This window comes from Physella acuta, unplaced genomic scaffold (genome assembly GCF_028476545.2).
Source record: "Physella acuta isolate Inbredline_101_S28 unplaced genomic scaffold, ASM2847654v3 ptg001640l, whole genome shotgun sequence".
Classification (NCBI taxonomy): domain Eukaryota; kingdom Metazoa; phylum Mollusca; class Gastropoda; family Physidae; genus Physella; species Physella acuta.
The window spans coordinates 43335-115423 of NW_026733154.1; the positions used below are offsets into that span (position 1 = coordinate 43335).

The 72089-nt window shown below is 34.3% G+C and overlaps 1 protein-coding gene and 2 long non-coding RNA genes across 4 annotated transcripts in view; all 3 read left to right on the top strand.

The window, feature by feature from the left end:
* Positions 1 to 1661, top strand: part of LOC131929502 (uncharacterized) — a 3388-nt gene extending 1727 nt beyond the window's left edge. Inside the window, exons 3-4 of the long non-coding RNA XR_009383974.1 lie at positions 841 to 955; positions 1267 to 1661. This is a non-coding gene — a long non-coding RNA (uncharacterized LOC131929502). The remainder of the gene's footprint in view (positions 1 to 840; positions 956 to 1266) is intronic.
* Positions 1662 to 17294: 15633 nt separating this feature from the next.
* LOC131929503 (uncharacterized) lies at positions 17295 to 46564 on the top strand. 2 transcript variants are annotated; one of them, XM_059285753.1, is made up of 35 exons: positions 17295 to 17472; positions 19133 to 19230; positions 19565 to 19746; positions 20149 to 20292; positions 21442 to 21512; positions 22124 to 22176; positions 23676 to 23803; positions 24009 to 24227; positions 25207 to 25380; positions 26234 to 26476; positions 27121 to 27297; positions 28135 to 28311; positions 28638 to 28883; positions 29110 to 29331; positions 29583 to 29780; positions 30088 to 30377; positions 30796 to 31027; positions 31417 to 31578; positions 32329 to 32490; positions 33882 to 34110; positions 34440 to 34585; positions 35508 to 35660; positions 35750 to 35859; positions 37529 to 37658; positions 38459 to 38629; positions 39910 to 40080; positions 40348 to 40521; positions 41005 to 41211; positions 41675 to 41869; positions 42602 to 42667; positions 43233 to 43421; positions 43796 to 43903; positions 44629 to 44784; positions 45008 to 45092; positions 45774 to 46564. In XM_059285753.1, exons 1-35 carry the CDS (start codon positions 17368 to 17370, stop codon positions 45907 to 45909), a joined length of 5709 nt encoding a protein of 1902 aa, XP_059141736.1. In that variant the 5' UTR covers positions 17295 to 17367; the 3' UTR covers positions 45910 to 46564. The 2 variants fall into 2 exon arrangements, with proteins under 2 accessions (XP_059141736.1, XP_059141737.1); XM_059285754.1 differs by lacking the exons at positions 17295 to 17472; positions 19133 to 19230; positions 19565 to 19746; ... (1 more) ...; positions 21442 to 21512; positions 22124 to 22176 and having other exon boundaries at positions 23803 to 23876; positions 45774 to 46560.
* A 16516-nt stretch (positions 46565 to 63080) lies between these two features.
* LOC131929501 (uncharacterized) lies at positions 63081 to 64148 on the top strand. The gene is made up of 3 exons (XR_009383973.1): positions 63081 to 63144; positions 63681 to 63731; positions 64054 to 64148. It is a non-coding gene; the product is annotated as an uncharacterized LOC131929501 (long non-coding RNA).
* The last annotated feature ends 7941 nt before the right edge of the window (positions 64149 to 72089 follow it).

Below are 72089 nucleotides of genomic sequence, written 5' to 3' on the forward strand. Positions count from 1 at the left end.
AGTTTTCACCATTTTAATCCTCAGTCCTTCATCACATCCGGAGTATAGAGGACGTATTTCAATCAGGCAAAAATTATAAATACAAATATATAAACATTTTGGCGTTTTATGCGTTATCGAGTCGTAAAAACTGGACTGAAATTTCATATATAAGTATTATATCAGAATCTGTATCCGTATCAACTTTTGAGCGATTTCCGATAACCGAAAGTGGAACTTTTTCTACTTTGAATTTTTCAAAAGCCTATAACTTGAGTACTATTTCAGATGGATAAATGAAATTTTACATGTAAGTAAAAGATCTTATCTTCTGCTTTCTTTCGAATTTTGACTAATTTCCGTTGACCGGAAGTAATAATTTTTGCTATTTCCGATTTCTCAAAAAAGGCATGTGAATTAATAAAGTTCTAATAATATTCCGCACTATTTTTGCACATTTTATATGACGTTCACTTGGTGTGCAATTCTTTTTTCAACGAGATTGTATTCTATTTTTAAAAGTTTAAGTATTTAAAATTGATTAAAAGTAATGTCTATATCCGGAGTTGCCCTTCACTGTTGTTTCATATAAGAATATTCGAGAAAGTTTAGGGGATATTATTCCCAGTTTATTTCTTTTGTTTTTGAGTAAGAAGACGCTTGGCAGATAATTGTGCTTTTCTTGTTATCGCAAATGTTGACTGTTCTTAAGTATTTTATTCTATAAGCTAAATTGTTCTAATCTATTCAAATGATAGAAGTCTATTGTATCAATTAAACATCATGTTATTATCTATGCCAATATAACTTGACTCAGACACATGAAACAAATTTTGAACGATAAAACACAATTCTCCTTAGAACCTGGAGAATCCTGCTTCATTATGCTGCAGCGAGGATTACCACGTATAGCAACATGTCCCGACAACTACACCTGCAATAGAATCACAACAACCTGCATGCCAGTCTAGTTGAAGTGAGTGCCAATAAAAAACAATTGGTTGGCTTCAAATTGAGTTCCATTAGAAACAGTTCGGCGGCATAAAAGTAAACAGTTTGATAGACATAATCAAAATAGCCTGACCATAAAATGTAAAAAAACAAAAATCAAAGCTCGCTAAATAGTGGGCTATTGCGGACAAATTTTACGGTTAAAATACTATATTACATGTCAGTAACCTTAACTGTCTAATTTGGTTAAATACTTTATTTATAAGAGACGTGAAATGTATGCCTGTTTAATAGATGCAACTGGTTTATATTTAAATAAAATCTCACTTATTTCAGCACAGTGACACACTCGGGATTAAAGAACATTGGCTGTGGTTTATTCTGCGAGAGTAGTGGTTCAAGCGCGCGCACACACACACACACACACACACACACACACACACACACACACACACACACGCACACACACACACAAACACACACACACACACACACACCCCACCCACCCACACACACACACACAGACACACACACACACACTCACACACACACACACTCACACACACACACTCACACACACACACACACACACACACAAACACACACAAACACTTGAAAGATCCCAAAATAAACTGATCAACTTTATCGTATCTCTTGTTGCGTTTACATGATAGTTCAAACTAATCTAGAGGTCGTAATGAAATTGTATTAAACTATGTTAAGTGCATTTCATTTTATGGGGTTTGGGGGGGGGGGGGGGGGGTTGATGGAACAGTAGCGTAGCGAGGGGGGGGGGGCGGGGGGGGACATATGTCCCCGGGCACCGACCTTAGGGGGCGCCAAAATGGGTTTGAAAAATAAATTGAAAGGTTGAGGGGGGTGCAAATTGAAAGTTTGAGGGGGGGGGGGCGCAAATTAAAATCTTGAGGGCGGGTGCAAATCGAAATCTTGAGGTGGGGGGGTTGCAAATCGAAAGTTTGTGGCGGGGTGCAAATCGAAATCTTGAGGGGGGGGGGTGCAAATCGAAAAGCTTGTCCCCGGGCGCCGGGAAGGGTCGCTACGCCTCTGCGATGGAATGTTCGTGTGTCTGTCCAACATGTTAATGGTACCAGTAATTGATCACATCCCAGTATAGTTGAATGAGGGGGGTGCAAATTGAAAGTTTGAGGGGGGGGGGGGCGCAAATTAAAATCTTGAGGTGGGGGGTGCAAATCGAACGTTTGAGGCGGGGTGCAAATCAAGATCTTGAGGGGGGGGGTGCAAATTGAAAGTTTGAGGCGGGGTGCAAATCGAAAGTTTGAGGCGGGGTGCAAATCGAAATCTTGAGGGGGGGGGGTGCAAATCGAAAAGCTTGTTCCCGGGCGCCGGGAAGGGTCGCTACGCCTCTGCGATGGAATGTTCGTGTGTCTGTTCAACATGTTAATGGTACCAGTAATTGATCACATCCCAGTATAGTTGAATCAACCATAGTAGAGACTATATATAGGCTTTTGTTACAGTTTAATTGCTGACTCTAATACCTGATATATGGTCGTCCATAAACGACGTCACACTCAAAGGGGAAAGGGTGGTCCCTAATTTTGAAATTTTGTGTGAATACTGGGAGGGTGGGTGGGTGGGGGGTGTTCAGATGGTATGACGTCACACTTTGCATCATAAAAATGAAATGTTAGAAAACGAGATTCAGCCGTTATTTTAATATATTGTAATAGGAATTGATTAAAATACTCTTTTGACCTCTATGCCACAATAGCGTTCATATGCATGCAGACACGAAGTCATATATTCACATGTAAATACAAATGCCGTTTCTGTAAATGTATTTTACTCGACAGGTGGTTAATAATTGTGCTGTCAAATAAATTGCAAATGCAATTATGCTTTCTTCTTCTTCTTCTTCGTTCTTAATTATTAGTGTTAAAGGGGATCGTGATTTATCTGCCAGTGTCTTTGAACTCGAGACTTTGTTCGAATTTATCAATCATGAGCTTTTTGCCGACTCGACCACGCCTCCATCACAATTAAGCGTTACGTGTCAACTGGTTATGCGCCATTGAGGCCATTGACTCCGATTTCAGCCTGCTTTTCTTTTTGGATTTGCTTCTATAGCCTTTGTCCAACCAAGAACAAAGTACAAGGCAGCAGTTGTTTAATTTTGGAGTTGTCTCTCCTAGAAGAGTGGCTGTTCCCAGCTAACGAGCCTCATCTGCCCGAGGGTTCGAACTCGACCACGCCGACCCCCTAATTATTCTTTAATTTGGTAGAAGCTTATCCGCAAAGTCGGATCACATGGACATGGAATAATTGTTTTACCGTACATTGTAAATCCAGATATACAAGTACCTGTGTTAAAGTTCCATTTAAATGAGACGTGAACGAATTAGGCAAGTGGCACAGTTTTAATTAGAGTTGAAAAATATGTGGTTGGTTAAATGACAATAGCAAGTACATTTTAATTACATCAGGACATTTATTTTGTTCAGACATTCAGTTAGCAAATATTCAAGTTAGATTCATTTGAGCCCCCTCATCCCATCCCACCCTCGCCTAGTACACAGTCTCCTGTTATAAATAACAGGGATATATGTTGTTCTAAAATACACGAGTTCTTCCACAAGGGAAAACGTTGATATAAATAGTAAGACAAGTAAATATTGACTTTTTATTAGCTTGAATGCAAAACGATTGTCCTGTATTCCAGAGGCGTAGCGAGGGGGGCGGGGGTGCGGACCGCACCGGGTGACACTATTTAGGGGTGTGAAACCAAGGCAAAAAATAGCAAAATATATAGAGAAAAACTTGAGGGGGGGGGGAGTACAAATCGAAAGTTTGGGGGGGGGGGGGGGCTGCAAATCGAAAATTTGAAAGTTTGTCCCCGGTAAGGGTCGCTAGGCCTCTGGGGGGGGGGTGACACCATTAAGTGCCGCACAGGGTGACACCCGACCTCGCTACGCCACTGCTGTATTCAATTTATATTTAGCATGCTTAATGAAATCTCTAGTAGTAATGCTCTATGAAAATAAGTCTACGCCCCTGATAGTTTTTGCTAAAAGGCTATCGCTAAGCTAATATTTTGCTGCATTTAACATTACGTCAAGAGGAACTTCAGTAGCAGAAATGTTTTGTGCCATTTTAGACGCTGTGTTATACTCTTTCAAACAAGTAAGTCTTAAGGTCTTTAAATCAAAATACCAGACACAAAAATACATGGAAATGCATTTTAATATAGTTACGATTACTGTTTGTTTGTAATTACGATAAAAAGGTTTTTGCAATTCAGTAGCGTAGCCAGGATCGTCTCATGGGGGGGGGGGGGGTTTCAAATTTTTACCCGGGGACAAACTTTCGATTTGCACCCCCCTCCCTCAAACTTTTGATTTGCACCCCCTCCTCAAACTTTTGATTTGCACCCCCCCCCTCAAACATTCGATTTACACCCCTCCCCTTCATACTTTATATATATACCGAGGGGTCTATGGGGGGTTATATTATGACCCCCCCTATTACCCCCCTGCCTACGCCACTGTTGCAGTTCATACTTGAGCTGCGTTATGGGTGATTACAATAGGGTAATATACAACAGAAGTTATGTTTTTAATTATTTAATTCTGTAATTGTGGATTTAACCAGTGCTTCTTTCAGACATTTTTCTACAGGGTGGGGATGGGGGCACTTGAAACTTTGGGTTGGGGTGGACTAAATTTTACGGGGACCCGAAAGAAGCACTGTTTGTAACCAAATGAAAGAAGAACAATATGATGTTTTTTTTCACTTGTTTATGTATTTTTTAAATTTATTATAGTAACACAACAGATGATGACGGGTTCTAACATGCACTGTTAAGGAAGTTTTTTTTTCAATTTTGTTAGTTGAACTATAATAAATCTTTAAAAAAAAATACTAAAAACGTATCTTAAATTATTTCAACATTGGTTTATCTTAAGCATGAACAAGGCGTTTTTGTGTGTTCTTGTAACTTTACTGGCCCCGTTCTTTGCCAGTCAATACGAAGATTGTGCATCAGACATTTGCAAGATGACGCCTTGCACTGTATTGACGAAGGACACTTGCTATGGGATATTCGTTCCCAAGGGTGATTACTGTGGATGTTGTGACGTATGCTGGACTATTCTGCGTAAGGGGAACTAATTTATAATTACAGTTTTAAAATCTGTTTATTCCGATGAAATACGATGCAGGATGTATATTAACGTAGCCCAACTGCGTGTGTCTTTTTCTGCGAGTTAATTTCATTTTGTTATTATTTATTTTCAAAACACAGATAAACTGTTGTGATCTGTTTTAAACTACACAGTTCTTCTTCTATGTTCTTAATGTTAGTGTAGGAAGAGATTCCCCCCAACACAATTAAGTAAACGTGTCATCTTCAGTGGCGTAGCTAGGATTTTTGGGCCCCTATGCAAAAAGTGTTAGTAGGCCCCTCAGAGGCGTAGCGACCCTTCCCGGCGACCGGGGACAAATTTTCGATTTGCACCCCCCCCCTCAAACTTTCGAAAAAGGGCCCCTATTTGCCTTGGGCCCCTATGCCTTGCTTACGCTAGCTTTACGGTAGCCACGCCACTGGTCATCTTATACAGGCCGTTTTTCAGAGTGCTTTTCTTTTTGGATTTACTTCCATAGTCTTCGTCCAACCAAGAACAAATTATAAGGCAGCAGTTAGTTGATTTAGTTTTGTTTAGTGTAAAAAAACTATTTTAAGGCGAAATTTTTTAAAATATAGAAGACGAGCCTACACACACGCCGCTATTTCTATTTTTGTTGTTTTATTTCCTACTTTTCAGTAATTCATATAATTTGTGAATTCAATACAACCAATGCTGCGAATGAAAATAGTTTGCTTTGAAACACTATCAGTAGCTCGTAAAGGACGATTATCGTCACCCCCCCCCCCCCTTCCCCCTTGAAAGCAGCCGTCCGTGACGATAGTTTACAGGCGACAATTAAGACATCAAGCACAACTTGTTACCTCTTCTTAGTTTCAAATCGTTTAAAAGCTAACTTATCTGCCCCTAATAGCCGTCACCAATTCGACCCGGCAATATACGATTGTAAACATTCGGCGTGAACCACACCAAACTTGTGGGGTTGGGGGGCGATTTTACGTACCTAAAACGATAGATTACCATTTTATCTTCTCAATTAAACTACTCCAAACAATAATCTGCCAAAAAAATATTCTTTCAACTACCAACAATCGATTCAGACAAATGAGATCAACTCAATTATCTTTAGAATTAGGGGACCCCTGCAAACCTCCGTTGGAGGAAGAAGATACAATTAGTGACATCTGCCCTGCTAGATTCTTCTGCTACCCACACACAAAAAAATGCACCCGTATATTCTTGTAAATGTAGGCTCCAAAGGTATAAAGGTGAGATCAACGAGAAGATTGGAGGACTTAAAGGTGAGTTCAAATAGAAGAATTGTGGCCTTAAAGGTGAGTTCAAATAAAATAATGGTGACCTTAAAGGTGAGTTCAAATAGAAGAATTGTGGCCTAAAAGGTGAGTTCAAATAGAAGAATTGTGGCCTTAAAGGTGAGTTCAAATAGAAGAATTGTGGCCTAAAAGGTGAGTTCAAATAGAAGAATGGTGACCTTAAAGGTGAGTTCAAATAGAAGAATAGTGACCTTAAAGGTGAGTTCAAATAGAAGAATAGTGACCTTAAAGGTGAGTTCAAATAGAAGGCTGGTGACCTTAAAGGTGAGTTCAAATAGAAGAATAGTGGCCTAAAAGGTGAGTTCAAATAGAAGAATGGTGACCTTAAAGGTGAGTTCAAATAGAAGAATTGTGGCCTAAAAGGTGAGTTCAAATAGAAAAATGGTGAACTTAAAGGTGAGTTCAAATAGAAGAATAGTGGCCTAAAAGGTGAGTTCAAATAGAAGAATGGTGGCCTTAAAGGTGAGTTCAAATAGAAGAATTGTGGCCTAAAAGGTGAGTTCAAATAGAAAAATGGTGAACTTAAAGGTGAGTTCAAATAGAAGAATAGTGGCCTAAAAGGTGAGTTCAAATAGAAGAATTGTGGCCTAAAAGGTGGGTTCAAATAGAAGAATGGTGAACTTAAAGGTGAGTTCAAATAGAAGAATAGTGGCCTAAAAGGTGAGTTCAAATAGAAGAATTGTGGCCTAAAAGGTGGGTTCAAATAGAAGAATGGTGAACTTAAAGGTGAGTTCAAATAGAAGAATGGTGGCCTTAAAGGTGAGTTTAAATAGAAGAATGGTGGCCTTAAAGGTGAGTTCAAATAGAAGAATAGTGGCCTAAAAGGTGAGTTCAAATAGAAGAATAGTGGCCTAAAAGGTGAGTTCAAATAGAAGAATTGTGGCCTTAAAGGTGAGTTCAAATAGAAAAATGGTGAACTTAAAGGTGAGTTCAAATAGAAGAATTGTGGCCTAAAAGGTGAGTTCAAATAGAAGAATGGTGACCTTAAAGGTGAGTTCAAATAGAAGAATTGTGGCCTTAAAGGTGAGTTCAAATAGAAGAATGGTGACCTTAAAGGTGAGTTCAATTAGACGAATAGTGACCTTAAAGGTGAGTTCAAATAGAAGACTAGTGGCCTTAAAGGTGAGTTCAAATAGAAGACTAGTGGCCTTAAGGTGAGTTCAAATAGAAAAATGGTGAACTTAAAGGTGAGTTCAAATAGAAGAATTGTGGCCTAAAAGGTGAGTTCAAATAGAAAAATGGTGAACTTAAAGGTGAGTTCAAATAGAAGAATGGTGGCCTTAAAGGTGAGTTTAAATAGAAGAATGGTGGCCTTAAAGGTGAGTTCAAATAGAAGAATGGTGACCTTAAAGGTGAGTTCAAATAGAAGAATAGTGGCCTTAAAGGTGAGTTCAAATAGAAGAATGGTGACCTTAAAGGTGAGTTCAAATAGAAGAATTGTGGCCTAAAAGGTGAGTTCAAATAGAAGAATTGTGGCCTAAAAGGTGAGTTCAAATAGAAAAATGGTGAACTTAAAGGTGAGTTCAAATAGAAGAATTGTGGCCTAAAAGGTGAGTTCAAATAGAAGAATTGTGGCCTAAAAGGTGAGTTCAAATAGAAGAATTGTGGCCTAAAAGGTGAGTTCAAATAGAAAAATGGTGAACTTAAAGGTGAGTTCAAATAGAAGAATTGTGGCCTAAAAGGTGAGTTCAAATAGAAAAATGGTGAACTTAAAGGTGAGTTCAAATAGAAGAATTGTGGCCTAAAAGGTGAGTTCAAATAGAAAAATGGTGAACTTAAAGGTGAGTTCAAATAGAAGAATTGTGGCCTAAAAGGTGAGTTCAAATAGAAAAATGGTGAACTTAAAGGTGAGTTCAAATAGAAGAATTGTGGCCTTAAAGGTGAGTTTAAATAGAAGAATGGTGGCCTTAAAGGTGAGTTCAAATAGAAGAATGGTGACCTTAAAGGTGAGTTCAAATAGAAGAATAGTGGCCTTAAAGGTGAGTTCAAATAGAAGAATGGTGACCTTAAAGGTGAGTTCAAATAGAAGAATTGTGGCCTAAAAGGTGAGTTCAAATAGAAGAATTGTGGCCTAAAAGGTGAGTTTAAATAGAAGAATGGTGACCTTAAAGGTGAGTTCAAATAGAAGAATTGTGGCCTTAAAGGTGAGTTCAAATAGAAGAATTGTGGCCTAAAAGGTGAGTTCAAATAGAAGAATGGTGACCTTAAAGGTGAGTTCAAATAGACGAATAGTGACCTTAAAGGTGAGTTCAAATAGAAGGCTGGTGACCTTAAAGGTGAGTTCAAATAGAAGGCTGGTGACCTTAAAGGTGAGTTCAAATAGAAGGCTGGTGACCTTAAAGGTGAGTTCAAATAGAAGAATAGTAGCCTTAAAGGTGAGTTCAAATAGAAGAATGGTGAACGTTAAAGGTGAGTTCAAATAGGAGACTAGTGACCTTAAAGGTGAGTTCAAATAGAAGAATGGTGACTTTAAAGGTGAGTTCAAATAGAAGACTAGTGACCTTAAAGGTGAGTTCAAATAGAAGAATCGTGACCTTAAAGGTGAGTTCAAATAGAAGAATGGTGACCTTAAAGGTGAGTTCAAATAGACGAATAGTGACCTTAAAGGTGAGTTCAAATAGAAGACTAGTGGCCTTAAAGGTGAGTTCAAATAGAAGAATAGTGACCTTAAGGTGAGTTCAAATAGAAGAATAGTGGCCTTAAAGGTGAGTTCAAATAGAAGAATGGTGGCTTCAAAGGTGAGTTCAAATAGAAGAATAGTGGCTTTAAAGGTGAGTTCAAATAGAAGAATGGTGGCTTCAAAGGTGAGTTCAAATAGAAGAATAGTGGCTTTAAAGGTGAGTTCAAATAGAAGAATGGTGGCTTCAAAGGTGAGTTTAAATAGAAGAATAGTGGCCTTAAAGGTGAGTTCAAATAGAAGAATGGTGGCTTCAAAGGTGAGTTCAAATAGAAGAATAGTGGCTTTAAAGGTGAGTTCAAATAGAAGAATAGTGACCTTAAAGGTGAGTTCAAATAGAAGGCTGGTGACCTTAAAGGTGAGTTCAAATAGAAGGCTGGTGACCTTAAAGGTGAGTTCAAATAGAAGGCTGGTGACCTTAAAGGTGAGTTCAAATAGAAGGCTGGTGACCTTAAAGGTGAGTTCAAATAGAAGAATAGTAGCCTTAAAGGTGAGTTCAAATAGAAGAATGGTGAACGTTAAAGGTGAGTTCAAATAGGAGACTAGTGACCTTAAAGGTGAGTTCAAATAGAAGAATGGTGACTTTAAAGGTGAGTTCAAATAGAAGACTAGTGACCTTAAAGGTGAGTTCAAATAGAAGAATCGTGACCTTAAAGGTGAGTTCAAATAGAAGAATTGTGGCCTTAAAGGTGAGTTCAAATAGAAGAATGGTGGCTTCAAAGGTGAGTTCAAATAGAAGAATAGTGGCTTTAAAGGTGAGTTCAAATAGAAGAATAGTGACCTTAAAGGTGAGTTCAAATAGAAGGCTGGTGACCTTAAAGGTGAGTTCAAATAGAAGGCTGGTGACCTTAAAGGTGAGTTCAAATAGAAGAATGGTGACCTTAAAGATGTATGGTTTTTATTAAAAATAACACAACTTAAATGTTTGAATGATAATACATTGTTAATTGGGCCTCTTAAATCATTTTAGCTGGCTAATATGTTAATTAGAATCTAACTTATTTCAGTACTTGGGCTACAGTAGAATGAAATAAACTTTGGATATGATTTAGAATGTAACAACCTGGTAGTTAAAGCATCCACACTGACTAGAAAAATTGTAAAAGATGTAGTACATTTTCACTTGGTACGTTTGATTATCATTAAAAAAAAATGTAGTGCCCAGAATTTGTAAAATTATTTTATGTGTCAATAAAAAATTTCATAAAATAAACCGGGAGTGAACTTCCCTAAACTTTCTCGAATATTCTTATATAAAACAACAGGGGATGGCTGCTCGGGATATAGTCTAGACATTATTTTAAATCCATTTTTAATTACTTAAACTTTTTAAAATAGCATAGAATCTCGTAGGAAAAAGAACTGCACATCAAGTGAACGCCAAATAAAATGCGCATAATAGTGCGGAATAGTGTTAGTACTTTATAAATTCATGTGAGTTTTTTGAGAAATCGGAAATAGCGAAAATTACTACTTCTTGTCAACAAAAATACTCAAAATTTGATAGTAAGCAGAGAATTATATATTTTAGTTACATGTGAAATTTCATTTATCTATCTGAAATAGTACTCAAGTTATAGGCTTTTGAAAAATTCAAAGTAGAAAAAGTACCACTTCCGGTTATTAGAAATCGCTCAAAAGTTGATCAGTATCTACGATTTTGATAAAATACTTATGTATGAAATTTCATCAACTTAGCTATAACGGTACTCAAGTTATTGTGTTTACACACAGACAGACAGATACACAGACACACAGACATATGGACAAGATTGCAAAATTGTGTTTTTCCGTATCAGTGAGGTGTAAAACGTCGATATTTGTAAAAATCTCAATTTTTTTTTTGCACGATTACAAGACTTTCTCTATAAGAGAAAGTAATAACCTAGGGCAGGATGGGGTAAATCATCGGGCTGAGGAATTTAGGCTACTGACCGAAAAGTATCCATTGTCTCTGTATCGGACTGAAAGAGAATGACTTCCCAGTGGTCCATCTGCCAACCAGGGTGCGCCTGGTCTGAGAGTGAGCAACTCGCAGAGATCTAACGACCCCTTTCGGCGCCCAGGGCGAACAATCATTTGTGCCCTCCCCCCACCCCCTTCCCGCCCATTTATATAGATAGTTTTTCGTGTTTATGAAAAAGTGCCTTCCCCACTCACCAGTTGGAAAAGTTGATGTTACTTTTTACCAGTCACTATCCCGTAAATGTTTTTCTTGTGGTGCCACACATTTGATGTAGAAAACAGTTAAATCAGTGAGTAAAGCATTGTAATAAAGACGTTTATGTTCTCAAATTTGACTGTGATATTTCAATACCCCAGCAAAAAGTGAGTTTTTAATTGTATATACCCTTTGGCGCCCTCTTAATAAACTACGTGAAGATACGGATACGCGTGTAGGTGTAGATGAATGCGTAGGTATAGATTTAGATGTAGATTTAGGGTGAGGGGTAGGCTTACTAACAGAAGTATATTTATATTTGGGTAGAGATGTGGCATGTATATTTACTTTTAATTAGGTTAATTATCCGTAGGTTTACTATTTTTTTTAAAATTAAATTCTGAACTTACGCAGAAAACTAAATTTCATAATTGTCCTTACGTAAACTACATTATATTCAAGTGAACAGGACGCAAAGACCTTTTTAAGAATGTTATTGGCAGGGCTATTAATACAAAACTGGTTATTAAATGGGCGTATAAATTAATTAATCTTAGTTCGAGTGTTTCGAAGTGTAATATGTATTTTAATAGAACACATTATTGGCACGAGAATGGTGAAATTAGAGCCTAGTAGGACACATAGAGGACAAATTAGCATTTTTAAATTAGCTGATCTATGGATACGATAAGTGTCGGGTAACAATCAATGGCGTAATCATTTAAATGACGAAATTAATAATTCTAATAGCTGACGTCAAACGGATTGAATTTGATGTCCCGGTAAACGGATCATGTTTGTCATGGATGAATAGTTCCAGAGGTGTAGCGATCCTTCCCGGCGCCCGGGAATAAAATTTCGATTTGCACCCTCCCCCCCCTCAAACATTCGATTACATTTTCCAACCCATTTTGGCGCCCCTAAGGTCGGCGCTCGGCCCCCCTCCCCATCGCTACGCCTCTGAATGGTTCCCACCGGCGTTTAGTAGTGGCAGATGGGGTCTAGCACAAACCCGAAAGACTCTTTCCCGAATGACGTTTTCCCGAATGGACACTTGCCCGAAAGACTTTTGCGTCCATGGGAACCGTCTTTCCCTCCCTATCGTCGCTACGACTCTGTGTGTACATTTGTAAATGTTCGTGAGCTAGGTTGATGAAATTTCATATATAACTATTATGCCAAATGTGTAGATCAGTATCAATTTTTGAGCGATTTCCGATAACCGGAAGTGGAACTTTTTAATACTTTTAAAATACTTATATATGAAATTTCATCAACCTAGCTGTAACGGTACTCAAGTTATCGTGTTTACACACGGACACACAGACAGACAGACACACAGACATACGGACAAGATTGCAAAATTATGTTTTTCCGTATCAGTGAGGTGTAAAACGTCGAGATTTGTTAAAATCTCGATTTTTTTTTGCACGATTACAAGACTTTCTCTATACTTCGTATATACGAGAAAGTAAAAAGAGTTAGTGGCGTTTAAAACCCGCTCTACCATTTTTGTCCAAGAGGGTGGGGCGCTTTTTCACTAACAAAAATCGCAGGATTTGTACTGGATCGGTTGCTAGATAACTCTTTTAACACTTAGAAAAGAAATCAATTGTATTAACACTTAATGTACGATTTCACTACCCAGTTTTGCTAAGTAATAACGCGACTACTTCTTTGCAGTGTTTCTTCCAGACTTTTTCCCCACGCGGTGGGGGGCACTAGAAATTTTCGGGGGGACGGTATACTTAAAAGTATATATTTTCTATTTTCTATATAAATTATATAAATTTCATTTCGTTCGGGGGGAGGGGGGGGCGGTAGAATTTTTTCGGGGTGCTTCGCCCCACCCCCCCCCCCTCCCCGAAGTGATGCCTGGAAGAAACTCTGGTTCTTTGTACGATTTTTACGATTCTCTCAACTTGATCGTGATAGACCAGATACTTTACTTGATTGCATTACATCTTGCCTGGATCATTGCATTAAAGAGAAATAAATATAACAGATTCTTGTATCGCAATCTGATCAGACTGACAGAGCGGGTGGATGCGAAGCAACACTCTTTGCCAAAATTTTAAGAGAGAAGAACATTAGTATATTGTACTGATTATTACTTTGTTCAACCTAACTGATAATTCAAAATTGCAATATTGGCCTACTAATATCGAAATTGTTCTAAAGACATGACCAAAAGTAGACCAAATAAGGCTTGCACCTTCTACAAAATACACTCTAAAGCAGTGGCTCTTAAATTTTTGGAGAACCGAACCCCACCAGTTTCATACGCGCAATCACCGAACCCTCCTTAATAGTTGTATCGTCCACAACGACAAATCCGATCGTGAATCCTATGAGTCGGGCGTGTGTCTTGACCTCCGCGGAAGCCCTGAGACTGAATTACAAAACCTCTCAGGTTCGATAAAGCCCACTATTCTAAGCTCTTTTCATTTTCTACTTTTTATTCGTTTCGGCATCTTAAGGGGAATTTGATTGGCGTCCAGTGATGTTTTAGGGAACGACAATCAGCGTAATTGTTAATTTTTTTCCAGACTGTCGCACACACAAACACACAAACACACACGCATATATATATATATATATATATATATATATATATATATATATATATATATATATGGGGGCGCCAAACTAAAAGATCACCCCGGGCGCCGGGACGGGTCGCTACGCCTCTGCGGAGAGTATGTTAAATAATTCAAAATATTTTAAACAATTTATTTCAGAGTTCCTAGGAAAGATGACAGCTAATTATTTAGGAAGCATGGGCACGGAACCTAAGCAGTCATTGTCAAATGGATTGTTTTAATGTTCCCAACCAGAAAGTAGACAGAGGGATATCTCAAATTACGTGAAAGGCTCTAAATCATAACAATTTTCTGAGGTTTGGTTTAATAATTAATTAATTAATTAATTATTCATATTAGGTTCGCGCTAGAAAGAAAGCGCCTCTCGATTCAAACTCTGATTCAGATGTAGTGAACCACGTTTTTTTTTTATTTGAAAGTTTGTTTCCCATAAACACAAGGGCGTGCTACCGCCACCCGAGCGCAACGCAGTGTGAACGCTTTGCAAGTAGAATATATACAAATATATAACCTAACCACATTTCTTAATCACACAGTTCTGAAACAGTCGCACGACTAGTGGCGTAGCTAAGGAAGGGCAGGTGGGGCCGCCCGAACGGGGCGCCAAAAGAGGCAGAAACTTAAGTTAAAAGCTTGTTTTAAGCTGAAGTATCGAATTATTCACAGTCAAAGTAACAAAAATAAACGACTAAAAGGTTTTGCACACTGATTTAACTGTAGCAATTTTGAGGCACCAAAAATGTTCAGGGACAGTATGTCGTAAGAAGCGTCACAAACCTTCCAACTGGAAAAATGGGGGAGGGGGGGGGGGGGTGGAGACAACGCTTTTACAAAGACAGAAATAACTATGTAGAAACGGGATAGTCCGCCCCGGGGGCCGGATTAGGTCGTTACGCTCTGCGCACGACGCTTATTTAAAAGCGTAAAAACAAATTGCAGTCAGCTTTTATGATCTCTTGATTCTAGGTATCGCCTTACACCTCTAGACGATGAATAGCGCCGTTAAATGTAAAGAATGATACATGATTAATGATCCTTTGAAATGTACCCATGTGACATTCACGGCCCTTCCTACTGTCATGCAATGCCGTCTTTTATTAAATCTACACGTTTGAATAACCGTATATAATGGCAATGCATTTGGCAGTAGACATATTCTACGAGCAATGTCTCTGCCGCACATTCAGCATTCTAACCCCCGCCACCCAGTCCACCTAGCCCTTCCCTCTTTACCGCGATTTCGTTCACACTTTCCAGATACATCTATCTGCGATGACAATGAAAGAATATCAATTTTCGAAATAGAATTTGACATTGGATTTACCATAAAATGTAACTAAAAGACAGTTTTGTTCAATAATTAAAAAGGAGATAAGAAGACTAAAGCTAACCGACGAAGCTGTTATTTTTCACAGCTGAGTGATTTTTCACATAAGCGTTCACAACACACTGTGAAGGGGAAGATACTTGAAAGCCACTGGAGATTTAACTTGAACTTAGATTTCGGTAATGGTAAGGTAATCTGTAAGGGCGGTAAACAGTTTGACAGTTAAATCCATTATTACCCCTGACTCACGTACTGTGCAGGATGTCTTGTGCTAAAATGACTGCTGGGGTTTGCTAGAACCAAACAGCACCCTACTGCTAGGTTACTATCTCGCTGAAATTAATTACAAAAACCTTCCTTTTTGATATTCTTATAAAGTAGGTCTTCGTTCTTTCATCAGAACATATTTGGAGATATTTAAAATGTACACAATTTGTTGGTTTTTTTGCACTGTTACTTCCATTTTTAATTTTATCAAAACGTGAGAAAAAACAATTTCATTGCAATTAATTTAAATGATGTACTTATTTTTAAGGTATGAAACAATTGAGTGTATGCTGTATATAAGTGTCTGCGTGTTGCGTTGAAAAGATTAAGTTTGTGTCAAATACTTTGTTTGTTACGAAATACCCCCCCCCCCCCTACATGGTATTTTTTAGGGTATCGAAAATAAATAAAAACCCAAATTTTAAAACGTCGTACTTTTTAACACTGGAGATATTTGAACACAATGGGTATTTATAATTTACTAGCCGTCCCGGCGGTGAAAAAAAATTTATCTGTAAAGAACCATGACGTGTGTGTTTATTAAGTAGCATATACCCGGCATTAACGTTTGACAAAATAACGCAAACCCTAAACCCAACAACAACTTTAAGCTTTAAACTTAACACTTACCACAACCAAACAAAACACAAAAACAAACACAAAAGCAATCTAAAACACAAACCACAAGCCTAATTAACAACACAATAACGAACACGAATACAAACAGGAACTGACACCGATACTGGCACCCACACCCATCCATTCCCCACACAGTCTCAAAAGCAAACAAATATATTAAGCATACGCATAAGCGTAAGCGTAAGCGTGAACGTTAACATTAACGTTAACATTAACATTAACATTAGCTTGACTATAATCTACACAACCGAAGGTAGTGACTTAATACTGCTTCGATTTTTGCTCCATTTTGACGAAATTTCAACCCGCAGCTTTATAGAAGTGTCAACATGTCTCACAGAAGGAATCACCATTCTATTATGGAGACGTCAATTTTTTTCCCAAAAATAATTGGCTTGTCTGATCCCAGTCATTTGGTTGGCTATGGCTAGAACGTTGGCCTATTTTATGTCTAATCAGTGGCGTCGCTAGGTCGGGTGTCACCCGGTGCGGCACTTTGTGGTGTATATATATATATATATATATATATATATATATATATATATATATATATATATGTATGTATGTATGTATGTGTGTTTGTGTGTGTCGTCCTACATATACGTATATCTTTAATCACTGTAGACTTAATAGTAACGATGTTTTTCTTTAGTCTGTTAATAATACAGTTGGATGTAGCATTGTTTTCTCTATAGTTAACACGTTTACGTCATGGTGTAACCCCCAACTTTTTATAATAGTTGTCGTTTTGCACATAAAAGACAATTTAACTTTAGTTAATCATTAATGAAACAGGCAGAAAGAACTTTTTCTTCTGAGCATTTTGCAATTTTTTGTCTGGGTGTCCCCCCTCCCCTAAATAATGTCACGCACCCCCGCCCCGCCCACGCTACGCCTCTGTGTCTAATCTACATCGAGAAGCTATGACTTAAATTTGCATTTGCCAGCTACATTCGCCCTAAGTGTCAAAGCACAATACAAAACGAAGGGGTGGGGGGGGGGGTTAAATTCTAAGAAAAAGACGCTTTAAATAATTATGCAAATGAACGCAAATCAAATGACATAATTTTGTTTAATGCTGATGTAATTATTGTTTTTGTTTCATTTTGGATATATGCATAATTTTTTTTTAAGTTTGCATGCATAAACGTGTTTTGATCCAAACAAAAAATACCAAGCAACCGCGTTTAAACTCCCTATATATATTGAGACACTTTTCTTAACTGGGTCTTTACACCTTTAATTTCCAACTCATATTTTGAAATATGAAAACTGAAATTACTTAAACTTTAAATTCTATCAACGATGAAGACCAGCATTAGATTGCAACTTTTGAAACGGTTTTACATACTTACGACCTGTTACGTAATTGCTGCATCGTCATCAAACAGTCCGAATGTTGAACACAAGGTTTGTTAAATAATTTAAATTATTTACTTGGTAATATTGAATGAAGTATGTTCTATTTGTTACAGCTGTTCTCGAAAAAATCAAATTCCAGCTAATTAAATGTTAATTATTCTCTAAGTATTATATGTAGGTTCGTATAGACTTTTCGTGAATAAGCTTTATGCTCGGGAAAATTTTGCTATATTTGTATTAACACATTTATTTATTTATTTTTTAAATACTGGTCTGTTGAAAAAAAAATATAAACTAGCAGCTATTAAATTTTTTTTTGTCGTCTTTCAGTAGGATATTGTAACCTATTAGCATAAATTATTGGATATTAAAATTTTACACGTGATCAATCGAAGTATTTCGAAACGATTCTTTACTCTAAATGTTCGATATTGTATACACGGAAGGCCACTTTCGAAGTGAGCAGAAACTATTAAGTAAATTTACTGTAAGTAACCAATTATTGTGAAAATCGTTTAAATATAGATCAATTGATGAAATCAGCTGTGTGTTATTGTATAAAGCCGTTTCAATGCAGGCAACTTATTCTTTACTCGGTGCTGAGAGAAGAATGTTATATATTCTTTCTGCATAATTGGACTAGGTGGTCGGGTGATAGAGCGCTCTACTGGTTGGCCGAAGGTCTCGAGTTCAGATCTCGGCCCGGACTCGAGGTGAATCGCCACCCTGATGGGTAGCCTACTTGATACTTAAGAAAAAACAAACAAAGGCAGCCCATTGACTACTGTTGTAATGAGATGGAAACTCGCATTTCAAGATAATTCAAAGCTAGCAATAAAAAGATGAAAGCAAGTGTAACACATATTATGGTTACCAGTCAGGGTGGATAATTTGTAACTTATTTTGTTGCGGGCCCTGTGGGACCACAACTGTTGATGTATTTTTTTATGCTCTTCTGTGAGCGATGTTCCCCGTGTTCCCATGTCATGTGACCTCTGGGGCTTTCAAACCCCAGACTGCTAATGAAACGGACGGTGATGTTGCTTAGGTTAACTTAGTTATGTATACATAATGAAGTTATTGTACATTATATTACTGGTTTGTATTATTACTACAAGTGCTGCATGATGCAGACTAGTTAGGTTTGAAGTACTGAAAAAAAATTCATGAAAAACGTTTTAATAACAAGCTTTTATATAATAATCCACTAAAAAGCTAAAAATAAATTATACACTACTATTTAAATAACTATAAAGAAAAGCGTGGGTCACTTTAGTATTTATTGGATACCTTTACTAATATTTAGGAAGAGATCCACGCTTTTCTTTATGGTTATTTAAATAGTAGTGTATAATTTATTTGTGTCTTTTGTTACTTTCTCGTTAACGAAGTATAGATAAAGTATTGTAATCGTGCAAAAAGTCGAAATCGAGATTTTCACAAATCAGATCTGCGCCTTTTTTTCCCTGGAAAATGTTTTTTCGTTTGTGTCTTTTTATTGCCCTCCGAATTTTTCTCCATTTAGTCAAAACTAAAATCTCTAGTGATTCTGACCCACAGCAAAAGGGCTCTCGTCAATTAACTCCTGTTATTTAACCTCCAGACAACAGGGCTGCTTCAACTCAACGCAAGACTACAAGGCTCACGAATAGTTAGAGGAGCCCAGTCGGAAGTTTTAATTAATACGTTTATAATTTCCTATTTTAAGGGCTGTGAGCTGCAACCAAAAATGAAAAAAGACTTTTGTATCGGCATGACAGCATTGCAAGAGTACCTGGATGAACTGGACTCTGTTGAATCAGAGAGGTATCCGCTTTATTAGAATACCTTCTAGTATATGAACTACTTGTACTGCTACACACGGTTACATTGCCGTTCTCTTTGTGGCTTTTGATAAGACTGATATATTATATTGTGTCTTGTTTCAAACATCCTTGTAGGTTACAATTAAAAGTACTTACGATAAAAGGCAATAATGTCAGCACTAAATGTGGATTACAACAAAAAGCATTAATTCAAATAATTTCGTGGCTTGAATTCAAACACGCTAGATTTCAAGTGATATTTGTTTTTAAAAATGATTTTTTAAAATATTTCATTCGTCGATATAATTATATTGTATATATAAAATTAAATTAAGGTTAAGCTATTCAAACACATCGGTTGCTGATCTCCCAAAGATGAAAAAGAATGGCATCACCAGTACTCAAGATGGCCACTTAAATGGCACGACAGTGTCTCACGGAACAGCCTGCATGACGGATCCAGTGTCTGGGAGCTCAGAGATGTACAAGTGCCGCAACGGACTTTGGACATCGTATAGTGAGACAACTTAAACACATTTTTTTAATCACATGAGGTTTTTAAAGAACAATTATATGACGTAGTTACTGATTGCACCGCCCATAATGATCTTATTTGATAACGTCTCAGTTTGTCATGCTTAATATTATATATATAGTATACATATAGTATATATATATAGTATATATATATATATATATATATATATATATATATATATATATATATATATATATATATATATAGCTTGTGTAGGCTACTTGCTGGTCATCCCACTAAAATACTATTTTTAAATAATAAAATAAAAAAACTATGAAAGTTTTGAAGTTTGTCTAAGCATTTACCCCGGTAACCCTTAAATATTACTGTATTAAATATTGTAATAAGTAGCCTACTAAAGCATTAACTATATATCAACAGATACCCGAGGGCTCTGGAAAGAAAACACCACCGCCCTAGTAAGGAAAGCCCGGTTCTGGAACTTTGTTTACCAAACTTCTTGTAGAACTGTATGTGACTGTGGTTGGTGGCACCGAAGTTGTCATTTACACTGCTGGAGTTTTTGTACGTCGTTATCTACTTTTTTTCATCTGAGTCTGTTGTCTTTTAATAAAATAATTATAATTGTAACTGTATAGTCTCAGTAGCATCCGATTAGGTTTAACAAGGTAAGAACAGAAAGGAACATTTAATAGAGATAACTAAAACAGCTAGATCCGTGGTTTTTATCCTGAGTTCGATCGAACCCAAAGGGTTTGACGGAAGGGAAGAATCAAACTCGAATTGTATGATTTTCGATCACATTTCGTTAGTGCGGACAATGGAACCATTAAGAATTGTTTGGGGAATTCCCAAATGAAACTGGTGAGGTTTGTACCACCACAAAGGTTAAGAAGCACTGAGCTATATTGAATCGAATGATTTAATTAATTAATTGGAAACGGTATCTTTGAAAAAAAATGGTTTGCAGTAGATTTTCCAAGCGGGACTAAGATTAAATATACTAGAAATCCGAACCTTTTATATGTCATCAAACCAATGTATTTTAAATCCAAATAATGTTTTATATTTCAACATTACGATTCGGTCTAACCCCATTAACGTTTTGAAAAGTTAGACAAAACAAGATAAATCTTTCAACAAAGCTACATGCATAGACTAATACAAAAAATTGTATTACCAATCTACAAAATTAAGAGTTGATGAAGCATATACTAATGCATAAATATGAATTTGATCTATTTTAAACTGCAAGCTTGGCGCTAGTCAATGTTACAACTATAAACTAGACATCATCACACATCGTGTCTGAATTCTCGAAATCAGGATCTCGCTATATAATCTCGTTTAGACACAAAACAGTCATTTGTGTTGCATTTTTTTGATTAATAATAATAAGCTATACGTATTATCAGATGAGGCAACATTTACCCCCCCCCCCCCCCCACCGCCTAATTACGCATTAGGGGTAATGCGAGTGAATGGTATAGCAGTCTAGATAAATCTAGTATAGTATCATATAGCCTGTCATATTTTAGCTTACCCTTAGATGTTCTGAATATAATCTATATTTGACAAGTGTTACAAATTCTGCAATTAAAAAACTGTAGAATCTAGTCAATTTCAATCGTAGAACCTAGTCAATTTCATTAACTTTTCATCTTTTTTTTAAAAATGTTATCAAATTGTACTTGTATACTGATTTGCTTGCAGGGTTTATTAATCACTACCCAACCGTATATTGTCCTGTCATCGCCGATGTATTTGTAACAGGCCTACCTACTGTAAGTTTGAGGTCGAACATAAATTCTATAACACCTTACTTGTATATAACACTCCATCATTTAGTTAGATATATGAGATATGTAGTTATGTTTAAGAGCCAACCTATTATGTAGGGCAGGTTGCGTGGTGTTTTTTTTTAGGTTTGTTGTAGGTCAGATATGTCAGTGAGTAAAGGGGGAATATACAATTGCTATTTATCTTACCCTTAGATATGGTGGAATGGTGTGGTAAAGATGACCAGTTTATGCACTAGTCTCTAGATAATATAAAATGATATCTTGTAAATGCCAAAACTAGATAAATGGACTCATTTTAAAGTTACATTGTATGGTTAAAATACTTTACATCAACACAGAGACAACACTAACACACACACAAATAAACATATATATATATAAATAAATAAATAAATAAATAAATATATATATATATATATATATATATATATATATATATATATATATATATATATATATATATATATAAGTATATATATAAGCATATATATACATATATATATATATATATATATATATATATATATATATATATATATATATATATATATATATATATATATATATATATAATGTACTTCTAAATATCTTAGTGGGTATATTGGTCTGCTGCAACTGCGTATGATAAAGAGGACGGATATTTAAGGTATATTTTATTACTATATTTATCTATATAGGACGTTGTGTATATATATATATATATATATATATATATATATATATATACATATACCAATATTTTTTTTGCATAGCGCACCGAGGTTCGGGTCACCGCCGATTGTATTTGTATAGTTTTTTAAAATATATTGATTTTGATTTCAAATAACATAAACATACAATAGATTCCTTATTAAAATGTTACACTGCCCCAGCGGGAATACAATAAGTTGATCACCCACAGAGATTTAACGCTTTTAAAGTTTGACCCTGAAGACCAAACAGAACACACTTTATTGCCTATGGCAGGTGATGGGTACCCACATTGTTGGACGTAGAGGCATACACAGTGCAGTAGGGGTGTGCCGTTTAGATACAATGACTATTACCGTGACTCTTTACGATGATCTTTACTATGACCTATACATTGGCGTAGAGGAATACAGTGACTAGATTAAGAGTTCATTGTGTAATAGGACGACTTAGCCCTAAAATAGTGTGAGCGAAATGGGTTATTCTTAAACGCATAAAATAAAAACTTATCTAAGGATTGATGTTAAAGCCTAGCAGCCTCGTAATCTAGTCAATATATGTAACTAAACTGAATAAATTCTATTTACAGGTAACGGAAAAATTGCAATATATAGTAAACAAATATTACATTTTAAAATTAAACATATTAAAAATCTAGTCCGCAACATGCGGCACTAGAAGAAATATTACCATACCTTCATTAGGGTTATATGCATTCCACAACGCCCACAATGTGAAAACATCAGGTTATTATAGCTCTGAGACCTTATCCATCCAGATTTTCATGAGGTCACATGACACGGATAAAACACTTGTTCAAAACGCACACTTGAGCGCAAACTAAAATGACCGCAATCCCATCAGTTTATAATTATTTCTCTTTGCTGGTAACCCCCATGGTATGTGTGTAAAAGAAAATTAATACATTCTAAACGGCATGTACGTAAAACACTATCTTTACACTGAGTGGAAGGGTTTAATTTACACTCTAGAATAGGCTAGAACATGTAGCAAAATGAATACGATATTTAACTCGGCGTTGGTTCTAGAAATCAGTGGCGTCGCGACACATTCCGGCGCCCGGGGTGAATTATCGAGATTCCCCCCCCCCCCACCCTCATTTATTGTTATTGAAGGTAGCGAAAAAGCGCCTCTTTTAGTCAGTATCATGTAGCAGTTTTATTATCGGGTCAAACAATCGATGAAGCAGATAGTTAAATTAGTCCATAAGGCCAAGTAGCAGTCTATTTCCTCAACTTGATTGTGAATAGTTCAGTAATGAAACTCAGAATAGGTTTTTTTTTTTAAAATCCCGTTTGGCGACCCTAAGGGGTCGGCGCCTGGGGCGGCTGTCTCAACCGCCCTCCCCTAGCTACCCCTCTCTTCAGACTAAAATAAGGTGTTAGATTAAGTAAATTAAGTAAATTTTTGTCTTCTTTTTCTTTTAAATTGCAGAACACGCCAGACATATGGACCAGGACCAGGGTCATACATTTATTCTCCAGGCACATACAGTGTCACCTATGAAGCCAAAGATCGATACGGCGCCACGGCCTATTGTACTTCCCGTTTCACCGTTTCATGTACGGCAATGCAGATTGCTAGTTACTGAAATAGAATATCTAGATCTATCTGTGTGTCTGTCTATAGCCTGCTGTGAGATTGTTTTGTTTTTTAGGGATTCTTTACTGAAATCATATAGCTTAACCTGAGATTGTATTGTCCTTAAAACTTTTAAATTATTTTTACAACTAAATTAGTAAGTAACCTATTGTCTTTTAATAACAGATTACCGATGTCTTTACTCTGACTCTTACGGCCTGACTGTCTACACAATCCCGAATGGATATGTTACTTGTGCCAACTATCGTTTATATAGAATTTTCTTTTACTTGTATGGAGAATCCTGCACGTATGGTTGCTATTCTGGTTATGTGCTACAAGGTCCAAGTACTATTACATGTAATGCTTTTGGGTATTGGAATGGCCAAAGACCAACTTGTGTGCGTAAGTAAATATGTCTATATTGGTACGACCTAAGGCGTCCTAAGGCCACATTTTGTACATACGAAATACTTTTATAAGCATAATATGCTTGTAACAGTGGCGTAGCCAGGTCGGGTGTCACCCGGTGCGGCACTTAATGGTGTCACCCCCCCCAGAAGCGTAGCGACCCTTCCCGGGACAAACTTTCAAACTTTTGATTTACACCCCCCCTCAAACTTTTGATTTGCACCCCCCCCTCAAGTTTTTCTCTATATATTTTGCTATTTTTTGCCTTGGTGTCACCCCCCTAAATGGTGTCACCCGGTGCGGTCAGCACCCCTCCCCTCGCTACGCCTCTGGCTTGTAATGTATAGCTACAAGGCATCGTGGTGGATGACCAAAAGAGAGGGAGGGTTTGCCTAAAAATATAACGAACAATTTATTTTTAGCATAGGCAGAATTAGAGAAAAATATCACAAATCACCAATAATGTTCGGGTCTCTACATATAGATCAATATAGCCCTTAAAATCTTTAGGCCTATACGTTAGTATAAATATAATGATATGTTGGCTCTATGTATGTTAATATGATGCTAGCAGAGCGCCTGCGCTGCGCTGCAAGTGGGTGGCGGTAGCACGTCCCTTGTGTATGCGTCGCAGTGGCACATGCTATTTGTATTTTTTAAATTGGGAAACAAACTTTTAAAACAAAACCCTTGATTCCCTTAATCAGAATCAGAGTAATAATAATTATGAGGCGGTTTCTTTCTTTCGCGAACCTCATATGAATAATAAATAAATAAATAATTTAAGATTTCGCACTGTCCACTTTCTAGGTGAGAACATTAAAACACATACAAATTCCAAATTACTGCTTAAGTTCGTACCCAAGCCACCTATGTGATTAGCCAACGCGATAGAGATTTTATAGAAACTATTGTAAAAGACATGGAGTTTACAAGCTATTCTTGATGTCTAATTGTTCTATTTAAATTATAGCTCGACCTGTCTGCCAATCGCCGGCGACTATTTCAAATGGACTGTGGTCAGCATACAGTTTAGCTGCTGGTTCTGTGGCATATCTTTACTGTAAGGACGGTTACACAGTTAACGGTCCTAGCTACGTCACTTGCTTATCCAATGGAATATGGTCTATGGCTGGTTCATGCAAGGGTGAGTGACTTATTGTGTGGCCCTATGGATTCACTATGGACATTTTGCATATGTTACGAAAATAAAATGACCATTGTTGAATAATTGTGGATATACATTTAATGGCATTAAACGGATCGGACTTCTAGGCCTAAAGTCTATTAGTATTAGCTATAGTAAGGTTATATATATAACATATGCCTATCACTTTATAATCATGTTTCTTTAGCCTTTTATTTCATTAGGAATAGGATTATAGAACATAAGAGTTCATTAGAGTGATAATAGTCTTAACGTGTCTCCGTATAGGAATGTGTTTTCAAAAATAGTTATAGGTCTTAAACTAGGTTTAAATAAATGTAAGAGTGTGTATTGTAGGCATTGGGTTTAAGACCATCAGTTTGAGCAGAGTAGAGGACACCTAACAATATAAATAATGACTTGAAAATTGTGTTATTTGTTTACATACATATGCATTTTAGTTAGGTATAGTGTTAGTTACATTTAATTCTTTAAAAAAAACAACAATTTAGTAATGATATATTAGTTAATGTATCCAAGTATACAGTGCCGGCGCCAGGTTATTTAGCGCCCTTGGCAAAACTTATTAAAAGTGTCCCACCCCCGCAGTTTTTTTCGTGCCCCCGGGGACAAACTTTCGATTTGGTTTTTTTTTCCAACCCATTTACGGCCAGCGCCCTAGGCGACCACCAAGTTCGCCTTATAGGTAGCGCCTGCCCTGCTAGTATATAAATTCCTACAAATCATAAGAGTCTAACCATATTAAAACCACAAGACTATCATTACGTACTTCTATAAAGTGCCTGTATGATGTTTGAAGTAACAAACCTTTAATTTTGTTTACATATTTCAGATATCCAGCCTCCTGTACTGAAGTGCCCATCAACCATTACCGCCGTCTCCAAGCCTAAGAAACAGCCTGTTTCTGTGACATGGGGCAGTTGGTCAGTCTCGGACAACTCCAACGAGTTTGTTACAGTCTCCAGCAGTGCTGTCTCAGGGCAGCTGTTTCCGGTTGGGCAGACGGTAGTGTCTGTGCAAGCCACTGATAAAAGTGGCAATCATGCCACATGTTCTTTTTTGGTCAATGTTACATGTAAGTTACTACACAATTTCTGTAACTAAGAAATGATTAACAGAATGCTATAGCTTTTACTTTTAGTGAGGAGTGGGCAAGCATCTTTTTGACAGTTTCAGGCTGGTAACCTAAAATAATTCTTTTTAAAGGTAGACATAATTCGTTTATACCTGTGAAATTAACTAAAAATTTACAAATTTTTGTATTTATTTAGTTTACATTTTAAGGCATTTCTTCATTCTGGACTATTTTTTTCTATCCCTTCCCTGGTCATTACTAAAACCTTTGGCCAAATGTTAAACTTAAATATAGGGCTAATAAGTAGGTCACCAACCAGTTCTATGGCTCATACAGGTTTTATTGAGCCGTAGAACTGGTTGGTGACCTACTTACCAGTCCTATAACCCTAACAGTAAGTCATATACTTGCCTAGAAAAACATCGCAATAAATGCATTTTATTGGAGCATGTATACTTACTGCAAATTTGTTTTTCTAGACATATATAATGTAACATTATATGTCACAAGTGTTAACAGGGTGTAACAGAAAACTTTATCTAATGTTTAAACATAAATACATTTTCACCAGCTAATTTTGTAAAACATAAATATATGATATAATGTAAGGTAATAAAAAACTACCTATATGATTTTATTTTCAGTCAACACATGTCCAGCCATCAGCGTACCCGACCAGGCCAAGGTCAACTGTAGCCATGACAACGCTGTAGGGTCAGATTGTGTGTTCTCATGCACTGAAGGTTTCCAGTTGACTGGGGCGACGGTTCAAAGCTGTCTTGAGACAGGGAAATGGGAGAACAAGACAACAACCTGTCAAAGTAAATTTTTTAAAAAGTAATCCACTAGTAGGGAATTTGAGAGAATTTTCAAAATGATATACCTAGGTTAAAAAACATATCATCTTAAAGAACTACATCATAATAAGACAAAACAGTTTACTTTTTCAAAATTGGACATTCCGTTTTAAAGTTATGATTTTTTTACTGAATTAAAAGTTACTATAGGATTTGGTGGTAAATTTCGCGGGCAAATTTTGTGTATTCTTCATATATAATAAATCAATGCCAAATCTTTATTACATGGAAATTTGTATTCTAATCTTCATTTTCAAAAAACAAAGTTAAGTACAGCAGACTATATGTAATAATAAGTCTAATAAAATATATATTTTAGGAATTATAGTTTATAGGCTAATAATGGGCAAAATATTTTATTTTTAATAGGCCTATCAATAAAATTTTCCTAAGCTTATTTACTTTTCTACAATGAAAAAATATAACATCAATATAGTGAAGAGTAAAGGTTATCTTGAAAGAGGCAAAACAAGACATCCCAGACTATTAGAATTTGTCAAGATCAACCTAATTTCAATGAGGGCCATTCACAATTTTCTAAGAAAATGGATTTCTAATAATTTGATGTAGCTTAAACTTTGTATTTCCTAACAATAAGTATTAAAATTATTTTTGCTAATTGGTTTTAACAGTGATTATCTGATGACAGCGGGTACCTTGGTGGAAATTTGCAGTGTGTGATGTCATCATGAACTGTCCTATAAATTATAGTTCATCATATTGCTAAGAAATCAATACTAGGTTTTGTAATATTCCTAACCTTTGCATAATTTAAAAAGTGTGTTTTAACAATTTTTAAAGGAGCTTTGTGTAGCAAGCCCCCAGCTGTAGTGAATGGTGAGGTCAATTGTCCAAACAACACCTACACATTTGGGGTCATTTGTCCAGTAACTTGCTATAAAGGGTACCAGATTCAGGGTAGCACATCTGTTGTGTGTCTGTCAAATACAACATGGAGTTCACATGGCGTATGTCAAGGTATATTAATGTATTCAAGAATATAATTTGATTACAGAATAAACTTGTAAAGAAAAATATATATGCAGCAAAAATAATTATTAGAATAAGCCCTATAGTGAAAAATCTATAATTAAGTGTCAATATAGTTATTGGTTTTGTTATATTATAGGTAATAAGAACTAAAAAATCTTTTTAATTTCATAAAAAATTAAATTTATTTATGAAGTCTGATATTGTCTATTAAAAAAATATATATATTAATAAAACAGTATATCTCAAAACAGAAAACCTTATATTAAAACATAATTTAAAAAATAGGGCATTTTCTTTTCATTCAATTACAGATACTGAACCTCCGACCATTGTGAGTTGTACCAACGTATCGGTATATGCTGAACAGTTAGGGTACTCAACATATGTGTCTTTTACGGGGCAGGTTAAAGCAACTGATACCACAAATACAACAATTGATGTTAGTTACCTCCCTGCTTCAAATACAGCCTTCAGTATAGGCACGACACATGTCAAGGCTACAGTATCTGACCTTGCAGGAAATAAAGCATACTGTAATTTTACAGTAACTGTTGGAGGTAAGTCAGCTATTGAAAACATTAAATATATCTCTCCCCCATTTTAATTTAACTATATCTACTCCATTAGTGTTTATAAATACATACCCTATGTTGCCAGCATTTGCAGATTATATATATATATATATATATATATATATATATATATATATATATATATATATATATATATATATATATATATATATAAAGTAAGTTATCCTATCTAATATATGATGTATTGCAGCTATACTATGCCAGAATCCAGCTTTCATTGGTCTGGAAGAAAATGGGACATCTTTAATGGTCTTCAACTGCCCCCAAGGTTATGTGTATGGTGCCACATGCAACATAACATGCAGCAATGGCAATGCTGTAGTTGGAAGCCCAGGCATTTTTTGCAGGAAAAATGAAACTTTACCTGGCACAGGCTACTGGGACTATGGAAATGCTAAACCTGTTTGCGATTGTATGCATTCAAAACATCTTATAGTTCACTATGTATTTTAGCTTATTTTAGTCAAGACGAATTAATTGTCATAAAATATCCACCACTGTTTTGATCTGAATGTTTCGTTTTAATTTTGTGTGTATATAACACATTTTAAAAAATGTCTATAGAATTTTAACAGTAAATTAGCTAGTTTTTTTTTTTTTTTTTTTTGTAAAACTGTTTAAAAAACAAGTTATAATATGAATTATGAAATATCTTTATTCCAGCAAAATTCTGCAGCAAGCAAGAAGCTCCAACCTTTGGAGCTGTGGCTTGTGATGTGATCAACCAACAGGAAGTGTGTACTGTACTATGTAAAAAGAACTACACGCTTACTGCCGGCTCGCCTCAAAATGGTGTTTACGTCTGCTGGAGAAAAACTGGGGAGTGGCTTCCAAGTATTATTTTAAGAAGTACATGCATTGGTAAGTTCAATCCGCCTTTATAAAAAAATCCATAATTGTAAGTCAAAACTAAAAAAACGTATATGTACGCATTATTCAGAATTGAAAGCAGATTTTAACACACCCATCAACTTCTATAAACAATGAAAATTTAAAAAATCAATTCTTGTAATAGTATGAGTAGATCTAGAGCTAACCATTTGTTATGCAAACTTACTACCATACATGTCGAGCATAAATAATACTCGCAAATTATTCTCACATCATCTTAACTTCAAATGTCACTTAATCTTGGATAATCATTTTTTTAAACAAATTTTTTTTACAGTGTCCTCAACTCCTTCCATAGAGACCAAACCAAATATCCAATATTATTCAAACAGCTGTCCCACATCAACAGAAGAAATCAGGACAAAGTTTTTCACCTTGATTCAAGGGTCGGATTTGTTTAGAGATGTGTGTACAACAGTAACCTGTAACGTAACTGATGTCACAGTGACCTGCGGCTCAAGGAGTAGGCGGTCTGTTGATGACCAAATGCTATACACATCATCCAGTAATACTTCAGCCTTAAACAGGGAGATAAGAGACACCAGCACTGCTACTCACATAACCAAGGTTAGATGTTTAAAATGTTATTTATGTGATCACTGGTGAGGATGTCTACAGAATTTGACGTCAAATAAATTCTGTCTGTTTACAGATGATTTAGAACATTATTTTTTTTTTGTTTTTTGTTGGGATCGGGGAAAAATAAACTAAAATAAATTAATGTCATTTATTGATGAACTCCTGAGAGATTTGTTAGTGTAGTACAATCTGATTTTTTATGCATTTATAAAATTTTTTTTTTACTGATATTTGATTCCATCTCACAACATTCTCATATGAACACAGGGTTATCTGCTTGCTTTTCTTTAGGTTCTACTTTTTGTTTCTAATTTCTTTGGTGTTAATTTAAAGCTTTCTCAGTAATATATGTATTTCTTAATAAATAGTTTCTGTTCTAAATCACATATTTTTTTTTATAATTTAGGTAATGTTTGTTATGAGAATTTCATATCAAGATCAAGGTAGTGCAACAGAGACATTATCTTTCTATGATAACTTGATTTATGATTTGAATGTGATTCTCGACACAATGACATCTGATGGATCACTTAGTATCCCTGAAGCTGGAGAAACTGATGCCTATTCATATGGGTTTGGGAATTTAAACTTTGTCTGCCCAGAAAACACAATTTTTTTTCGTCAGACTGCTCTCTGTGGTGAGTCCATAGAGTGAACATAAAAACAATAAACCAGTTTTTCATTTTTAAATATGTAAAACAAAACTTGAAATAACAATGTGTTTTAAAGTTTAAATATTTAAAAAAAAAAAGAGTGTAAGCCCTACACAGAATTCGTACACCCATTTCCTGTTTACCTTAGAACTTATAAGAAAATCAATTATTTGCAGAGAAGTATAAAATAATATGTCTGACATAAAGTGAGCAGTTTTACTATTGTTATTTTCTTTTTGATACTAAAAAACATTTCTCTTTTAATAAAAATAATGATACACAAATTGTTGTCATAGTTATTAATTTTGTTACCGATTTAAACAGAAAACTATTTTGGTTTAACACTAAGCATTAAATTAAATATTTGTCTACAGCCGGGTGTGGTAAAGGTAGCATATACAACAAAACAACCAACACCTGCTCTGCTTGTCCTGCTGGTACCTACCAGCCTAATGATACAGCATCAGAATGTCTCTATTGTCTGGAAGGATTTACAACAACCAAAACTAATTCAATATCAGCGAGTGATTGCCTGGGTATGCATTCTTTGCTTGTCATATTTATTTTTAAACTAGCAATATATTCCAGATATTGCCTGGCATGTAGAAAGCATATAAAAATTTCATTGAAATGTCTATGTGAATATGAATTTATTTAAAATAGGCTGAGGCTATATGTTGTTCACTATTAATAGCCTGCAGAGCTAAGCATTTTTTTCTGTGACTCTGTAATCCCACTATTTGTGCAAACTATAGTGTTATGTAATGTAGGTATCTAGCCCTGGCCTCATCCCTAACCCTAACCTTAATGCCTAACCATGATGCCTAGCCCTAAATCTAATGTCTAAACCTAATGCCTAACCACAACCTGAATGCCTAACCACAACCTGAGTGCCTAACCCTATGGTTAGTTTGAACCTAGTTTACACTACTTTTTTAAAAATGTTATTATTGCTGATTTGCTATTTATTAAAACTATGTGATCAAATATCAATCTAGATTTAACCAGAGATGTTGCTAGGTGGGGGGAAGGGAGGGAGGGGGTGTGCATGTGACAAAGTTTATCATTTGACAAGCATTAATTGTAAACACTTATAAACTATCATCCAAGGGGGTGGGGTAGGGTCAACACCAACTGCAACTATATATATATACATTTAGATATATTATATATATATATATATATATATATATATATATATATATATATATATATATATCATGTTTGTATAAAGCTACATATTTAACTTATTATGTTATACATCTCATTCTAAAAAACTTCTACAGGTTATTGTGATGCAGGCACGTACTCGATGACTGGGATAAAACCATGTGAAGTCTGTACAAGAGGTACATATCAACCTCTTGTGGGCAGGAAAGGGTGTGACCCTTGCCCTTTTGGCATGTCCACCCTTAGCTCTGGATCAACTTTGAAGGCTGATTGCAAATGTAAGAAACAGTTTGTGGAAGGTTTTTTAAATATTGCTATTTTTATTAATTAGGCCTATATTATTGTCTTAACACTGATAATTTGTTTTTTAAAATCACTTCTTTTTGAGCGATTAGTATTAGTTACTGTTATATTTTTATACTTTTAATCAAATATATTAAAAAGTCATAAAAAGAAAAATACATATTTTCAAACCAAATTTAAATGATAATTTATTTATTCAAAGTGTCTATTTATACATTAACATATATAACACAAGTGTAAAATTGCAAATATCATGAGCATTGAAACATTTAAATGCTTAATTAAACTTAAAAAAAAATTAAAATTGTTTGATAAATTAAAAATAGTATCATTTTATTGAACACTATTTCTATGCGCAGAGAAGCTTTTAATAATTTTATTATCACTAAACATTAAAGAAAAATAAAAGTAATATTTACAATTAAAATTTTTAGCGCAATTTCCATTCTGGAGAATTGCGTTTATTAACCCGTCATTTCTGGATGTATGAATGGATGGATGGATGTGTGTCCGCAGCTTTAAGTCGTATCTCCTCCTCAACGAAGCAATATCGAGGACTAGTTCCAAAGCAATTATGTTAAGCAAGTTACGAGGATGAACATAGGCCAAAAAAATTCCGGGTTTCTTTCATGGATTTCCCGGAAAAGCCAAAAAACCTAAAAAAAATGCAGTTTTTGGCCCATATCTCGGCAACCAGACCACTTAGCGACTTGAAACATGTACCAATCGATTCCTGCCATAATTTAGAACAATATTGCCGAAGAAAGTTTTCAAAAATATCCTTTCGTTCGGTCACAAAAATTTTTTTGAATTAATTAAAATTTGGACCGAATTAGTAGGCATTTTTATCCAACCACACCACATGCGTCATCACGTTCAATAGCTGCGCCATCACGTTCAATTGCTGCGACATCACGTTCGGTAGCTAGGCGCGCAATGGTTTTTAGTCATGTAACTCTATTGTAAATAAAACATGTAAAATACTGAAAAAAAATTTTAATAAAAAACATTTTAATAACTAACCAATGGTTTTACTAACCCTGCTCTTGATTTACGCTACGACAGAGCTATTTTTAGATAACATAAGGAAATTGCGCTTAAATGTCACTAGACTTTTTAATTAACTTGTTTATATAAGAGTATTTCACAACACAATTATTAATAAAGCTAAAATTAAAGCATGGGTTTTCTCACAAAATCTTTGCTAAAGCATTTAAATTGATTACAATAATAAATTTTATTATCATCCACTAAAATAATATTTTAATTCACCCACAGTTTATTAATATTTATAAATTTATTATTGACTTAAATATGTACTCATCAATAAATGTGTAGATAAAAATTATAATTTTCAAATGAACAGTTTATAGCATTTTGCTGGGAAACACAACTCAGGAGGTTAGGTTTGACAATGCCAATGGGCCAATAAAGAACTTTACCATGGTGTTTTGGGCTTATATACCACAAGACCTTATTGGCAACACCACTTCAACCTTTACATTAGCGTCAAACGTGGGAGGTGCTATGATAGGATGCAAAGATTTTCTGGTTTCAATTACATCAGAAGAACTTCCATTGAAACGAACAAAAAAGTAAGTTGCTAACAAATATTGTTGATTAATGCCGAATAAAAACAAATAATTAGTGGGGGATACATAGATTTATTTCTGGAACTTTGAATTATTTAATTTTTTTTTATTTGGGCTATGCTGTACACCCTGGCATACACTTAATAATAAATGCCCTAATTAGACATAACCAAAAGACTTATTGTACACTAGCACTGTTAACTTAGAATGATTGTTACAATAAATATATTTTGACTAAAAACTTTACTAAAAATAAAACCTTGAAGATAACCACGTATTACCCACATAGTAGCTAAATTTTAAAAAAATCTAACAAAAACCTACACACCCAGATCCTGGTACCATCTAGCTGTCACCCACTCTATCAGCAACACATCTCTGTATGTTGATGGTAAGCTTATTGAGCAGAAGACTACAGCTGGTCTCGTCAATTGCACAGACTTTAAACTTTTCTACACACATTCTGCTAGGATTCCTGGTTAGTAGTTCTATCAACAGTGATAAATGTTTCTTTTTCTGTGTTTAAATAGTTTCCTTTCTTATACTCTAAAATGTAGTTTAACCTATTTTATTTACATTTTTTAAATAAAATTCAGTGAGTTACTTTTAAATCGCTTAAAGTAAATAGCTTTTTTGATTTAATAGTTTAGTATCAATACTAGACACTTTTTAAGTAAGTTTATTTATGCTTCTGAGACCACCACTTTGTTAATTTTAAGAAAATTAGGTCATTTGATGCACATGCATTCTTTTTTGTATGAGAAAATTAATAGATTATCAGTTTTTGTTGATGTTGCCTTTAAAAGTAAAAAAGTTCCCTTTTCAAACCTGACGGTCTATAGGGCAAGTGAAGTAGAGTTTACATTTTCTGTGACCTTGACATATGAAGAGATAGTGTGGTCAGCACTAAGCCCAGCCGCCTATACTTTCCCTAACGTGAGTTAGGTAACTATCAGAGTTGGTTGGACTCAGGGACTTGAACCCAGATTCGAACTCAAGACTTATGGGTTAGCAGTCCAACTCTCTACCCCTAGACCACTCCGTCCCACGATGTTGCCTTTACCTACTTTTTAATTGATCCTTTTATGATTATAGCACCGAGTTTTTTAACTACAAACAATAAAATTTAAAAAAAAAATGCTCTCTGGCCATTTTTATAACAAATTAAATTCTGTAGAACAATTGTTTTGTATATAAATGTAGGCAATGTTAATTGCATGGTTGAGTGATAAGGTGCTCAACTGCTAGACCAAAGGTCTTGAGATCAGATCTCTGTAGGAATATAGAGGAGTGTCAAATCATATTGAAGCTGATTTATAATGTTTTAAATAACTAAACTGAATTTTACAACACTTTGTATTGTTTTATTTTTAATTGAACTATTTGAAATTTTGTTTCAGAACTGACTGTAAGTGGCTTGCAGTTATCAAGAACAGAGTTGCCACAAAATAGTGTAAATTCTTTTGCACACTCTTGTGGATTAGTTATGGATGAAAACATTTTCCTGGCTTCAGAAAATACAGCACCTCTGTTGACACCTTCCTTTTGTGATGGTAAATATTTTTATAACATTAAATTGATGTTTAGCTACTTTCTATAACAGAGAGCAGATAATAAAAATATATTTGGTTGAACTTTCCAGATAACGACATCTGTCTTACCAAACCCTGTGGAGAGCATGGCGTTTGCCTTGATTTACTTGAAGGCTTTCAATGTATCTGTGATGAACTTTGGTCTGGAAATAGTTGCCAGGTAATGCAGATCAATTAACAAAAAAATCTGGAGTGATTGCCTATAAACCTTCTCAATTATTTTTATATAACACCAAGAACTGGAAAGGCTCTTCCCATGCTATTGGTCAATAAAAATATGGAAGTTGGTGACAAAATTGCTTGTTTTTCGAGAAAAAAAAGAGGCGAATGGTTCTTAGAATATACTATTTTTATTACCTATTTTATAAAATCATCAATAATTTTTTTTAGAAATAAAAATAGCATAAAAAACTTTTTCCACTCACCACAAAGCACTAAAATTTTGCAAGAACTCAAAGAATAAAATCTTGTACTTACCTATGAAATTTCATCCACCTAGCTAAAGTTGCACTCAAATTTGGTATTTTAAAAACCAGAAATAAAGTAAAGTACCAATTTCAGGTATCAGAGGTCATTCAAAAAATAGAAAGCAATCCAAGTAAAAGATCTTATAGTAAACTTATATATGAAATTTCATAAACAGTTCCCATAGATATTAAGTACCCCTACCACTTACCAGAAAGTTAAAAATTAATAGAAATTTGTGAATTTAATACTTGTGTGTGAAACTATGTCCTCCTAAATTAAACAGTATTCAAGTTATCAGTTTTGAGAAATCAAAAATATAGTAAACACCACTTCTGGCTACCTGAATGAGCTCATAAGTTGATAGAAAACTACAAATTTCATATAATATGCCAACTTATAAATGAAATTTTGTAACATAACTGAAAGGATACTCAAGTTATTGCATTTACAGACACAATTACAGACATACCCACAGACAACAGACACAATTGCAAAAATTAGTTTTTCCAGCTCTTGGAGATGTAAAATGTCAAGATTTGTCAAAATCTCAAATTAGATTTTCCGTTTGATTATAATACTTCCTCTTTAGGCCTACTCTAAATACAAGGAAGTAAAAAAATCCCCTTGTGTATAGTCAAAATGTTAAATTGTCAATTGAGAAAAACCAACCCTTGTTAGATATTTATACAGGTTCATAATTATTTCCAATAATATAGGCCACTATTGTTTGGTATTATTTTGTAAAATTTGCAACTAAATTGATAAGATAATAATAAATGGTACTTGTTTGTTGTACATAATTCTAATTTATTTGTCAATATTTGTCAACAGAAGATTAGGTACAAATTACATCATAAGTGGGCTGTATGAAATCTTTTATGTATTCTACTGAAACATTTTTACATTTATATCCCTTTGTACTAAACTAATTTCCATCAATATTTACAAAATAAATACAATTTTTAGAAAAATGTGCAAACAAAATATAACTTGAATAAGATGACTGACAAAGCAGCCATGTCTCCATGGTTTACCATGTAGTTGAATGTATCAAAATGTAGTAGACAAAGCATGTTTATATATCCAACTAAAAAACCCCCACAGCAATTTAAGCATCACTATACAATGGAATAGTGGTTTATGATGCGAGCCATTTAATGCAAATACCATTTTAAGAAAACAGATTTCTAGGCTACAGATTTACATTAATAATCAAATTTGGTTTCAAATTAAAAGAAAACAATATAGTTTTTAATTATGTCCTTTTTTTTTGTAAACAATACTGAAATTTAAAATCCCATGCAACACATTTACTAAACCTAAATAAGATATGTTTTATTTCTGTTTTATGTGTTGATTAGGTAGCACCAGATTTTTGTGTTGGTAATCTGTGCCGTAATGTAACAGAATGTGTGAGTCAATTGCTGAGTAAAAACTATACATGTAACTGTCACGAAGGTTATAAGGGACTCTTCTGTACTGAAAAAATAAGTAAGCCATTATTGTAAGTTTTATAAAATGTAATTCTTTATGTGATGTCAGTTGCTACATTTAATATGATTTTCATTTAGTTGTCTTGTGAATGTGTGTACAATAATAATTTCGGCTAAAATGTTAGTGACTTATGAAAAATAAATACCTGCTAACTAAACGTAGAAATATATATTAGTATTTTAAGCTGAATGTTAATGGAGAAGCTGACACTTCTAAAATGTTTTTTTGAAAATGAAACCCTTACATTGGTCTTATTTAAACATTTTTCACCTTAAAAATATTAGAGGTAAACAAAATTGTATTAATTTTTAGTCAAATAATTGCTTGGATGTACATATAATTTTTATTATCTTGTTTACTAAAGTAATACAAATTTTGGATGGGCAACTACATATAAGCATAGAGTAACAACAAGTAAATCAACTATAATTTCTCAAAATAATATTGATAATATTCTGTTTTTTAATCAATTAAGCAATATGTTCATCCATTTTCCTATTTAGGTTGTTTGAACATTTTTTTAGCCATCTTAATCTATGAGTAGGTCTTATTGCTATGAAACTGTTTAAATTTTCTTTTCATATGATAATTCTGCTTCACTATTATTTGATTTACACATAGTTAATATAACATTGATTGTCTGTCTGATCTTTTTATGGTGGGTAATTTATAGTGCCGTTTTAAATAATGTATATGTAATTACTATTTTTAAGTTAAATACATTTTTGTTTTGATTTATTCACACTGGTGTCAGGACTTTAAAAAAAATGACTTATCTCTATTATAACGTTGTTTAGTAAATGGTGGCTGGAGCAACTGGACAGATTGGAGTGTTTGTCCAGTGACCTGCGATGGAGGGGTTATATCAAGGTACCGCACCTGCAACAACCCAACACCTGATCCTAGTGGTGTGCCATGCAGTGGTAATGCTAATGAAACTAAACCTTGCAATGTGGATCCCTGTGCAGGTAATTTTAAAATTAGTTGGCTATAAATAATTATGACTTGGATAATATTTGTATGAGGCAGAGGTGACCACCTCAGGCAGAGGCATAGTGAACCTTCCAGGCGCATGGGGACAAACTTTCAATTTGGCGCCCCCCTCAGGAGCAAATTTTCGATTTGCAACCTCCCCCCCTCAAACTGTTTATAAGGCAAAAATGCAGCTAAATGACATTTTAATTTGCTTAGGCGCCCCATAAGGTTGGTGCCCGGGGACATATTTACCCCCCCCCCCCTCCCATCGCTACGCCTCTGACCCCAGGCACTGACTCTAAGGAAGTGCCAGAAGAGGTAGAAGACAAGGTTAAAACATCATATTGAGCTGAATTACTAAATCAAACTAATAAAATAATAAAAATAATAACTTAGTCAAAATTAAGAAAATAAACTGCGACATGACTTCATAGACTTTTTAACTTTTCTACATTTATTGTGTAACAGAAAGATAAATAAGTACAGATAAGGGACAGCATTAATAGATAAAAAGTGCCTTATTGCTATTCCAAATTGTGTGGTTGTGTAGGGGGGGGGGGTGAATCACATTTTCATATAATTTGTCTACAGGAATATTTTAATTCTCAGTCGAGAATATTTTAACTCTTAGAAAAGAAACCAAGTGAACTAGTATAAATCTTGAATACTTATAATACATTTCTCAATCCTTTTTACTATGTTGAAAAATAACATGCCTAGTAAATAGAAGTTAGATATTTATAGGTTACAGATTAAACACTGCTTGTTGCTTTAGATATTTTCTGCATTATTTTACAGAGAAATAAATACAATACAGTATGAAGTAGTTACCATATTATTGGTGGGGAAAGGGGTGAGAATTAGAGGGATTGTTTCACCAAATTTTTATGAATCAAGAAATAATATCTATTTTATTGATGTAATAACAATACAGATACAACTTGTTTTACCAATTTTATGTCAATAAATTAGTTTTAAATATTGCCAAAAGTTTAAGAAAGATTTTTGAAGAACTGTGTCATTTTACAATTACATTTTTTTTTGTAAAAAATCTTTAATAGCTTACAAAACTATTAAAGGATAATATTGGTATTGAGTACTTAAAATATAAGGAGCTACCAATTCAACACTTCTCATGTTAGAAATCTTGTTTGGAGTCTGTCTCAAAGGGATAGACAATAGGTGAACAAGAGTCATTACTTCAGTTTTTCTGTGTGGACATCATTTAAAAAGTTAACCTTAAATTCTCAATGTTTTGTTTCACCATGATTAGTCAATGGGGGATTCAGTTTGTGGAGTGAATGGGTGTGTGATGTACAGTGTGGAGAAGGTAATGCCTCTAGATCTCGTAGCTGCAACAATCCTGCTCCATTGTATGGTGGACTCAATTGTTCTGGAGAACTTAATGAAACAAAAAGCTGTGACAACCTAACAGCTTGTCCAAGTAAATAGAACTAATTTAATTTATAATAAGGTGGTGACAAACAAATAGATTTAAAATTCTTAATTTAAAGTACATCAAAGAAATGATAGTCTTACACTTTTTCAAAATTAATATTACTCTAAATTAAAAAAAAACTCTTTGTATTTGTAAATTAAATACTTAGTAATATCTAAACATAATTGAACCTGTTTTTTTAGTATCATAAACTATTTAGATACATTTTATTCATATTGTGATAAGGAAAATTATAATTTAATTCTATACTAGTCAATGGAGGATTTGGACCGTGGTCAGATTGGTCAACTTGCTCTAAGACATGTGGTTCAGGTGTTACGACAAGGTACAGAAATTGTGACTCACCAAAGCCACAATATGGTGGTAAAAATTGCAGTGTGACAGGTTTCACTGAGAGTGCTCAGTGTAATAATAATACATGCCCAGGTAAGCTATCAATGAGTTATTAATTACATGTAGTAAAAATAGAATATTTAATATATTTAATCTTTAGTAGTGAGGCCTTTGTATTAAAGGGTTTCTTCCCGTCACTTTTCTTAATGGGGAAAAAGGGGGGGGGGGGTTCACTTCACTTGAAACTTCTGGGTACTTGGACACTTGTTAAAGTTAAGGACTGGATATAAATACTATATTTTTTCTATAAAATATGTGGGTGATAGTGGTGGAAATGTTCCTAGGGAGTGAGGCACTAGAGAAATGCTTAAAAGAAATCCAGCCTTTATGGTGATTTGTCTTTTTTTTTTTGACTTTAAATGAAGCCCATCACCAACTTCAAAATAGCACAGTATTATTATGTGAGATAAAAGTTACAACAAAAGTTACAAATAAATACTCCTAAACAACTTAGTAGATAGAAATTGAAAATCTTATCCTGTTTTTAACTGTTAGTTTTGTTTTGTTCTTTCACAGTCTGCTTAAAGCTGTACAGGCAGACACACATGCAGGATATTCAATGCAAAACAAATACAACAACAGATATGACGGAGTGTAATATTGTATGTATATCTGGTTACATCACTGACTTATCCATTGTGTACAAGTGTGGCCGGCTTTCTAACTATACATGGTCACATGTCACACCTGAGAACCCCAGAGGTCTCCTGCCAGATTGCACAGGTAATTAAATGGTGATGATTTGATATGTAAGCTTTGATAATCAATTTACCAGAACAGTGAAAATTTAAAAATAGATTGAGTTTGCAATGTTTGTTGTTTGAAAATCAACATGCTCTATAAATAATACTAAAACTATAGACTAAATATTTAAAAGGGAATTTCAATTTCACATAACATGAAAGAAAACTAAAGCATAAAATAAAGCTTGTGTCAAGAAAGAAAAGCTAGGAAGTGTCAAACAAATTCATGCAAATAAAACATTGTGGCTTTTAAATAGTCTCTTTATACTTAAATATTTTTAAATTTGCAAATATGACTATCAAACAGTGATTTAAGGACTGTATATTTACCTAATGATGTGTGTATGAAACAATATGCTATTTTTAGTTTAAATTATTTAAATATATAAAAGCACCTACTCATGTTCTGCAATTTTTCAAGAAATTCACATCTAATATTTAAGCTGCGGTTTCTGTGACTGAACGGAGCATAAGTCAACAGGCTGAAATTACAGCACCTACTAGCTCTGGGACAATCGAGACCCAAGTAGCAGAGAATATCAACAAAACTATCAATTCAAGTTGTACAACTTGTGAATACTCTGTTACATCTAACACATCTAACACTTCCGTATCTAGGAAAAAGAAGAGTGCAACAGGTAAACTGCATACACTTTTACTTAATGCATCTGCAATATAGCAGTAATTCTGCAATATAGGGCAAGTAAAATAGAGTTCACTTGTTTCTGTGATCTCGGCATATGAAGAGATAGTGTGGTCATCCCTATGCCCAGACGCCTTTACTTACCCTAACATGAGTTAGGTACCCATCAGAGTATGGTGGACTCAGGGATGGCCTACTGACTTGAACCCGGATTACGGGTTAGCAGTCCAGCTCTCTACCGCTAGACCACTCCGTCCCTTATACAGTTCTTAGAATTCATGAAATTTTTAAAAATGTGCACAATCAATATGTCTCTGTTAAACAGAAAGATGTAATCCGGCATAAACAGTTAGGAAAAACTCTGAGGCAACGGAACTAGGATTTCTGAATGTTAAGCAAAGATCAAAGTTAAAAAAGATATTATTGTTGGATTTCAGCTTCAACATGCTCCTACCATTTTTTTCCTACTACAGTAGATTGTTATTAACAGTATTAGTGTCCTACCATAGTACACTGTCCATGTACTATCACAATAGAAATGTATGTTTTTATGATGTTGTACATTTACAAAAATTTTTAGCAGTTGTGGGGGGGGGGGGGGAATAATCCAGGGGAGTAGTTGACAGGGGATAATGTCCAGCTTACATTTCATTTATCTTTTCTTAGTTATCGATTCTACAAAATATACCTAGATTAAACTTAATCATGATATGACTTTTTTCTACAGTAAATTTAACTATCAACTACATTATGTATGTCAGATCCCCTTTAATAGATTCAACAACAGCTACAGGTTAGTTGCAACATTAAATTGTGGATAGTTATCTTTGTTCTTGATAGCAATGTTTTGTTAACTGATGGTCACAATTAAAAAAACTTTAGTGGCATACCTTTTCTTGTTTTTGCCGGTGTTTTATAAATTTCATTTTCACAAATATTTGTTATACTATTACCAAACATAAAAAAATTAGGACTTGATGTGTAACTAGCTATTCATATAACAAACATTTTTTAAATGAAATCTTAATAAAAGAGTTAGAAAATTTCTAAATTAAAAGCCAAAATATTTATAATAAGTATTTTGTTTCAAATTCCTTATGGTTAAAACAAATCATTGCTTCCAATATTTTTTGCAATTTTTAAAAAATCTAATTTATAATTAAATATTTTATTATGGACTTAATAGAAATATCATGTATAAGTTTATAGAACAGGCTAATTATTATTTATCTCATGTTTATTGATATTCTCAAATTTGTTTTTCATATGTATATTTGCATTGCATTGCAAATGTACTACCACTATTTACTCTAACAACTGCTTTACATATATTTAAATACTTTTACAATCCAACACAGATGAACAAACAGAGTTGGTAAGACAGAAACTTCTTGAATTTGAGCAAGTTGCCCAGATGATCTACAATAACTCCGCTGACATCTTCACTGTCACAGTAAATGGCATTAAATATAAAGGAAATGTAAGCAGTACAGTTTCTGTGTCGGAGAAATGCCCAGTGGGCACTACCTTGCTCCGTGCTGTGTGTGGTTAGTGATTTTACAACCTTTGATAAATAACTTACATGTTAAAGTTCTTTTTATCTGGACCGAAAGTAAGATGCCTTTATATATATATATATATATATATATATATATATATATATATATATATATATATATATATATATATATATATATATATATATATATATATATATATATATATACATACAAATATACTTTCCATATTTTTATTGGATCCTAATGTTATATTCCTCATTATCAGCTAACTGTTTGCTTTGATTGTATAATGATTTGTACTATGAGCAACAAGACTGCCATGTTACATACAATAAACAATTGAATAGTGAATGTTTGATGCAACAAAGCTTAGAGTAATTGCAATTGTTGTTTTCTCACAGCATACTGTGTCCCAGGAACGTACTGGAAAAATGAAATATGTCTGTTGTGTCCTGTTGGGACATACCAGGAGCAGGCTGGGATGACCTACTGTGACCCTTGCCCTCAGGGTAGAACTGGTTATTTTTTTTATTAAATATTGCTAATTAGAAATAATCAATCAAAACGATCTGCGGTAACTGTAGCAGAGATATCAATTTTAAAAAATTGGCATGATGATAAACAGCAGTGCCCGCTCTGGAGAAAAATAATATCTCTACATCTGGGCACAATCCTTGTCCCATGTGGCACAAAAACTATATATATATATATATATATATATACATATATATATATATATATATATATATATATATATATATATATATATATATATATATATATATATATATATATATATATATATATATATATACATATATATATATATATACATATATATATATATATACATATATATATATATATATACATATATACATATATATATATATATATATATATATATATATATATACATATATATATATATATATATATATATATATATATATATATATAAATATATATATATATATATATATATAAATATATATATATATATAATATGTATATATATATATACATATATACATATATACATATATACATATATATATATATATATATATATATATATATATATATATATATATATATATATAGTAATGTAAATATGTTGTGAATATTTTAAAGCTTTAAGTTAGTTTTAAGAGAGTATGAAGTGTAGTATAATGACTGTGGCAAGTTGATACTTTAATAATCTTCGTCCATTTTGAAATTTGTATATGGTCAGGGACATCAACTGCTGGTCTGGGATCCCAGTCTATCACTCACTGCATAGAGGACCCATCCATCTACTATGATTGTTCCTTAGGCTACTGGTCTGATGATGACAATGGACCTTGCAATCAGAAACAGGATTCTCAAAATGCTGCTCCTGAGAACTTGGGTCAGTAGTTTGGTTCAAATTGTAATCTTTGGGGTATGTTACTTCCTGAATAAAATTAGGTAGATCAAACGTTTTGAAAATTATTTAATCAAAAACAAACATTTATCATACACATTTTGTTTTTATACTTTTATTGATAATTAATGCTATTTTGTTTAAACATTCATAGGAGAACAGAAACACCTATTTCTGTGAATAACATTATATTTTTGTGTATCTTTAGGTTTAATTATTGGTGCAACACTTGGTGCAGTAGCACTAATTGCAGTACTGTTCCTGGCTTTTAAATTCCGTAAAGCAATTTGGAGGTAGGCTTATAAAACATTTTTTAAACTAATAATATAAATTAAAAAATGCTTATATTTGGACTAAGTAGGTAGCTGCATAGGCATCACTAAGCAGGGGGTGCGTACCGCACTGGGTGACACCGTATGGGGGGGGGGGGGGGTGACATCAAGACAAAAGTTTGCAAAATATGTAGAGGAAACATAATTTTTGACAGTTCAATGAATGATTAATCAGTGTTAAAAAGTATGTGACACCACATCAAATAATTTACTTAAAAAAACATACCTTTTTTCCACTTGAAATATAGTTAGATTCAAATAATGTGTGCACAAATTTACACAAAATGTATATATATATATATATATATATATATGTATATATATATATATGTGTATATATGTGTATATATATATATATATATATATATATATATATATATATATATATATATATATATATATATATATATATATCCTATAGTTTTTTCCTTTTGTTCAAGGGTGGGGGGGGGTGACACAATCAGGTGCCACACCGGGTGACACCCCCACCTAGCGACGCCACGGGGTAGTAGTTGAGAATAAGTTCAAATGATTGTGCATAATTGCTAGAAAACCATACTAATATAAATATAGTATTTCAGCACATTCATTTTTCTTATTGGAAAGATTTTAAGGCTTTTTTTTTAAAACAAATATTTTCAGCCGATTTCAAACCCAGGTCATTCCCAGCAAGCCTCCGCCATACTCATATCTAGACCCACACTCCAAAGATGCCTACTTTCACAAAAGATCATCAGTGGAAATAATTCTTGATGAGCTTCCAAAGCCTTCAATATAACAAGGCAAAATTGTAACTGACATCTGAGAATCATCAGAAATTCTTTTCACAAAAAGTCATAGAATTCATCTTAAATTAAATTATTGCATCTGGGCTCTTAACAATATGATTACTACATTTTTAAAATATAGAGAAATTTAAAGAAATTTTATTGTTTTGAAACTCGGGAACATATTTTCTGTCAGTCTTTTAGATTAAACATAAAATACTGTGTTTAAAATTATAAAAATACTTTGTATGAATAATTAAAAAATTATATGTGTGATTGTGTTTAATTGTGTGCATTCATTAACCTAATGAATTTATCTTAATATTAGCAAAGTTAGGTGTATAGTATATTTCAAATAAATTTATTTCATTCTGTTTAACATTGCTAAAATCTTGCAAACAAAATTTTACCCACATTTAGCAAACTCAATTGTTTAAAAATTTTTGGTGATACGGCATATTTTACAAGAAGTTTGATATAATTAGATATATATTTACTTTTTAAAAAGGATTGGAAAACTTTATGTCCTGATAACATTTACACATTATTATATTCATTTATTTTTCAAACTTTCTGTTGTGTGAATTTTTTAATACAAACATTATTATTCTGTACTGTATATATATATATATATATATATATATATATATATATATATGTATATATATATATATATATATATATATATATATATATATATATTCTAGCTGCATACCCGTGCTTCGCCACGGTAAATCTTTTTTATATGTACCAACTTGGAAACAGAACAAAACTAAACATAACACAAACACAACACAACACAAACACAAAAGAAAATACAAACACAAAAAAAACAACATAAACAATAAAGAAAACACAAAACACACAACAAACACAACACAATGCAAACACAAACGAAAACAAAAAAAGCAACAAACACAATAGAAAAAACAAACGCAACACAAAAACAAAAGAAAACACAAATACAACACAAACACAAAAGAAAACACAAATACAATGCAAAAATAAACGAAAACACAAACACAACTCACAAACACAACAGAAAAAACTAATGCAAAAAAAAACAACACAAATGAAAATAAACACAATGCAAACACAGATGCAAACGCAAAAAAAAACAACGAAAAAAACAAACACAACACTCATAACATAAACACAACTTAAATGCAAACATAATTGCATAGTGCTCACAGTCTAGCTCTCATCTTGTCCGCAAACTGAAAGATAGAATAATAATTAGTAAACAGTACGTTGGGTATATAAAATAAATAAAAGACAGTATTTAAAATATCCGTGTTTAACCTACCATATTGCACTTTATCAATTCATGCAATTTTTTTCAGTACTTTAAATTTTCAAAAATTACAATAGAGTGTGTATCATATAATAGTGCGGAATAGTTGATTAAAATTTTTAATTAAGCTTTTATTAATCCAAGCTAATTATGATATTCCAACAATAATGCCTCTTACATGTCTGCAGAATTTGCATTCATATTTTGCTAATTATATTATTCCAACAATAATTCCCTCTTGGAGATTTTGCATTCACATTTTTTAATTAGCGTGAGTTGAATTTATTTTTAAATTACATCGCTTGGCAAGTAAAAAGCACGACATGTGATGTGTTTACTTTTAATTTATGGTTCCAAAACTATAGCGATAACGGAATGACGGTGTTACTGACACACTACCTAGCCGCTAATATTATAGATTTTTATATATATATATATATATATATATATATATATATATATTTATTTATTTATATAATTATAATATAGTAAAAAGCTGTTTACAATGCTAAAAAGGGTAACTAGATAACCCTACAAGTAAAAAAAAATTGAAAGGTCAATTTTCTTATAGAAATATAGTATCAGTAGCCTACTGAATTGCAGATTTATTTGGACCTATAAACATTAAACCTATAAACACCATATAGAGACTCACACTTTTAATTATAGTTTTTAATAAACTGAATTGTGGTTGGCTTGCAATATAATATCAAAACAGAATATAAACCAAAGTGGTGATAACTATTTTGTATCTATCTTCTATATATCTTAAGCAGTTAAAATTAAAAAAAAAAAATGTAACATTTTTTTTGTCTGAAAACAACTTTCTGTTATCTATTTATACGTTTACTTATACTTTTTTGATGCAGCCCTGTCTAATAATGTTGAACTTCAAAATATAATTTTAGAAACCTATTGCAAAAGCATGTGCTGTGCCTAAGTGGGCCTTTTTAAATAATTACTTTAAAACACACTATAACTAATTATTGTATGGCTTTATGATTAATAAGGATCCAAATAATTTTTCATTAGATACAAAATAAAGTTTTTAAAAATATGTGCTGCATTTATTACTTGTTAGTTCTCATCAAACATCTAAAAGACTAACCAAGTCTTTATATGATGAATATATAGGCCCATATACATATACATCAATATATAAATATATAAATATATATATATATATATATATATATATATATATATATATATATATATATATATATATAAGTGTGTGTGTGTGCCTCTATATATGTATATACACGTGGGGAGGCGTCTAAACAGCATCAACGTCGATGGTAAAACAGTTCTCCCACATAATTCTTCTAGACAGACTGGTTGTAGATCAATCCTTATGTGCAATCGATGCACGTTATTACCTCTGCATGGCGTCTGATCCCAACCTAAGAACATAAGCCCTGTTTGTCCCCAGTCTCCCAACTCAAACACATCTCTATGTTTGATCACCCATACAGTGAATTTTCACGGTGTTAATACTTTCAAAGATTTACAGTTCAGTTAAGCTTAACTTGATTCAACTTAACTCTGCTCAGTTCAACTCTATTCAGTTTGTCTCATAAACATTTGCAATTAAAGCAAAACGTTTCAACAAACATCTAGTTTTTAGCGCTTTTAATAATTCACATTCACATGTAGTCAAACAAATAGTATCATATTACAAATAATCACACGATAAGCGACATGTAAATTAAATTATTGAATAAATCACTTGTTTGCGAGGCGCTTGATCGGCAAGTAGAGCTTATATTTGCTTACTTCAGTAGTTTTGAGTTCGATCTTTGGGCAGTAACCCATCTAAGAGAGAAAACTAGAAAATCAAACAACTGTTACTGAACGAATAATTGCATTATATTCATAAACGATTCTTCGTTAGAATTTTTTGGATTAACGGTTATAAAAATTACTTAACAGTATCGTTTCTGAATGTGATTGTTTATTACACATAATTTACATACTAGTAATTATTTGGTTATTTGGTGCTAAGATGTTAAAAACTACTGCTTTAAATTTTATGGGAACAGGGCATTACCCCCCCCCCCCCCCCCCCCCGTCAATTACCCCGGACATTAGTGGGAGTTAGTCAGGATTCCGAGCTTGGGGGAGAGGGGGTGGAGGAAATTGCTCCGTGGGGTAATGTCGAGGTAATTGACGGGTGGGGGGGGGGGGGGTTGAAAATGTAATTTTATACAGAAAAATATATTTAAATAACAGATCTGCATTAACGAATTGCCTGAGTCTCTTTTCACTGTTTTCTAAAAATACATTCCTGGAATTTAATTGGACCAACAGCACCCATCACGACACAACAAACACAACATACATCGATTACTTTTATTAGAAAACAACATCCACATCTTCAATAACATAAGCCGAAGCAACACTTTATGTTAATCTTTATGAGACACGATCTCCAATCTCTAAATATTATACAGCTGATCTCATCTATGCAACACGATGTATCGTAAATGACATAAATGTTTTAAAAATCAGATGATATGTTAAGTTTTAAGTACACTTTTTTAGAAGGGTTTAGTAATATAAATCACATATAATAATAGTTTCGCTATTCTGTCTGTCTGTCTTTCTGCTATAACCAAACTACTAACCACGTACTATTACCAGACCACTGACCTTATGCTATAGCCAGACCACTGACCACATAACCAGACCACTGACCACATAACCAGACCACTGACCACATACCATAACCAGACCACTGACCACAAGTAAACAAAGTCAGCTATCGAAGTCAGCCAATTAAATCGACAAAGTCTACAACGTACCAAGTATGGCCATCACTCTATTTTTTGAGTTGGAAAGTTCAACGCTCTAAATATATTTTGAACAGTAGATCTACTATTTGATTTGGCCTAAGGCAAAACTTGTACCAAATTCCCTTGATCCAATGGTGCGATAAACTTGCCAATGCCTATTTTAGTTTCCAAAAATAAAGCAATCTTTGAAAGTACAAATGTGCAGAGAATTTTATTGTTAAAACATGTCCACGGATTACAGAAATACTAAAGAATTTTTTAAACTGAATACTATTAAAGCGAAAGTATAATCTTATATTGGTAATTCCACGGCAATCGGTTATAGAAATATTCTTATTTAAAAAAAAAGTTGTTTAGTACTTAATAAACCGGGAGTGATCTCCCTTAAACTTTCTCGAATATTCTTATATAACACTACGGGGATGGCAACTCGGGGTATAGACATGATTTTAAATTCATTTTTAATTACTTAAACTTTTAAAAATAGAATAGAATCTCATAGACAGGGGCGGAACTACAGTGCCGCCAGACCCCCGCAATGCGGGGGGGGGGGGGGCCAGGCCGATTGGGGGCCCAAAAATCCTGGCTAAATTATAATTTATTTTTTTGAAATTTAAATAAAAAAAATTAGGTGGATGTCGAGTTATCTTTCTTCTACAGTTACAAACAAACACGATAGTCGGCAAACGTCTTTGAGAAAAATGCACAGACTATAGCTCGAGAGACCGCCAGACATGTAGACAACTTCAAAGACGCAGCCTACCGTTCTTTTTTAGTGGCGTCGATTAGGAGAACAAAAAAGCTTTGAAAATCGGGCTGGGGAAATGTTGCGGCGACTATCCTGGTCTTCTAGACCACCGGAAAAAGTCGGCGCTATTGATGTAGATGTTCATCGGCGCTTTCTTGTCCCCTTCCCTTGAACCTTCCCAACTCTCTACCCTCCCCCCCCCATCCCCCTAACCTCTACCCCTCACCACACCCTTACTCTTACAATAAGATGTAATGCATAGATTAACGAACCGTGTATGAACTACTGAACTGTAAACTGACCACTTCTGCACATTTTGTTAAAGACACTAGTCAGTAGTTGTTCATTTACCTGATGAAGTATTTCGTTGACGAATCTAATTCACACAACAAGGAAGGTAAGACTCGTCTTTATATTATTAATCGTTTTATAATTAGTACACGTATTAATACAGGGGCGGAACTACAGTGCGGCCAGACCCCGCAATGCGGGTGGGGGGCAGGGGGGGGGGGGCAGGCCGTTTAGGGGCCCACTGCTGACCATAATTAGTATTTTTTAAAATTTTGAATTTAATTTTCGTGCATTTTTGCCTTGATATTTAGTTTGTAAAAGAAAAAACTGTAGCTGCGGTACGATTATCTTTATTTTACAGTCACTATACCACGCTCTTCAGCAAAAAAATAAAATCCATTACACAAAATACAGTGTAAAATATAGGCAACGCTTCAAATTTGAATGACACATTTGACTCGTTGCCCCCCTTTGATAGCTAAATATAGGACACGTAACAGTTTGACCGATCCTCCAAAGTGTACTGTGGCGGAAGGGGCAGGGGATGGGGATCAAATTTCTTTTTATTTATAGTTGTATTTTTTAACCATCGTCAAGGCCGAGTTCTATTTCCCCACAATCAAACACACGCTGTGGCCGGCAAAATTCTTTTTAAAAAGACAACAAAGACCATAGCACAAGAAGCCGCTACATATGAAGTGGCTTTCATGATGCGCGGTTCTTCTTTGCGGCATAAGTTAGGGACCCGCCGAAATCCATTGTACATTTTTCAATGTTAATATGTGTTTGTGATAGTGGTTGAATTTGTATTCTGTACTATCTTGTATCCTACAAAAAATAAAAAAGAATATAATACTAGAAACTTCGTTTTTATATTCGTTTACTTGTTTTTTACTTTTACAAGAAATATCATAGTAAACTTTTAAGGCCTATACTTGGAATTATCTCCCCTGAGTAAGTTTTACAATGGGCGGTGGTACATAGGCGCTTTGTTGTCTCTTTTAAGATTTTTCCCGAGCCGACCCCAGTGTTTCTTCCAGACTTTTTTCTCCGGGGAGGCACTTGAAATCTTCGGGGGGGGGGGGGGGCGGTAAACTTTCTTCGGGGGGGGGGGGGGCGGACACTGTTAAAAGTATATATTTTCTATATAAATTATATAAATTTCATTTCGTTCGGGGGGGGGGGGGGGGCGGTAAAAGAAGAAACTCTGGCCGACCCCCATCTCATCCCTCTTTTTTAGCCTCGCAAGTATCGAGTAGACCAATGTATCGTTTATGAACTACTTCCTAACCGTACGATTCACCACTTTAGCACATTTTGTCTGACATTAGACAGCACTAGTCAATAGATATTGATTTGTTTGCATAGTATTAGTATTAGGCACATCTAATTCACAAAACAGGGAAGGTAAGATTATTTTTTATATAATTATTTAGATATTAATTAGAACGTTTAAAATTAATTGAACATTATTATATAATTAATAGTCAATTGCTATTTATAAATGACGTTATTGAGGTGGGGGTGTGTGAGGGTCTGGCTTTTTGTTAGTCGTTAAAAAATGTGACGTCATTTGTGGATTCCCCCCCCCCCCCCCTAAATCAGAAGGTTATCCGACGCGTGAGCTGGCCACATACAGTTGTGCATGTGAAAAACATTTTTCTGTCTATTTTGCATTACTGCATATTTACCCAATCGCCATGAAAACTTTGGAAGCTGTTGAGGACAGCCCAGGGGCGGAACTACAGTGCCGCCAGATCCCGCAATGCGGGGGGGGGGGGGGGGCACGCCGTTTAGGGGGCCCACAGCCGCCCATAAAAAAATTTATAGTTAAAATTAATTTTCTTGCATTTTTGACCTGATGGTTGTTTGAAAAAGAATACCGTAGCTGTGGTTGGAGTATCTTTATTCTATAGACACCATCCCACGCTCTTGTATATTCTTTTTCCTACAAACACACGCTGTTGTCGGCAAAATTCTTTTGAAAAAACATCAATTGCGCGAGAGACCGCTAGATATTAAGACGGCATTTTGAGACCATCCCAAATTTGGTACTGATGGATAAAATCACATCGGTGCTTTGTTGTCCCTTTTAAGTTCCTTTCTCAGACCTCCCCTCCCGCTCTTAGCCTTACAAGAAGCGAATAGATAGCGCCTCAACAACTAAGCTGGCTCATATCGGTGGTAGTGTAGACAAACTAGCGCTCCAACAACAACGCTGGCTCGAATCGGTGGTAGTTTTGATAAATTAGCGCTCCAACAACTAATATCCAAGAAATAAAGTGCCTACATTGTTTACGTTTAATAACCACTGTTCTAGAAAACAAGGCAAACGTCTCAAATAAATACACGAATGATAGCGTGTTATATATATATATATATATATATATATATATATATATATATATATATATATATATATATATTTATATATATATATATATATATATATATATATATATATATATATATATATATATATATATATATATATATATATATATATATATATGTTATATATATATATATATATATATATATATATATATATATATATATATATATATATATATATATATATATATATATATATAAATTAGTTTCGTCACTGGCAACTTGATAGTGGTTTTGTAAGTAACAAACAGAATACAGATCTAATACAGTAGTTATGTTATATAGTAGCTAAGACATGCTGTTGCGTAAAATTTAAAAAAAAATGAACACAGCTGTAGTGTGAAAGATAGGCAAACGTTCAAACCACTTCCATAAATTATTTCCCTTTTTCAAATAGTCAAATAGGGGTGCTCAAAAACTCGTTATAATAATCAAATTAAAAAGCAGTTACTTATCTTAATTATTATTTTAAAAAAAAATAAGTACTAAAGAATGATATAGTATAAAAGTGAAACGTAGTTAAAGTTAATAATATAAATACAAAAAAAAAAACAAAAATAAACATAACACGAGACACCATTACTTATACAAAGCTTCATACACTTTTGACCAACTTAATGATAAGAAGTATTTAACATAAATGAAACAGGGATTTTTTCAAAACAGACCAATGCACATTGCACTCATACACATGACATGCTGTTGTGATTAGATTTAATTGAATTAATATTAATTGAATTTTTTTTTTCAAAACCCGATCAGGCTAGAGTATCCTATATTCGTATAGTGTTTGAGTGTATATATATATATATATATATATATATATATATATATATATATATATATATATATATATATATATATATACATATATAGGGGGGCCCAAAATTTTTTTTTGCGGGGTGGCCCATTTTTTCTAGTTCCGCCACTGATAGAAAAAAGAATTGCGCGCCAAGTGAAAGCCAAACAATATGACTGTGTATAATAGTGCGGAATATTATTAGTACTTTATAAATTCACATGCGTTTTTTAAGAAATCGGAAATAGCGTAAATCGCTTCTTTCGGTCAACGAATATTACTCAAAATTTAACAGAAGACAGTGAATTACATCTTTTACTTACATGTGAAATGTCATTTATCTATCTGAAATTTACTCACGTTAGAGGCTTTTGAAAAATTGAAAGTAGAATAAATTCCACCTCCGGTTATCGGAAATCGCTGAAAAGTTGATACCGAACTACAAATTTAATACAACGGTACCTGCTGTAACGGTACTCAAGTTATCGTGTTCACAGACACACATACATATAAACATACATTCATACACACATACATACACAGACATAAGGACAAAATTGCAAAACTATGTTATTCCGACTCAGTGACATGTAAAACGTCGATATTTGTAGAAATCTCGATTTTTTTTTGTACGATTAAAATACTTCCTATATACTTTGTATACGAGAAAATGAACGCTTTCAATATGTGTATAATAGCACAGAAAATTAGCACTTTATAAGGAAATTGATTAGATTTTAAAAAGTTTAGTAAACTTCTAATTTAGTCAGATTTTAAGTAATAGTTCATTTTCATTAAGTCTTTACCTACATGAAAAGTTTGAAATAAATCGGTACAGTAGAAGTGATATGTTGTAAGAAATTAATCGCAAATATAGTAAATACGCCTCACGGCAGGGCGTAGCGATAAGTGGGGGAGGGGGCTGTGTGTGTGTGTGGGGGGGGGGGGGTGGACCGCATTTAGGGGGCTGACACCAAGGCAAAAAGTAGCAAAATATATATTGAGAAAAATGATAATTCCACTTAATTTAGTGATTAATTAGAGCGTTAAATAGTCTTTTAAGAGCAAATTTGACAAATCCCGACAAGGGTGGGCGTAAACCTGCTAATGATAGAGAAAACATGCTACATCAAGCTGTATTTATATCTGTATTTATAAATCGTATATATCTGAGTACAGTTTAAAGCGATAGCCGTGGGGGTGTGGGTGGGGGTGGGGGTGGGCGTGAGTGGGGGGGGGGGGGGGAGTTACAATAACTCAACGTTGCAAAATATGCATGAGGTAAACGGTTTGGTTGAGAATCGTAATAACTTATGTGTTAATCCATGGGGGGGGGGGGGGTGGTAAAACAATGAAATACTTAAAAAATATGTGAATACATATAAACATGCGTATTTTACCTGCATACTTTCTTATATGTAAGGTCGTTATCTTTGTCCAGATAAAGTATTTTCTTATATAAGCAATAGTTTGTAAAAAAGTAAATAAAGACTACGTCATTTGGTATATGTACAGGGGAGATACGTTTTAAAGTAATAGTTGTTAAATACATTTTTTTACTATTTAAAAAAAAAAAATGACAAAGTTTAGCATTCACTTAAATACATATTTCGTTATAAATTATGTTATTTATAGTACTGAAATTGTATAAATTAATTGCTAAAGTGAATTGAATATAATATTTGGTTTATACTTTTAAGGAAGCCTTTGCAGCTCTAATAACCTTGCGAATAATAAGTTTGCGACTACACCATTACCAGCATGTCATACAATTACTCAGACTGTTTAAACTTAAGCCCTAAGCACTCCACATAACAGCCAATCACCAATTAATCATTCTAATTCTCAAAAGTGTTTTTTGAAAACCTAAGCGAAGCTAGGCAGTACGACTAGTATATATATATATATATATATATATATATATATATATATATATATATATATATATATATATATATATATATATAACTTTACAGGGGAGGGGGGTGAAACCATTAAGTACCGCACTGGGTGACACCAGACCTTGCTACGTCACTGCCTCACGGTCTTAGGAAATCCCTCAAAATATGACAAATTTATTATACAGGATTCTATATCTATGTATAAAATTTCGTTCACCTTATTGAATCGGTACTTACGTTATCAGTATTTTAGAAACCGGAACTTTAGTAAAATAATCCTTCCGGTTATCGGAGATCACTTAGAATTTTAAAATAATCTAAGTATAAGATCAACACTTATATATAAAATTTCTTCTGCCTAACTGAAAGAGTACCCAAGTTAAAGTGTTCACACAGAAATAGGGTAAAATATCACATCCGGTTTCCGGAAATCGTTCAGAAATTGTTTTGCGAGAATACTGACAAGATGACCACCATAGTATGTTAAGTTTCAGCTGTTGATGACAGTGGTCATGTGTCGTTATCATTGAGTGCTTAAACAACAAACACTCAGGGTCTGAATAGGCCAAGGGAAAGATGAACAAGGGTATATCAGTTAAGGGATTGTCAAAGGTGGTGGGGGTTAGATACACGTGGGTAGTTGTCTAGTATGTAACGCTACCGGATGCGCATCTGACAGGTAGGCATGAGCTGACCCACAATCGTTGACTGTGTGGCGTCAGATAAAAACTGTAAAATAATGTTTTTTAATGTTTATGTTTTAATACTTTAAACCATTTAAAATTCTTTTTCAATAATGGCTGATGGAAAAAGAAAATCGAAAACTACTTTATGAACTAACTGCTTTAAAGAGAAAAGTAAAACTGAAAATGATAAACATGGTACTATTAATTCTCAATGAACATTCTCAAGAAATTTCCATAAATTCAACTTCTTCACCTCTTTCTTACGCAGCTAATTTAGGCAATTTTTTTTATAAAAAGAGTTCTAATAGATAATAAAAATTTGTATTTATTAGAAACTATTTACTATCTACTAGGCGTCCAAGTGAACTTTTAAAATTTCCAGCAAGCGGACAAAGAAATTTAAAGTTTCAGTATTCATTGTTTCTTAATATGTGGAACTGATTGGCTTACTTCAAACTACTTGAGGGCGCGTATTTCAAAACTTATGTTTTGTTTAATTTGAGTTATGGTAGTCTAGGCAGTCTTTTAAAACTTTTAAAAATTCCTTTTTTTTTTTAACTAGAGAAAAGGCAACATACAAAGTATAACGAGGAGCACCAGCAATGTAAGAATCGTAAAGTAGAAATTTTACTTTCCCATAATCGTAAATCACCCTATTAACATTGTCTTGAATTCAACCTTAAGTCAAATGATTCTAAAAAATGTCGTTTCAGATTAGCGCCTACAATCGAAACTATAATTTTTTTTACAGCCGATTAAGTTTTGCGATTAGGGGACACAGGGAAGGCTCTTTTTATTGAGATGGGTCAAAATGTACTTGCTAAATATTACTTGCGAGGATAGACTAAATGGCTGTGCATTATTAAATCTTCACAGAGACATTGTATTTCCATAGTCCAGAAAGACTTGAACTGCGTTTGTAGCGGAGTAATTTTGAAGGTACTTTTATCTGTGTATTGTGTTATAGTACTTATTTTGCGTTTTCTGAATTAGTTATAAATAATTATTGAATACTTTACATTGGCTGCATGTTAAAAAATAATGTATATTAAAATACCGGGTTTCCTAGTTAGCCGCAAACTCGTATCTGTTTATATTTTCACTAGCCGCTAATACAATATCACACACACACACACGCACGCGCACACATGCACGTAAATGAACCCCGCCCCTCTATGAGATGATCCTATGCAAATAGTATTAGCATAATTAACGTAACTTTTTAAAAAATGTAAATGATTTGGTGAATATAATTTGGATAATTATAAGAGTAAAACATGTTTATAAGCATTCAAGGTTCGGTATAACGCACAGTTTGAGAAGCTTCGATTAGTGCAAGCACCAACATACATTAAAAAGATAAAGTCTTGGTAAGTTTAACTTTTTACACGGATAAACTTTTTTTGTCATCTGAAAAAAATTGCTGGCCCCATTTAGGTTTAAATGATTTGAAAAGTGGCTAATTAATAAGAAATGTTTAGTGTTTTTAATTGTAGTTAATTCATTTTTAAAAACAAATATTCTTTTCTCCCTAAGAACAAAGTTTTATTAAGGCCCAAACTCGTCAATTTATTTCAGATTATCTGCTGCCAAATCAAGCACTTAATTTTAAAACACGTAGACATAAATAGTTCAAAACAATATATTATTTTAGACTATGATTTCAACATCAATTTCTGTATTTTATTTAATTAAATATAATAATTTTACGCAAGAGATTGTGCTGATTATATCATCGAAATTTTGTAGCAGCTGTAAAAAAAAAAACCTGAGTTTTACAGAAATGGCTTTTAAGATGCTGTTGGTGGCAGTTTTGCTTGCTCGTATGATTGGTTTAGCTACAGGTAAGTGCTTTTATTAGTTTTATTTCAAACTTTGGGTTAGGGTTAAGGTAAGCTTTAAGTGAAGGCCTGTTTAAATGATGATAGCTTAGCTCAGTTTTGGAAAAAAAGGTGGGTGGACACAGCGATGATAAAAATATCCCTTCATTTGCTGAAGTCTCTGGAACAGGTGAGCTCTATTTCACCTGCCCCATGGACCTCCACTTTTTGAAAGAGTACTTTTAGTTATAGGGTTAGCGTAGACATTAGCAAGTTCTACTGTTAGATACCTAACACCCTCTTTATTTTATTATTGTGACATCGTCCTTCAATGTCACAACACTACACACGCTGAGGTGCTTCTCATTCTGACATTTAACCATACGTCAAATATTCTATTCACAGCCCAGTGTGGCGTATTTGCCCCTTTTTCATTTACAGCGGCACCAGCATCAATTACTTCTCCCCAGGTAGGGATCAGCACCATCATTCGTTTGTTATTTAAGCTTACGTCAACTTACGTACTCTACTGTAATGTAACACATTCATAGCTTCTGCGTAAAATATATTGACGATTTTATATTCAGGTTAGGCCGGGTGCCAAATATAAAATATTACATTTTAATTATATTTTCAACATTTAACCTCCACACTAAATGATTAACATTTCTTAATGATTAACACCCAATGTTATTGTAAAAATTATTAATCTCTAATCTTTTATTCATTGTGTTTCAATTTAATAGATAAAAATAACCAAGTCCCTTGTTTAAAAAAGATCTGTCGACTGCACTATCTCACGCAAACCACTCACAATGTCCACCTTCCCATATTATACTTTCTTACCTCCCTTGCTTTACACACCTTACTTGCTTTATATAGTCATGTACGGTATCTATTGAGTTCTTCGTCTAGCGGTATATAACACACAATACAACGTTTACAGCAGACTAGATAACACTAAATAATACTAAGAAATTATATATATAATATATATATATATATATATATATATATATATATATATACATACAAGAACAATACAATAATAAAAGGATAAATAATAAAAATGTCTACAACACAAATAACGATACACGATACTTAACACCACATCCACAGCCACACTGCAAACTACTGCTACACACACTAGCACACGCTCTGTCACCCGTCAACTAACACCCCTCACGTGAGCACCTCTTGCTCAATGTAACCACACTCAACCAAGGGATACAACTGCACACAAAAAGGGGGTAACCGTCGTTCAAGCACACAACACACACACAATCAGGGGACATTACATGGAAGAGACGTAACAGTATTTCCTCAACTATAATTCTAGTTACAATTTCAGTGCAATTTAGAATAATAGAATGTTGGAGTAATATTAATTTATAGAAAAACAAACAAAGAATCATGCATTGAAAGTAATTTCCAATCTATATATATAATTCTCTTCTGGGAGACGTTAGACAACAAGCTGCAAGCGCCTCCTTACAGTCCCCTCTCTTTCTCTCTATCACTATCACTACCACCCCCACCCCACCCCCACATGGTCTGGTGAGTTGTGGTCACGCTAAATTAAATGTTTACAAATCGTAGAGCCGGGTTTAGTGACGGCTATTAGGGGCAGATAATTTAGTTTGAAACGATTTTAAACTTACAGGAGGTAACTAAGAGGAGGCTGCTTTCAGGTGGGGGGGGGGGGGGGGTGTAGGGTCGGGGTTAGGGGAAAGGGGGGGGGTTTAGTGTTTTAAAGCAAATATTTTCAGTGGCAGCATTGGTACTGTCGAATTCACAAATTATGAATTACTGAAAAGTAGAAATTAATAAAACAACTAAATAGCGGCGTATCATACGCCGCGGGTCGGCTCGTTTATTATATTATGCTTAAGGGGGTCATCCATAAATGACGTCACGCTTTTTTTGGGAGATTTTTTACCTCTCCCTCCCCTCCGTAACACATCGTCACAAAAGCCAGCGCCCCCCCCCCCCATAAAATTACGCCACACCTAAGCCTACAACCCCACCCCCTAAAGGTTGCAGTTGAATTGTTCTTATAATAAGCTATTTTTCCAAAATCTTGTATAGAGTATTTTAATAAATTCCTATTACAATTTATGAAAACTAATTTTTAAACGTGAAATAACGGCTAAAATTCGTTTTCTAACATAGCCAGAGTTTCTTCCAGGCATCTTTTCGAATGAAATGAAATTTATATAATTTATATAGAAAATATATACTTTTAACAGTGTCCGCCCCCCCGAAGAAAGTTTACCGCCCCCCGAAGATTTCAAGTGCCCCCCCCCCCCGGAGAAAAAAGTCTGGAAGAAACAGTGAACCATCTGAACCCCCCTCCCCCATCACACACCGTCACAAAAACCCCCCTCCACCTATGAGTCTGACATCAATAATGGACGACCCCTTAACAACCACACCCAACCCCAACCAAACACACACCACCCCTCACTCATATCCCCTACCCTAACACCACGAGCCCTTCCGTGGGCTAAAACTTTCAAAACGTCGAATATTGTGGACTCATGTTTGCAGTTTTTACGCTCAAAATTAAATCTAGTACGATGCAATATGGAAAATAGGAAATTTTATTATAGTTTTATTATTTACTTATTAACCACATTCCATATCAAAATATATAAAAGTATAATACAACATCGCCGGTATAGCCCCAAAGATTGTTTATAGTCTTTAATAAATCAATGAAAAATTATTTAATTTTATATTGTTAAGCTAACGATCGGGAAAATAAAAAAAAAGTGTTCCGAAATGGCTGTACAAAATAAATCTATATGGTTTTCATTTTACGAGGTTGTACGTTATTATAGTTTCCATATTGCGTAATTAATGTTACAAAATCAAGTTTATTTATTTAGATTGCTTAAGTTGATTTCGATTTCTATGAATATAACAGAAATCTATTTTTTTTTTAAATTGATTGGTAAAATGTTAAATTAGTCTTTGCTATACACTTACAAAAGTAATACTTTCAAATCAAATAGTTGACATTAAGGGTCGATAATCAAATTATTTGGGCGCAGAAAAAAGAAAGAAATTAATTTAGTACTCTACAGTATTGCACAGTTAGAAAGATATCGAACAGTGCAAAAAACACAAAAACTGACTTACCGCTTAACTTTACGATAGATTCTAGATCTACTAGGTTTCGGTCAGCACATAGATTTTATCATCTGTACCTATATCAAAGTGTTACTGCCATTTTCTAGCCGTCATCTTAAGCTCAATGAGGGTGGAACAAATTGCTCGCCGGTTCGAAATACCCATATATACCATATATTAATATATATATATATATATATATATATATATATATATATATATATATATATATATATATATCTCAAGCTATAATTTATTTTGTTTCCTCAAGGATTGCTTCAACTATTGCTTGGCACTTAACAACTGCGTGTACTTCAGCACAGGTATCGGCGGCGGCCCTTGCTCGGTAGCTTTAGTGAGCTCCTTCAGTACTCCGCTGGGTTCTTACAACCAAGGCTTCGTGTTGTGTACCCCGTACCCGTTTGGTAAGTTTTGCAAGAGAAATTTATTTCTGAGGAGACAAGATGACGCGAAATATATAATTACACAAAACAATAATATCCTCTAAATATATACGTTACACACATACGCACACACACACGCACGCACACATACGCTAAGGAGTTTAACTTTTTCCTTTGCCGCCCCAAAGCGAGGATACGGTTGCATCCACAACTCTCCACTAGACTAGGTTTTGGGCAGCTCTTTTTATTTCAGCCCTCGTAATTCCAGCAGCCCTAGTGTGTAATGTATTTACATATATACTCATACTCATACTCATACACATACACATACACATACACATACACATACACATACACATACACATACACATTTACATACACATACACATACACATACACATACACATACACATACACATACACATACACATACACATACACATACACATACACATACACATACACATACACATACACATACACATACACATACACATACACATACACATACACATACACATACACATACACATACACATACACATACACATACACATACACATACACATACACATACACATACACATACACATACACATACACATACACATACACATACACATACACATACACATACACATACACATACACATACACATACACATACACATACACATACACATACACATACACATACACATACGCATACGCATACGCAAACGCAAACGCAAACGCAAACGCATACGCATACGCATATATATATATCGATATATATATATATATATATATATATATATATATATATATATATATATATATATATATATACCTATTTATAATTACCTACATATAGGCCTCAATATATCCCATATGTAAATAATATCTTTTGTAATGCATTATATTTACATTTTTAAGGATCAAATTCTGGCATCAAACAGGTCACTGACCTCACTAACGCGAGAAGTATTTTCTTGTTTGAGTAAGGATATCAATTTTTTAGATGCTTACATATTTCCATACTTAATAAGTCTAATGGACAGGACAGTTTCTTAATAATTTTTTAATTAAACTTATTATTTATTTAAAATTATTAAATTAATAATTTTTAAATTAAAAATTTTAACAATATAAGACTTTAGACTGTAACCATTATATTGTTAGTTGATTTATTTAAAACTGAGTTACTAAATTCAAAATCTTGTATGTTCTGAAATTTGTATTTTTTTTACAATTACTGTTTAAAACAATAACAAATCCTACTAAATTTTCTAAGTCAGAGGCCAAATATGTCCCGTTATAAGAAACGCATATTTATCTTTTAGATTAATAAATTTCCTTTTATATATGTGGCTTTTCATCTCTACTAACAATTATACTTTAAAAACTTGATAATCCTACTGAAAGTATACTTGCTATTAGCATGCTAAATCCAATGCACGACAAATTTACTGCACTATTTTAATCACTACTACAAAAGGTATGCACATTACAGCCTTTTTATTTTTACGAATTTAGTGAAATGAAAACGATCCTCTCTCTGGAACAAATATGCCCGGTCGCCGGCAGGTAGCCTGTGTTTTTTTTTTTTATTTACATTGTTTGGATTTTTAAAGATTTATATACTTTTCTTTTTGTATCGATATTTCTTTTATTTACACAGTAGTGATTGTTTCGCATAGTGTCAATTTTAATAGTTAGGTGAAAGAAATTATATATATATATATATATATATATATATATATATTATATATATATATATATATATATATATATATATATATATATATATATATATATATATATATATAGTTATGTAATTGACGTATAATGAGACATACACACCAAACAGAGCAGAGCATTAATATTTGATAATCTTTTTAATTAACAGATAAAGACGTTTCTGTGGCTGTTTTCTACACGCTGTTTTTACGTCTACTTTTTTATGTGTAGACATTTCACAAACATGATGTGTAGACATTTGACATACAGGTTATGATGACAGTCATCTTTGAACTTGGAAATCTTACTAAATAACCTTTTCTTAAATTCAAAAGTCGTAACACTCCTTTTGTTTTCGTATTTTCATTTTTTTACATTTCATATTTTTTTTTCAATTGGTTTTTTATTTGACAACATTTAAAAAAAGATTTCATAAGAAAATTTCTGAAACAGAGCGTGAAGTTTCGTTTAAGGAATTATTCTAAAGAATTAAAGAACAATGAGGGAGGGGACAATTAAGAAGATACGAAAGCAATAAAAGTATTGTCTAAGCTTGCTAAATTATTGACTTATTTTCTTTGCAGAACGTTAACTGTTGTTCTATATAAAAAACAAACATTTTGGACCCCAACCCCCACCCCCCCACACACACATATATATATATATATATATATATATATATATATATATATATATATATATATATATATATATATATATATATATATATATATATATACATAAACATTACCAATCGTATTTACGCGTGACCTGGTTTTCCTGAGCATGATTAATCAAATGTAAAAGACGTTGGCACTTCGTTATTCGGATCTTGTTGTTATGTGCTATTTTGTTCACACTACCACAGTGATGCCACGACAGTTGTTGTATAAAGAGGTATCTCAGTACAATTTTTAGAGAGCCAACAGGTACAATTGCTGTATATAAATATCCCTTTACTTCTGTTATATAACGGGCTGTACCGTTAGTTTTTTTAAGGCTGTGTCGGTACAGCAGTTTTATAAACAGCTAAACCAGTAACAGATGTTCACATAATGAAAAAATCTCAGCTACTGTTTGCAAATAACAAAATCCGAGTTTGTTATTGGTTACAGTTACAAAAAAGAAATCAATTTCTTTGAACAAAGTGAAGAGATGGGATTAAGCGCAGATTCTGCTGACTCAGAATTTTATACTAATAGCGATGGCTAAAAAGTAGGCTTCTAAAGGAACAATTGTTCTCATATCAAGGTTTCTTTCACAACGTTCAAAAGCCGTCAATACAAATTTAATGACCTTTATTTGTTTAGTAGATATGAAGTGCATTGCTCACGGTGTTAAGAAAATATGGGTTTAGTTATCATGTTTTCTTTAAACTGGATACAGGGGGGGGGGATTAAGTATGAGAGAGAGAGAGAGATAGAAAGAGAGCAACGAGAGAGAGTAGAGAGAGAGAGAGAAGGCAATATAGAAAAAGTAATAAAACATACAAACACATAGGAAGTGATAAATTGTCACGGGAAGTTTAAAAAATTTAATAATAATTACGCAGAAGCTAAAAGTCTTTTCCTTTTCGATCATGACGGTTCAGAGGCAAGTGACGTAGAGTTTACCTGTTTTCATGACTTCGTTAAATGTAGGGATATTGTGGTCAGCACTATGCCCAACCGCATCTAGGTACCCATCTGAGCTAGTTAGCCCCAGGAATTTCCATTGTTACGAGCCCGAACTCGAGTCTTCCGTGATAGCAGTCTAACGCTCTACCGCTCGGTCACGCCATGTAAGTGAGATATGAGAATGATGCGAAAGAGTTATATTATAGTGTGTCTAGAACGAGACGGGAAACTGATTGTATTTGTCTTTGTAATTCGGGTCAGTAATGTAAGAATGCTGCTCACTGCAAAATTCATGCGATGGTGGTTTTATCTTACGTTTTTTTGTTGTTGTTCACAAATTACTCATAAAATACATAGTTATACAATTTAATTTTAATGCATTTGTTTTAAATTGAACACAACAGTCCAGTGGATCCAGTTAATTAATTAAAGTGTTATAAATAATAATTTTATTGTTCTTCTTCTGCGTTCTTAATTGAGTTTATGTTGGAGGATTTAAGCAACAAGTCCAACTTCGTGGATGAACTGGACTGTGGTTTCCAGATCTACAGGTGCCCCATATAGTTTTTCTTTGAGTGTTGTGTATAGTATAGGGGCCAATGTTTGGATCGTGCTTGGATGAATAAGGAGTAGTCCCGATGGACTGACTCCAGATGCCTGATTAGAAAAATACAGTCTGTGTTAACTCGACATGATGCACACGGACTGGTGTTTGGGTGGAGGTGGTGGATGGACTATGGTTGGGTTGTCAGTAACCGCCTTAGTAAACGCCACAGTAACCACCACAGTAACCACCACAGTAACCACCACAGTAACCACCACAGTAACCACCACAGTAACCACCACAGTAACTACCACAGTAACCACCACAGTAACCACCACATAACCACCACAGTAACCACCACAGTAACCACCACAGTAACCACCACAGTAACCACCACAGTAACCACCACAGTAACCACCACAGTAACCACCACAGTAACCACCACAGTAACCACCACAGTAACCGCCACAGTAACCGCCACAGTAACCACCACAGTAACCGCCACAGTAACCACCACAGTAACCACCACAATAACCGCCACAGTAACCACCACAGTAACCGCCACAGTAACCACCACAGTAACCGCCACAGTAACCACCACAGTAACCACCACAGTAACCGCCACAGTAACCGCCACAGTAACCACCACAGTAACCACCACAGTAACCGCCACAGTAACCGCCACAGTAACCACCACAGTAACCGCCACAGTAACCACCACAGTAACCACCACAGTAACCACCACAGTAACCGCCACAGTAACCACCACAGTAACCACCACAGTAACTACCACAGTAACCACCACAGTAACCACCACATAACCACCACAGTAACCACCACAGTAACCGCCACAGTAACCACCACAGTAACCACCACAGTAACCGCCACAGTAACCACCACAGTAACCGCCACAGTAACCACCACAGTAACCGCCACAGTAACCGCCACAGTAACCACCACAGTAACCACCACAGTAACCGCCACAGTAACCACCACAGTAACCGCCACAGTAACCACAACAGTAACCACCACAGTAACCACCACAGTAACCGCCACAGTAACCACCACAGTAACCGCCACAGTAACCACCACAGTAACCACCACAGTAACCGCCACAGTAACCACCACAGTAACCGCCACAGTAACCACCACAGTAACCGCCACAGTAACCACCACAGTAACCACCACAGTAACAACCACAGTAACCACCACAGTAACCGCCTTAGTAACCACCACAGTAACCACCACAGTAACCACCACAGTAACCACCACAGTAACCACCACAGTAACCACCACAGTAACTACCACAGTAACCACCACAGTAACCACCACATAACCACCACAGTAACCACCACAATAACCACCACAGTAACCACCACAGTAACCGCCACAGTAACCACCACAGTAACCACCACAGTAACCGCCACAGTAACCACCACAGTAACCGCCACAGTAACCACCACAGTAACCGCCACAGTAACCACAACAGTAACCACCACAGTAACCACCACAGTAACCGCCACAGTAACCACAACAGTAACCACCACAGTATTCACCACAGTAACCGCCACAGTAACCGCCACAGTAACCACCACAGTAACCGCCACAGTAACCACCACAGTAACCGCCACAGTAACCACAACAGTAACCCCCACAGTAATCTTGAAAAGAAGAATTAAAAGTACCTGGATCTTTTCCACACACAAAATGAATAAATAAATAAATAATATAAAATAAAAATAAATATAATTTTCTTTACAATAACAAGCTTTTAAATGCACTGAAAATAAGAAAACAAAACAAACTTTAAAAAAAAATAAAATCGTTGATCGCCCTTGTACAAATATATATATTTTAGTGATCTGAGCTTTTATTATTGACATTTTTTGTAATTTTCAGTGCATTAAAAGCTAGCTATTATAAAGGTTTTTATACTTATTTTAATTTCCATGTTTTAGTCAATTCGTTTGAAGTGAAATTGACACTACAACTAAGAATAAAATATTTGCTTTCAAAATTTGTAATCTCTAAAAGATAGTTCATGGCCGATACATCGTTCCAACGAGCGGCATAAAATCAACCAACCCACGTCAGCTGGCTGATCAAACAATCACTAGCTAGTATTTTATCCTGTTATCTCCCCTTTTAATATTAAATACAGTTATTTTTAAATTCAATTGTCAATCTAATTAGATTTTTTAGAAAAATATATTTTTATATATCGTCCTCGAATAAGAAGGTATCTGGGAAGTTTGAATGAAATCGCTGAATTAGAATCGGTAAAAATGTAGCTGCAAGATTTACTTGAGTAACAAAAAAATCACACTCGCCCAGCAGAAAAAAACGGGAGTGATCCCCCCTAATCTTGAAAAATCTTACATAAGACTACGGGGAATGGCAACTGTGGATATAGATATGATTTTAACCAATTGTTAACTACTTAAATTGTGTAAAATAGAATCTAGTAAAAAACAATTGCGCACCAAGTGAACGGCAAACAATATGTGTATAATGGTGCGGAATATTAGTACTTTATAAATTCATATGTTTTTTTGTTTTTTGAGAAATCGGAAATAGCGTAAAGTAACTTTTCTGGTAAACGGAAATTACTCAAAATTCGAAAGAAGACAGAAAATTAATCATTTTACCTGTATGTGAAATTTCGTTTATTTATCTCAAACAGAATTCAAATAACAAGCTTTTGAAAAACCAAGTAGAACAAGTTGCACTTCCGGTTACCGGAAATAGCTGAAAAGTTTATATAAAACTACACATTTTTTATAATACTTATTTATGAAATTTCATCAACCTAGGTGTAACGTTACTCAAGTTGTCGTGTTCATAGACATACACATAAGCACAAACACACACACACACACACACACACTTACAGACAAACGGACTAAATTGCAAAACTATATTTTTCCGACTCAGGGAGGAGTAAGTCTGTCTTTTGATTTACAATACTTCCTCTATACTTCTTATACGAGAAAGTTAAAAAATAATCTTTTAATTAGTCAGTTTTTGTTTTTGTTCAATTTCAGACCTGTTGGTTTAAAGAATATTGAGCAACTTTCAATACATTAATGTTTTATACATTCGCAGCGAGTAAACATAAATGTTTGTTTAGAATGTTTAGTAAAAAATATATCATATTTGTGATTCGAATGTTTGCCAGTTTAAATATGCAAAACACGTAGGGCAATTGTCAGAAAAAAACATTCTACCGCAATATTCAAAACCTGCAATTAGGATAGCTCAGGGGTCTCCAAACTTTTCAGCCCGAGGGACGCATTAACTATCATATATCAGTTCGGGGGCCAGAGTTTCTTTAAGGCATCTCTTTGGGGTGGTGCCGCCCCCCCCCCCCTGAAAAACGTCTACCGCCCCCCCCCCCCCCCAACGAAATATAATTTATATAGAAATATATACAAATTTTAAGTGTCCCCCCCCCCCCCCGCCGAAGAAAAAAGTCTGCATGAAACACTGTCGGGGGCCAACAACACACTCGAGGTCTAAGTTTGCTCTCAAATTATTCTTCACGTATTTCATTCTTGAAAATATTGTTTCAACTAGTCAAAGGTACTTTGATAGTTTTAATATTAGGAAAGTCTACCTTGGGCAAAAACTTATAAAAACCCACCCTCCCTTCTTTGAACATATCTCTAAGGAGGTCATCTGCTTGCAATTCAATGACCTTCAGCAACTGGCCAAATTTGCATCAAATGGGTTTTGAAACAGTCTCAATTTTTCTGCCTTTGAATCCAAAACAGAAAACCACTACTGAAAGTGCGCGAGAGGTGTTCATGTGAGGGGTGTCAGTGGTTGTTTCAGCCGTAAAGACCTTGATATTTTTGGGGGGGGGGGGAGGGGGGTCGGTAAACATTTTCCGGGGGGGGGGGGCGGACACTGGTAAATATATATATTTTCTATATAAATTCCATTGCGTTCGGGGGGGGGGGGGGTAGACTTTCTTTGGGGGGGGGGGGGGGGCAGAGCCGAAGAGATGCATGGAAGAAACTCTGCCTTGCACTGCTGAAAGTGCGTCAAGTTGTTGGCCTGTACATGTTCCAAAAAACTCAACAAGTTTGGATCTGAAGGCCTTCAGGTGGGTGTATAGATCAGAAACTAGATTTCCTTCTCTTGTAGTTTTAGGTTCAGAAAATTTAAATGACTAGTTATGTCTGCAGCAGAGGCCGATTTCTATACCCACTCTTCATCAGACATTAATGGCTGTGGTTTGCCTTAACTTTCCAAAAAGTCACCTACTTCCTTTCTGCTCAGAACTTTCTCGTAAATTAGTCATCTCACTGATGTGAAATGTGGTAAATCTTGTTTGTATCTTTCAACATGTCATTGATGTATCTATGGTTAGTAATCCTCTCCGGTAACAGTGCCATACATTCTATGTAGGGAATCCAGCTCTTGTGTTATGTTCATGTCTTCATCAACACCTCTAATGAACACAAAAAGTTGTTAGGTGGATCAGCTGTCCAGCGACTCATCGATTGCAATTGAAAAAAGTCGAAACTTGCTTGCATTTTTCGCTATTTGAGTCACGATGTTTTCACTAAAGTCTGCAACACTGTGGGAAATAGTACTTGCGCCCAAAGCTACATTTTCAAATTGTTTTGAATTTTCAGGGCAAAGTTCCTCAGCCACCTCTAACAAACATTTTTTCCGTGGACAAAAAGATCGCCGCGGGCCGAATAAGAGGAACTTGCTGGCCGCATCCGGCCCCGTAGTTTGGAGACCCCTGGCCGGATAGTCAACTGTCTTTAGATGCGACGAATCAATCACATGTAATAGTTACAAATGCCCAGTCAACTATATGTGATAGCCACACAATTGAACCACATGTAATAACCCCAAAAGTGAACAACATGTAATAGCTTGCCCATTCAAACACATGTTTCATTAAGGAAGTTTAGAAACCACATGTTATAGGCAGAAAATAAACTACCTGTATTTTTTTTTATAACGAACTAACTGAACAAGCAAGACATATGACCACATGCTATAACCAGACCACTGACCACATATTATAACCAAACCACTGACTACATGCTATAACCAGACCACTGACCACATATTATAACCAAACCACTGACCACATACTATAACCAGACCACTGACCACATACTATAACCAAACCACTGACCATTTGTAACACAAAATCAACCAATTTAATCGACAAAGTCTACTGATGACGAAGAATGGCTATCACTGACCATTTCTTTTGTTTTATCTAGCCGAAATCCACACTGCTCTAGACATGTTTTACAGTTGATCAACAAATCGATTTAACTCAAGGCTAAACCAGTGCAGAAATTTCAAGATTTAACGTCGCGATAAAATTGACAACAACTACTTTAGCTCTGAAAATAACACAATCTTTGAACGTATCTATGTGCAGAGGATTTGCCTGTAAAACATTTCTACGGATTATAAAAATATTTTGTTTTAAATCTCCATAACGAGAATTAAAAATATCATTTCATAACAAATAAAATTTAATTCCCTAACTTTATTTTAGAAAAATAAATACCTTTTCTGTTATTTTTTTATGTATTGTTGAATTTGCCAACTGCTATGGTGTTTATTTTTGTTTTAATGGGATATACTAAGTTTAATTCTATTTTCTACAATTTAAGATGTAAAGCCTTTTAAATACTTTTACCATGTTTGACACATGAAAGTAAGTATTTAACAGCAGAAAAAAAGGTTTTGAAAACAATTTTGGTTGTCATGGAAACCCGAAAAAATCTCCGCCATTTTGTATTTTTCGGTAGTTTAAAAATGCAAAGGCTTTTTATTTATTTATGCACTAATTGCAATCAAATTTAAACAACTTATTTTCAGCATATATTAAAACTTTTGTCACGACATATTTTTGAAATAGCTACTGGTTACTATTTTACAAGTTCTAAAATATCGTACCCTTTTTAGTATTCAAATGTTTAAAAATATGCATATTATTTACCATAAACTTTTTTTTCTATGAAAGCCGTTGCAATTACCTCGTGGCAAAAGTTTTATTTTTGC

Coding starts and splice junctions, on each gene's coding strand:
- LOC131929503 (XM_059285753.1), top strand. CDS start 17,368: ATGAAGACCAGCATTAGATTGCAACTTTTGAAACGGTTTTACATACTT. Junction 22,177..23,675: donor AAAGAGGACGGATATTTAAG/GTATATTTTATT, acceptor TTTAAATTGCAG/AACACGCCAGACATATGGAC. Junction 27,298..28,134: donor CAAGACAACAACCTGTCAAA/GTAAATTTTTTA, acceptor CAATTTTTAAAG/GAGCTTTGTGTAGCAAGCCC.